General features: G+C 35.9%; 2 protein-coding genes across 3 annotated transcripts; both read left to right on the top strand.

The window, feature by feature from the left end:
• The first annotated feature begins 27,560 nt into the window (after positions 1-27,560).
• Positions 27,561-33,525, top strand: LOC112796324 (phytochrome B-2). 2 transcript variants are annotated; one of them, XR_011880958.1, is made up of 5 exons: positions 27,588-29,963; positions 30,433-31,240; positions 32,127-32,153; positions 32,250-32,543; positions 32,697-33,525. XR_011880958.1 is itself a non-coding variant. In XM_025838710.3 (4 exons), the coding sequence occupies exons 1-4, from the start codon at positions 27,833-27,835 to the stop codon at positions 32,917-32,919; spliced, it is 3,456 nt and encodes a 1,151-aa protein (XP_025694495.1). In that variant the 5' UTR covers positions 27,561-27,832; the 3' UTR covers positions 32,920-33,224. The 2 variants fall into 2 exon arrangements, 1 of the variants encoding a protein (XP_025694495.1); XM_025838710.3 differs by lacking the exon at positions 32,127-32,153 and having other exon boundaries at positions 27,561-29,963; positions 32,697-33,224.
• A 25,633-nt stretch (positions 33,526-59,158) lies between these two features.
• Positions 59,159-61,429, top strand: LOC140184050 (uncharacterized). Its single transcript, XM_072234330.1, has 4 exons — positions 59,159-59,385; positions 59,448-59,503; positions 60,321-60,499; positions 60,602-61,429. Exons 1-4 carry the CDS (start codon positions 59,159-59,161, stop codon positions 61,427-61,429), a joined length of 1,290 nt encoding a protein of 429 aa, XP_072090431.1.
• Positions 61,430-72,089: the final 10,660 nt, after the last annotated feature.

The raw sequence follows: 72,089 nt of genomic DNA, 5'->3' as shown, positions 1-72,089 counted from the left end.
AAAATTACTGAACTCCCTCCGAGTACTCTTCCAAGCAATACAGAAGAAAATCCAAAAGGAGAGTGCAAAGCCATCAACATGGCCGAATTAGGAGAGGAGGAAGAGGCAGTGAACGCCACTGAGGAAGACCTCAATGGACGTCCACTGGCCTCCAATGAGTTCCCTAATGAGGAACCATGGGAATCTGAGGCTCCCACTGAGACCATAGAGATTCCATTGAATTTACTTATGCCATTCATGAGCTCTGATGAGTATTCTTCCTCTGAAGAGGATGAGTATGTCACTGAAGAGCAAGTTGCTAAATACCTTGGAGCAATCATGAAGCTAAATGACAGGGTATTTGGTAATGAGACTTGGGAGGATGAACCCCCTTTCCTCACCAAAGAATTGGATGACTTGTCTAGGCAGAAACTGCCTCAAAAGAGACAGGATCCTGGGAAGTTCTTAATACCTTGTGCCATAGGCACCATGTCCTTCAAGAAGGCCTTGTGTGACCTAGGATCAAGTGTAAACCTCATGCCTCTCTCTGTAATGGAGAAGCTAGGGATCTTTGAGGTGCAAGCTGCAAAAATCTCACTAGAAATGGCAGACAATTCAAGAAAACAAGCTTATGGACTTGTAGAGGATGTTCTGGTAAAAGTTGAAGACCATTACATCCCTGCTGATTTCATAGTCCTAGAGACTGGGAAGTGCATGGATGAATCCATCATCCTTGGCAGACCCTTCCTAGCCATAGCAAAGGCTGTGATTGATGTTGATAGAGGAGAATTGATCATTCAAGTGAATGAAGAATCCTTTGTGTTTGAGGCCCAAGGATATCCCTCTGTCATCATGGAGAGGAAGCATGAAGAGCTTCTCTCAAAACAGAGCCAAACAGAGCCCCCACAGTCAAACTCTAAGTTTGGTGTTGGGAGGCCACAACCAAATTCTAAGTTTGGTGTTGAACCCCCACATTCAAACTCTAAGTTTGGTGTTGGGAGGTTCCAATGTTGCTCTAAGCATCTGTGAGGCTTCATGAGAGTCCTCTGTCAAGCTACTGACATTAAAGAAGCGCTTGTTGGGAGGCAACCCAATGTTTTATATTTTATCTATTTTCCTTTGTTATTTTATGTCTTTTGTAGGTTGATGATCATGAGAAGTCACAAAATCAATTGAAAAAACAAAAACAGAATGAAAAACAGAAAGAAAAACAGCACACCCTGGAGGAAGATCTTGCTGGCGTTTAAACGCCAGTAAGGCTAGCAGATGGGCGTTTAACGCCCAGTCTGGCACCATTCTGGGCGTTTAACGCCAGAAAGGGGCACCAGACTGGTGTTAAACGCCAGAAAAGGGCAAGAACTTGGCGTTAAATGCCAGAAGTGGGCACCAGCCCGGCGTTTAATGCCAGAATTGGCATGAAAAGCAATTTTGCTCGCCACTTGGTGCAGGGATGACTTTTCCTTGACACCTCAGGATCTGTGGACCCCACAGGATCCCCACCTACCCCACCACACTCTCTCTTCTTCACCCATTCACCAATCACCTCAATACCTCTTCCCCAAGAACCCTTCACCTATCAAATCCCATCTTTCTCTTCACCACTCACATCCATCCTTCATAAAACCCCACTTACCTCACCATCCAAATTCAAACCACTTTCCCAACCAAACCCACCCTCCCATAGCCGAACCCTACCCCCCCACCCCTATATAAACCCATCTTCACTCCTTCATTTTCACACAACATAAACACTCTTTCTCCCCCTTTGGCCGAACCACAAAGCCTCCCCCATCCCCTTCATTTCTTCTTCTTCTACTCTCTTCTTTCTTCTTTTGCTCGAGGACGAGCAAACCTTTTAAGTTTGGTGTGGTAAAAGCATCGCTTTTTGTTTTCCCATAACCATTTATGGCATCCAAGGCCGGAGAAACCTCTAGAAAGAGGAAAGGGAAGGCAAAAGCTTCCACCTCCGAGTCATGGGAGATGGAGAGATTCATCTCAAGGGATGCACTTTCCTCCACAAAACTATTGGGAGCAAATCAACACCTCCCTAGGAGAATTGAGTTCCAACATGGGACAACTAAGGGTGGAGCACCAAGAACATTCCATCCTCCTCCATGAAATTAGAGAAGATCAAAGAATAATGAGAGAGGAGCAACAAAGACAAGGAAGAGACATTGAGGAGCTCAAGCACTCCATAGGATCTTCAAGAGGAAGAACAAGCCGCCATCACTAAGGTGGACCCGTTCTTTAATTTCCTTGTTCTTTATTTTCTGTTTTTCAAATTTTATGCTTATGTTTAACTATGTTTGTGTCTTGTGATCATTAGTGTCTTAGTGTCTATGCCTTAAAGTTATGAATGTCCTATGAATCCATCACCTTTATTAAATGAAAACTGTTTTTATTACAAAAGAACAAGAAGAACAGGATTTCGAATTCATCTTTAAAACTAGCTTAACTAGTTTGATGTGGTGACAATACTTTTTGTTTTCTGAATGTATGCTTGAACAGTGCATATGTCTTTTGAATTTGTTGTTCATGAATGTTAAAATTGTTGGCTCTTGAAAGAATGATGAAAAAGGAGATATGTTACTGAGGATCTGAAAAATCATAAAAATGATTCTTGAAGCAAGAAAAAGCAGTGAATTAAAAAAAAACGAAAAAAAAGGGAGAAAAAGGAAAAGAAAGAAATAAAGTTGTGATCCAAGGCGAAAATAGTGTGCTTAAGAACCCTGGACACCTCTAATTGGGGACTCTAGCAAAGCTGAGTCACAATCTGAAAAGGTTCACCCAGTTATGTGTCTATGGCATGTATGTATCCGGTGGTAATACTGGAAGACAGAGTGCTTTGGGCCACGGCCAAGACTCATAAAGTAGCTGTGTTCAAGAATCATCATACTTAACTAGGAGAATCAATAACACTATCTGGATTCTGAGTTCCTAAAGAAGCCAATCATTCTGAATTTCAAAGGATAAAGTGAGATGCCAAAACTGTTCGGAGGCAAAAAGCTACCAGTCCCGCTCATCTAATTGGAGCTAAGTTTCATTGATAATTTGGAGTCTATAGTATATTCTATTCTTTTTATCTTATTTGATTTTCAGTTGCTTGGGGACAAGCAACAATTTAAGTTTGGTGTTGTGATGAGTGGATAATTTATACGCTTTTTGGCATTGTTTTTAGTATGTTTTTAGTATGTTCTAGTTAGTTTTTAGTATATTTTTATTAGTTTTAAGTCAAAATTCACTTTTCTGGACTTTACTATGAGTTTGTGTGTTTTTCTGTGATTTCAGATATTTTCTGGCTGAAATTGAGGGACCTGAGCAAAAATCTGATTCAGAGACTAAAAAGGACTGCAGATGCTGTTGGATTCTGACCTCCCTGCACTCGAAGTGGATTTTCTGGAGCTACAGAAACCTAATTGGCGCGATCTTAACGGCGTTGAAAAGTAGACATCCTGGGCTTTCCAGCAATATATGATAGTCCATACTTTGCCCAAGATTTGATGGCCCAAACCGGCGTTCAAAGTCACCCTCAGAATTTCTAGCGTTAAACGCCGGAACTGGCACAAGGATGGGAGTTAAACGCCCAAACTGGCACAAAAGCTGGCGTTTAACTCCAAGAAGAGTCTCTACACGAAAATGCTTCAATGCTCAGCCCAAGCACACACCAAGTGGGCCCGAAAATGGATTTTTATGTCATTTACTCATCTTTGTAAACCCTAGGCTACTAGTTCTCTATAAGTAGGACCTTTTACTATTGTATTTTCATCTTGGATATTTGGAATCTTTTTATCTTTGGATCTTTGATCACGCTTTGGGAGGCTGGCCTCACGGCCATGCCTAGACCTTGTTCTTATGTATTTTCAACGGTGGAGTTTCTACACACCATAGATTAAGGTGTGGAGCTCTGCTGTACCTCGAGTATTAATGCAATTACTATTGTTCTTCCATTCAATTCCACTTGTTCTTATTCCAAGATATCACTTGTTCTTCAACTTGATGAATGTGATGATCCGTGACACTCATCATCATTCTCACCTATGAACGTGTGCCTGACAACCACCTCCGTTCTACCTTAGATTGGGTGGATATCTCTTGGATTCTTTAACCGGAATCTTCATGGTATAAGCTAGAATTGATGGCGGCATTCAAGAGAATCCGGAAGGTCTAAACCTTGTCTGTGGTATTCTGAGTAGGATTCAATGATTGAATGACTGTGACGAGCTTCAAACTCGTGATTGTGGGGCGTTAGTGACAGACGCAAAAGAATCACTGGATTCTATTCCGACATGATCGAGAACCGACAGCTGGATAGCCGTGCCGTGACAGGGTGCGTTGAACATTTCTACTGAGAGGATGGGAGGTAGCCACTGACAACGGTGAAACCCTTGCATACAGCTTGCCATGGAAAGGAGTAAGAAGGATTGGATGAAGACAGTAAGAAAGCAAAGAGACGGAAGGGACCAAGCATCTTCATATGCTTATCTGAAATTCCTACCAATGAATTACATAAGTATCTCTATCTTTATCTTTATGTTTTATTCATCATTCATAACCATTTGAGTTTGCCTGACTAAGATTTACAAGGTGACCATAGCTTGCTTCATACCAACAATCTCTGTGGGATCGACCCTTACTCGCGTAAGATTTATTACTTGGACGACCCAGTACACTTGCTGGTTAGTTGTGCGAAGTTGTGCTTATGCCATGGTATTGAACATCAAGTTTTTGGGTTCATCACCGGGGATTATTTGAGTTGTGAAAAGTATTGATCACAATTTCGTGCACCAATATGTCAAAGTATCTTCAAGGTAAAATAGCAATTGATTGAATTCACAGAGTTACAAGGGAATTTGGAAGCTCACTGGCGTGAAAAAGCCAGTAATAAACATTTTGGGCGTTGAACGCCCAACAGAAGCACCCACTGGGCGTTCAACGCCAGTAAGGGTAACCATCTGGGCATTGAACGCCAGAAAGAAGCACCTTCTGGGCGTTTAACGCCAGAACTACAGCATCCTATGCGTTTAGAAAAACGCCCAGTGACAAAGGACTTCCTGGCGTTCAACGCCAGAAAGAAGCAACAACTGGGCGTTGAACGCCCAGGAAAAGCATCAATTGGGCGTTAAACGCCCAAAACATGCAGCGTTTGGGCGTTTAACGCCAGGATGGTGGGGAGGAGGTAAAATTCGTTTTTCTTCAAAAATTTTCTAATTTTTATGTTTCAATTCATGATTTCTTGCATAAACATGTTTCCAAATATCATCCTTCAATTCCAAAAATTTTAATCCTAATTTCTAAAATCTCTAATTTCTGAAATCCCTATTTCAAAAATTTTACATGCATCTTAATCCATAAAGACAGATGATTTTCAATCCAATCCAACTCTTTTTCCAAGCTCTTTCCCAACTTAATTATCTTTTAAAATCTTTTTCAAATTATAAATTTCAAATTTATTTTTAAATATCATTCATATCTTTTTAAATTATATCCTTTTCTAGTCATATTTATCTTTTATAAATCATATCTTTTATCTTATATCTCTTTCTTATTTTCGAAAACCCACCCCCTCCCTTTTATATCCACTCTCGGCGCCCCTCTCATCATCCACCATTCCACACTTGCTCTCCTCCTATTCCTCTTCTCTCTTTTCTTTCGCTTGAGGACAAGCAAACCTCTACGTTTGGTGTGCTTATCCGTGATCACAAAAACATTCTCACTTTGATCATGGCACCTAAAGGTAAGCAACCCAACCCAAGAGGCAAGAAAGAGAATATTCCAAAGCCACTTTGGAATCAAGGGAAGTTCTTAACTAAAGAACATTCAGACCATTACTACAAAATAATGAGTCTAAGATCAGTGATCCCAGAAGTCAAGTTCGATCTGAAAGAAGATGAATATCCGGAGATCCAAGAACAAATTCGAAACAGGAACTGGGAAATCCTAGCTAATCCTGAAACGAAAGTGGGAACGAACATGGTTTAGGAGTTCTATGCTAATCTATGGCAGACAGACAGGCAAAGAATAATTGGAGCTGCCCTCTATGACCATCGGACCTTAGTCAGAGGAAAGATTGTTCATACCCATCCTGACAAAATCAGGGAGATCTTTAAGCTTCCTCAACTGAAAGATGACCCAGACTCCTTTAATAGGAGAATGATGAGGGTAAATAAAGGCTTGGACAAGATTCTAGAGGATATATGCATCCCTGAAGCCAGGTGGACCACCAGCACGACTGGCATCCTAAATCAACTCAAAAGAGAAGATCTCAAACCAGTAGCCAGAGGCTGGCTGGATTTCATTGGGCGTTCTATATTGCCCACCAGCAACCGTTCTGAAGTTACTATTAAAAGAGCAGTAATGATTCACTACATCATGTTGGGAAAAGAAGTAGAAGTCCATCAACTGATCTCGTGTGAATTGTACAAAATAGCAAACAAGAATTCCAAGGATGCCAGATTGGCCTATCCAAGCTTAATTTCTATGCTCTGCAGAGATGTTGGAGTGAAGATGGAAATAACAGAGTATATCTCAGTTGAGAGGCCAATCACTAGAATATCAATGGACAGACAACAGCTGCAGGATGATCCAATCAAGAGGAGAGCACATGAAGTCCTCCCAGAACTTCCTCAATTCGAATATTGGGAACATCTTGAGGCATCTATTTCCAAATTGCAAGAAGCTATGAACCAAATAAAGGAAGAACAGAACAATCAAAGTAGCATGCTTTGCAAACTGTTTAAGGAACAAGAAGAGCAAGGGCGTGATTTAAGGGAGCTGAAGCGCCAGAGATTAATCCTTGAAGGACCAAGCACCCCACAGATCAGAGGAACATCTACTTCTCAAAACACAGGTTGTTGAGTTCTAATTTTAGCTTTAACTCTGTGATAGTGTTATTATAGAAATTTACCTTAGGAAATATATATAGTAGTAGTAGTAGTAGTAATTAGTATATCTATTCTGGTTTTATTTCCAATTAAGCTATAATTTATTTTTTTCATCATCATCATACATGAATAAAATAGTAGATAATTAGAATAAAGAAGTAATTTATTTTTTCGAGTTCTTAATAATAAAAATTATAATTAACTATATGTGGTGGCAATACTTTTTGTTCTCTGAATGAATGCTTGAACAGTGCATAATTTTATCTTGAATTTTATGAATATTGGCTCCTGAAAGAATGAGGAACACGAAAAATATTATTGATGATCTGAAAAATCATGAATTTGATTCTTGAAGCAAGAAAAAGCAGTGAAAAAAATAAATATTTTACAATAAATCATTGGATCAAGAAAAGGAATAAAAGCCAACAGCCCTTAAAACCAAAAGGCAAGGGTAAAAAGGATCCAAGGCTTTGAGCATCAATGGATAGGAGGGCCCAAGGAAATAGTTCCAAGCCTAAGCGGCTAAATCAAGCTGTCCCTAACCATATGCTTGTGGCATGTAGGTCCAAGTGAATAACTTGAGACTGAGTGGTTAAAGTCGTGATCCAAAGCAAAAAGAGTGTGCTTAAGAGCTCTGGACACCTCTAACTGGGGACTTTAGCAAAGCTGAGTCACAATCTGAAAAAGGTTCACCCAGTCATGTGTCTGTGGCATTTATGTATCTGGTGGTAATACTGGAAAACAAAGTGCTTAGGGCCACGGCCAAGACTCATAAAGTAACTGTGTTCAAAAATCAACATACTACACTAGGAGAATCAATAATACTATCTGAATTCTGAGTTCCTATGGATGCCAATCATTCTGAATTTCAAAGGATAAAGGGAGATGCCAAAACTGTTCAGAAACAAAAAGCTACAAGCCCCGCTCATCTAATAAGAATCTGAGCTCCACTTAAAAACTCTGAAACATTATTACTTCTTAATTTCTTTTCATCCTATTTTATTTATCTAGTTGCTTGAGGACAAGCAATAGTTTAAGTTTGGTGTTGTGATGAGCGGATATTTTATACGCTTTTTGGGGGTAATTTCATGTAGATTTTAGTATGTTTTAATTAGTTTTTAGTAGAATATTATTAGTTTTTAGGCAAAAATCATATTTCTGGAATTTAATATGGGATTGTATATTTTTTGTGATTTCAGGTAATTTCTGGCTGAAATTGAGGGAGCTGAGCAAAAATCTGAGTTAGGCTAAAAAAGGACTGCTAATGCTGTTGGATTCTGACCTCCCTGCACTCAAAATGGATTTTCTGGAGCTACAGGAGTTCAATTGGCGCGCTCTCAACGGCGTTGGAAAGTAGACATCCAGGGCTTTCCAAAAATATATAATAGTCCATACTTTGCGCAAGGATAGACGACGTAAACTGGCATTCAACGCCAGTATCATGCAGCTGTCTGGCGTCCAGCGCCAGAAACAGGTTACAAGTTGGAGTTCAGCACCCAAAACACGTCACAACCTGGCGTTCAACTCCAGAAACAACCCAAGAACATGAGAAGCTTTAGTCTCAGCCCCAGCACACACCAAGTGGGCCCCAGAAGTGGATTTCTGCACCAATTATCTTAGTTTACTCATATTCTGTAAACCTAGGTTACTAGTTTACTATTTAAACAACTTTTAGAGATTAACTCTGTACCTCATGACATTTTCAGATCTGAATTTTATACACTTTGATGGCATGAGTCTCTAAACTCCATTGTTGGGGGTGTGGAGCTCTGCATCGTCTCGATGAATTAATGCAATTACTTTTGTTTTCCATTCAAACACGCTTGTTCTTATCTAAGATGTTCATTCGCGCTTAATTATGGAGAAGGTGATGATCCGTGACACTCATCACCTTCCTCAATCCATGAACGTGTGCCTGACAACCACCTCTGTTCTACATCAGATTGAATGATTATCTCTTAGATTCCTTAGTCAGAATCTTCGTGGTGTAAGCCGGATTGATGGCGGCATTCATGAGAATCCGGAAAGTCTAAACCTTGTCTGTGGTATTCCGAGTAGGATTCTGGGATTGAATGATTGTGACGAGCTTCAAACTCCTGAAGGCTGGGCGTTAGTGACAGACGCAAAAGAATCAAGGGATTCTATTCCAACCTGATTGAGAACCGACATATGATTAGCCGTGTTGTGACAGAGCATTTGGACCATTTTCACTGAGAGGATGGGAAGTAGCCATTGACAACGGTGACACCCTACATAGAGCTTGCCATGGAAGGAACCTTGCGTGTGGGAAAAGGATCTCAAGGAAAAGTTGAAATTCAGAGGACAAAGCATCTCCAAAACTCCAACATATTCTCCATTATTAAAGTAACAACTATTTATTTTATGCCCTTTTTACTTTATACGAGGCTAAAGAACCCAATTGGTATCCTGACTAAGATTAATAAAATAAACATAGCTTGCTTCAATCCAACAATCTCCGTGGGATTCGGCCCTTACTCACGTAAGGTATTACTTGGACGACCCAGTGCACTTGCTGGTTAGTTGTGCGGATTGCAAAAAGTGTGATTGCAGTTTCGTGCACCAGAATGCACCTTCGTAGTAGAGGCCGGGAAGTTCTTAGGTTTCATACTTACTCAAAGAGGCATAGAGGCCAACCCAGACAAGTGCACAACCATACTAGAGATGAAAAGCCCAACTTGTCTAAAAAAAATCCAGCAACTAAAAGGAAGGTTGACAGCACGATCCAGGTTCTTAGCGGGATCAGCGTTGAAGTCTCTACCATTATACTCAATACTAAAAAAGGAAAGTCAATTTGAATAGACCTATGAATGCGAATAAGCCTTTCAAAGTTTTAAAGCATTTTTGGGCCAACTCCCTATACTCACCCGACTTATTGCGGGAGAAGAGCTCATTCTCTATTTGCTAGTGACAAGTTGAGCTATAGCTTCTGCCTTGATCCGAGAATATGAGAACAGGCAACAACCTATCTACTTTATCAGTAAAGCCTTACAGGGAGCAGAGTTAAATTATCAAAAGATAGAAAAGTTTGCCTATGCTCTTGTCCTCACCTCCCAAAGGCTCCGACCTTACTCCCAAGCTCACACTATAAAGGTCCGAACTAATCAACCCATGAAGCACATTCTACAAAAGACGGACCTAGTAGGAAGGATGCTACAATGGGCCGTAGAATTATCTGAGTTCAATTTAAAATATGAATCTCGGAAGTAATCAAGTCCTAGTACCTCACCGATTTCGTAGCTGAATACACTGAAAGTCGGAGAAGCTCGACAATTTGGAGCTTGTATGTTGATGGATCATCCAATAAAATTGGTAGTGGAGCAGGTGTTATCCTCGAAAGTGAGCAAGGAACTCGGATGGAACTCTCGCTAAGGTTCGAGTTTTCTGCTTCTAACAACCAAGTAGAATATGAAACCTTACTAGCTTGAAGCAGGCTAAGGAAGTAGGAACAGAAAGGTTGATAGTGTCACTACTAGAAAAATATTGATTATAGACGGATATTTTCGACAGATTTTATCCCACGGAAATACAGACAGATTTTGCGAGGAAATTTCTGTCGGAAATGAAGGAAAATGAAATAGCATAAATTATAGACAGAAAATAGAATTCATCGATAATTTTGTCGGAAAATTTATTTTTTTCGTGAAAAATAATTACTGACGAAAAATCTGTCTATATTTAAACGTCTGTAATTTAAAATATTCCATCAAAAAATTTTAATTTAAACCTGACTTCACCCCACCCTATCGAGCTCCTTTCACACACACACCCAAAATCATAAATCAAACGAGCTTGATCCTCTCTCCTTCAATGAGCTGCTTCTTCTCTCCGTCGCATGAGTTTCTTCTTCTCCTTTCCTCACTCACAGCGCCATCGCCGGCCACCCTAACTGCCGCAGCTACCTTCTTCTTTTCCTCTCTTTTAAACACTAAACCAGTAGAACACAGCCACTGTCTCTCTCGTTCTTTCTCATTCGCAGAACAAATCAAGCTCAAGCTCCTGTTCTCTTCGTCTCAGGTGAGCTCCAGCACGCTTGCGCCACCTGTAGCAGCATCTGTCCCTGCCACCGCCGTGCCTCTCTCTATCTCCTTTTATCCCCTCAGTTTTGGCTCGCATATCTTCTCAACGCCACAGCCATCATCTCCTCCAGTCAACGCTTCTAGGTTTTGGTTTTAAAATTCTTTTAATTTCTGTTAAGTTCAATTAATTTTGTTTAGTTAGTTTGATTTTAGTAATTAGTTTAGTTAGATTTGTTTTCTGATTAGTGGATTTTTAGGTTTTGATTATATTACGTTTTGACTCTAAATAGCTGAGAAATTTTTTATATTGTTAATCTGAATTGCTAAACATTGCTGCTGATTTTGTTTGGAAACTACTTGACTAAATTGTTGATATTTTGTGTTGTTTTGCTGCTGTTGTGCTAGAATTGTGCTAAGTATTTATTTAACAATTGTATGATTGTGCGATATTCACTGTTGCACTGCCAATTTTGATAAACAAGTGCTTGCTCTTCTCCGTGTGTTGCTGCGTTTCTCTCTTCTATCTTGCCTCAGCTGTGCAGGTAACCTTAATTCACATGAAAGTAACCTGGGAACGCTTACAGCTCTTAATGCATACAGGCCTATTATGGTTAACAGCAACGGCGGCCAACATTCCCCCCACGGAGATAGAGAAGATGAAGAAAGTCAACCCTGAGGATCAAACGGTCGTTACAGATTTACAGCAAATATATGAGCTCATGATATATCTATTCTAGGTTGTTCGTTCTAGTTATAATTTTATTTTCAATTTTAACTACTACATTAGTAATTTAATTAGTAAGTAAAAGTGGTTTCCACTTTCTCTAAGTGTATTATATATATAATATAAGTTTTCTTAATTTTAATTTCTATTTGCAACACATGCAGATGATGCAAGCACAAGTTTAGTTGCTTAGCGAGTTCAATGCTCTCGATTTTGGTGTGATTTTGCTGAGGATCCATGTATGTTACTTAGGGTTTGAGAAGAAAGCATGCATATTTATATATATATATATGTTTTTACCATGGCAATCGATTCTGATCTAGGACTATTTTGGTTGTGCTAAATTTAAAGGTATCGTCCCTATTATCACTTAGCATGAATGTCTTTCTGGAGTATTTCTTAGAGGATTATCACTTAGCATTGTTAAGTTATTCTCTAAGCAGGTCTTTCAAATCTTGAATTTAGCTAATACCACATATCTGATGCTGCAAATTTCACTTCTCAGACCCAAACACACTTCAGCTTTGTTTCCTCTGGTAAATTGTTTCAATGATGGACTTGTTTTGACTGTTCTTTGATGGATCCATTTCTATTTCTAAGTATTTCTTGGTTGTTCACTATCTGTTTGAGGAAATGCCAAATTGCAAAACACCTTATTCTTGTTGTATAAAACTGTCTTTGTGTGCGCGCTCACGTGTAAACTCGATTGTGATGTGCTCTTGTTGTTTGAATGACATGCCTTTTTGACCTTCCAAATGTGTTTTAATAGCTTTATCAGACATTGTTTATAAATTGGGTGAAATGAACTCTAATGAAAATAGTTCCATTTCTTAAGATTGATTTTTCCAAGCTTGGCACCTATAAAAATTTTTACAATCTGTGCTTGATTTCCATTTATCCTACTTTACAATTTGTTCCCTATTGGCAGATTTATCCTATGTACAATTTGGTCCCTACTTTACAATTTTCCTTTGTTCTTCTACTGTACTCACTATTGCAAGGAAATTCTGTCTTTCTGGAGTATTTCTTAGAGGATTATCACTTAGCATTGTTAAGCTATTCTCTAAGTAGGTATGTCAAATCTTGAATTCAGCTATTTCATCTTGAGGTTGAATGAAATTGTGTTTCATGTGTAGCACTGTGAAGCTAGCAGAAATCAAAATTATTGACTTTGGATCAGCATGCACATGGAAAACCGCACTATCAGTATCCTAACCAATGAAATTTGTTGTTGAAACTTTTTTCCTCATGGTTTTTCAATTTTTGGTGTTTCCTTTCATTGCATTATCTCTTTTCTTTTGCTGCTGCTTCTTGCTGCAGTGTGATAGTTGTAACACCCTAATTACCCTAGGCCTTACCTCTTACGACAGTTCTAAGCTCATAAATATAATATATAGAAAGAATTAATATAGTCTAGAAGCCCGATGAATGATATAGCTCAAAAATAAGATTTAAAAAGCACAAATCGTGCACACGAAGCTATAAACTTAATGCACAAGAAAAGATATAATATAACAAAATATAGGAGTATAATAGTATAAAGATCTAGCTGCGGCTTTAAGCCGACTAGCTATATACAGACCATACAAAAATCTGAAAGTTAAAAATAGCTTATACAAGTTTTTCTCTCAAAGTAAGCCCATGGGCAAAAGTAAATACAAAATATGAGAGATCTAAGCAAAATAATAAAAAGACATCCAAAATGTATCCAAGATCCTCCGCTCTGTCACCATCAGAATAACTCACCGAGGTGGGTTGCGACCTGCATCTGAAAAATAAAAACAGAATTTGGTATGAGAATCGGAGGTTCTCAGTATGGTAACAGTGCTCAGTGATGTAAGATATATGACCCCGAGACGCCAGAGGCAATCCTAAAACTTCGTATCCATCACAAGATTCATCTTAAAGTATGACTAAAACATTAAAGAATAAATTAAACCTTAACATAATAAAAGGGATAGTCTATCTTAAGGTATTTTCTAATCTAACAGTTCTCCGCTGTCCCACAGCCTTCACCAACCTATCCTTCATGCGATCCCATCGCCACCGCCTTCCAAACCTCCTCGATCCTAGTAGAAAACACAGATAATATCAATGCAAGTAAAACACAAGTATAGGCATATATGGCAAGTAATTCAAGTAGGCAATTAGGCGTGTTATACAAATAGGAAAGCAATTACAAGTCGGCAAAGCAGACAAACAAATAGAAGATGCATATGATGAATGCCTGTCCTATTGGCTGTGATATCACATTGTCGATTCAACTACCAACCCGACACATCTCCATGGAGATGTCGCTCTTCGGAATCATAATTGGGAACCCCCAAGATATGGTGTTCGAAACACCGTCCAGGATTTTGTGCTTGCACACTCTAGTGATCCGAAGGGATGCAAGTAGGATACTCTTGCCACGAACCTCACATCTCAATGCAAGCGGGACAAACCACCGCCCCTTACGCTGCCACCGCTATCTCGACAGGCAGGATCCAACCGCCGTCCCTGCCGGGCGCATAGCGTCTCAATAATCTCAGTATAAAATAGTAGTTCAGTGGTTTTCAGAAAATATTTTTTAGTATAGCATAGATCCATCATTTCGTTCTGAGTCCTTGACTCATCTCAACCACTGTCAATTCAACATTTCTATTCCGAACTCAATAGTTCGTCAATTTCTCAATTCATATACTATTCTTCCTTCTCACTCTACCAAACTCATCCTCAGTACACCAGAAACCTAAGCCTCCATTTTTTAACTTTTTGTGATAAATACCAATTAATTCCACCTAAGACTTTTCCCATGTTTTGATACCCAAAAACAAGCCCAAGAGTCTTAAATAGGTGTCACAGAAGCTTACAAGCTTGTCGGGAAGGTGAAATAGTTAAAACAAAGTTTTAGTTAAAAAACAGAGTATGTGCATACGCACAGGGGTGTGCATGCGCACGCCCGAGGAGATTTTCAAAACGTGTGCGTACGCACAAGTACAAAATTTCACAATTATGTTCGCTCGCACAAGGCGTTCGAACACCCTCAACAGAATGCACCTTCCAACGTGTGCGTGCGGACAGCTTGCAGAATTTCGTTGGTTGTGTGCGTGCATGCGCACAAGTTTAAAAATTCACGGGGTGTGCATGCGCACAAGGCGGTGCGTGCGCACACAAATCAGAATCACAAAATTCTGCAACATTGCAGAATTCAGATTTTGACACCAAACTTTGAATGATCATAACTTCCTCTACAAAAATCAAATTTTATAAACTTTATATCAATTTGAAGATTTTTCAATGAACTTTAATTTTAAATAAATTTCAACAAATTTTGAAAACCGAGGCACAAGTTATGACCCGTCAAAGTTCACTAAAAACCAATTTTTACCAAAATCTACAAATTTCTCAATTCCTTGCAATACATAACCAAAACCATACCAAACCATTCCAAACTCCAATTTACATCACAATCTACCCTCTTGGGTCATAATTCACCATTCATACCAATTTTCGACCCATATTACTATATCATCAACCTCAACATCACATATATCATACTAAACTATTTTTCAATCCACACAATCATCCATCATTATTATATCATTAACAATCATCATAATTAAACTCATTCAACCACAATCTCACTCTTCAACATCATTTTATCAATATTAACATCACAATTCATCAAAATAGTCAAAGCTCATCAATTCATCATGCATCATATCTCAACAATTCCAACAACCATTTTAATTCAATCCTATCCTATGGGTCACTAGCCTAAGTGTCCAGAAATATTATATATTACATAGAGGAAACCGAAATCATACCTTGGCCGATTCCCAATATGTACCAAAACCCCAATTGAGCACAAGCTAAGCTTCCAACCACAATCCAAGTCACCAATCACCAACAAGCATCAACAATCACCAACAAGCTCCAATATTCAAGCTAACATCACACATTTCATATAAATCAAAACCTAATACTCACCATAAATCAATTTACAAGGGTTCAAGAACAACTCACCTTACCCAACAGTTTTGAAAGCCAAATCCAATGTCAATCAAGGGCTAGAGTGTACCTAAACACTCAAAATCACAAAATTTTACTTAATCCAAAACCCTAGAAATTCGAAATTTTGGAAGGAAAAACTGAGAGGTATTTCGTGATTTTCTTACCAATTTCTTGGGTGGGTTTTGTAGAGCTCTTTGTGAGAAACGCGTGACCGCAAACGGTGCGGCGATCGGATCTCCGTAGCTCAAGATATGAGCTTAAGAAGGTGATAATGAATAGTGCTTCTTCTCTCTTCCTTTCCCTTTTTTCTTCAGCCACTCACCTTGTGTGTGTATGTGTTTATGGCTGAGCTGAAGGGTTCATTAAATGAACCTATATATATGTTGGGCTTGGGTCCAATTTTGGGTCAAACCTTTAAAATTAACGCCTGATTTTCGACTTTAAATATTTTTCTAAGGTTCTTGTCTATTTTAAATTTTTCTTGCACAATACTGGGCAGACTTAAACCGGTTCGACTGCCGGTTTGTGGTTTTTCTCGGTTTTTCGCCGAAAATACATTTTCTAACTCAGAAAAATTTACTCAGTCCAAAAATCACATTTAAATCCTCTAATTCTCACTCTAAATTTTTGGATCCTATTTTGGACAATATTAATTATTTAATTAGACGATTAATTAGTGTCGATTCTTACAATAGTGATCCTTCTAAGAGAATATGATTATGGATTATGCTTTACAAGGGTTGAACTTAGTGATCTGCTTAGAGCTCTGTTAGCTGTAATTCTTCTATTCTATATGTCTTACTAATGAATCACCTGCAATTTTTCTATTGGTGATAAAGCCATCAGAAGAAAGGCAAATTTTGTTATTGATGATAAAGCTAACCAAGGCAAGCTTGTCTTTACTTAAATCGTCCTGCATATATTATTAGGTTTACAAGGCATGTTTCTGCAAAATTCTTAGTACTTTGGTCTGCAGTACTAAATGTGTTAAAAGGTCATGTTAAGATGCTTATTTTGTTCATAAAAGGTAAGGAATGTAAATAATATTAATATTTATATTAGTATTAATACTATGGTTGTTTGACTAAAACACAGCATTTTGATGTTCTAGACTCCAGAATGATTATTGTATAATAATTGTATTAAATAGATGCTCCTACTCTTAATTTTGTGGTGTTAGCAAGGTAGACTTGTGATTGATTTCTAATGTTTTAAATAAAATTATTTTTATCTCTGTTTCTATTTCAGAATTCAGGTGTACCATTTTGGAAATTGTAAAATTCATTTTTAATAAATTATGTGACAGGATGGAGGCCAAAGAGTTAAGTTTGGTATGGGATTTCTTATATAAGCTTAGTGATCTGCTTAGAGCTCTGTTAGCTTTATCATTAGTAACCTTGAAATCGCCTTTCTTCTTTGCTTCTTTCTCACTTCTTCTTCTGTTTTCAAATCAAGCTAACTTCAGGTGATTCATTCCTTCCCTTCTATTCCCATCCCTTTTTGTTTCTCTATTTCCTTGCTAATTCCAATTTGTTTGGTCCAATTCCCTAAATCCAATCTTTCCCTTCCATGCAACTAGATTGTACTATGATAGTGTTTCTGCCACCTAGGGAATCAAAATGCTTCCTACGCTTCCCTTTCTCCTAGCGTTTCGTCTAATTTTGATTCCAGTTAATCGTTGTTACGGTTCTTACAGGGTGCAGTAAGGGTTGATCCTCTTGTCTAATAATCACAACAATAGCGAAAAATGGTATGCTTTCTAGTGTAATATTGCCACAAAGGATATTTGTTAAGAGATATTTTGACCCGTTTTTCTAATGTAGCCAGCATGAATGTCTGTCTTCTATATATGTTGTAATGGAAACTATATTTTTCTTTAGGAAGTAATTGAAGCCCAATAATTTTGATATGAAAACACTTGATTTATGTGATGCTATTTTCAGCAAAAATAGTTCTATCGACTAAATCTAATGTTATCATCCTTTCAACTCCAACCTTATTTGTGGCATAGAAGTATTTTACTTCTCTGAAATTTCTAAAGTTGAAAATTTTTTAGCATTTTGAAGAAAACTCATATTGAGAAGTAGTGAAATAGCAACCTTTGATGTCATCTCCAATTTCAGGTAACCCCCTAAGTTGTGTTCCCTTTTTTCCCTATTTTCACATCACCATTGAAAGTTGTTCATCTTTTATAACATTATTTTAATTCAGATTTGGAATATCTTAATAAGATTTCATATTTTCCATTATTGCATGTTTGAGTGATGAGAATTGAGAATTTCTTTAAATCACAAATTAGGTTTCATCTATAGCTGTTACTAAATGAAAATGTTGCAGGAAGCTAATAAAGAATCAAAAGCAGTTACAAAAGCATTTGCTATGAAAGGTATATTGTAATGCAAACTGCCCCTATATATTAGTCGAAAGCATCAGAGTCGAATTGGGTCATAATGTGTGAGATATTTTTGGCATCAATATTGGCTATGTAAATATTCATGGTTCATATTGCATCAAATCAATAATTTTTAAATATATTGCCTTTTTTATTAGGACATTATGCGTGGCTGAAACCTAATACTCTATGATCACTGTCGAAAATGTAAAATCATTTTCAGCTATTAAGAAGAGGATAGAAAAAGATATTGATGAAGTTGGAAAGATTGCACATAGTGTCAAAACAAAAATAGAAACTGTAAACAGAGATGTAATGAGACGAAAATAATGACTTTATGTTTTAGTAGATTTTTGTCCTCAAATTTCAAACATATGAGGAATTTTTATATGGTCTTGTTATTTGCATAACTTAGCATAGTTGAACAATACATTGAGTTTATCTTTTGAATTATAGTTGATGAATCAACATACTTTGATGTATGGTTGTTACTTATTATTATAGTTGATGTATCAATACACTTTGTTTATGTTTTGAATTATATTGACTTGCTTGTTTATAGTACTTTTTATTTAGTTTGATAATACGATGAATTTGTTTATTTTTTAAAATATTATAAATATTCAAATACAAATTAGATAAAAACTTGTATTTATTAAATTTATATTTATTTTGTATAAAAACAAGTTTATTTTGCAATGAAAAAATCTAAAAAAAAATATTTTACCTTACTGATGGATTTACAAATGGATTTTCTATCTATATTCAGAGTTTGGAATGATTTTTCAAGGTTCTAATTACCGACGAAAAATCTGTCGAAAAATCTGTTGCCAATTACCGACGGAAAATCCGTCGGAAAATCTGTCTCTAATTACCAACGAAAAATCCGTCGAAAAATCTGTCTATAATTACCGACGGAAAATCCATCTCTAGTTACAGACGAAAAATCCGTCGAAAAGTTTGACGCTCGGTAAAATGGAGGAAAAAATTTACAGAGGAAAAATCTATCGGTAACTGGTAAAAATATGTCGGTAATTTACCGACAAAAAAAATCTGTTGGTAAATAATTTTCGACGAGAGTTTTACAGAGGGACAAAATCCGTCGGTAACCAAAAATTCGTCTGTAATATAGACCAAATCTGTCTGTATTAAGCATTTTTCTAGTTGTTTGTTTAGTGATTCTCAAGTGGTAACTTCACAAGTTAATGACACCTATCAATCCAAAGATCCCAACATGAGAAAGTACTTAGATGAAACTCGAGAACAATTATCACAGTTCTCAAAAAGAGAGGTTCGACATATAGCTCGTGAATCAAACACCCGAGCATATGCCCTCTCCAAGTTAGCCTGCACCAAGTCAGAGGGCAACAATAAAAGTCTCATCTAGGAAACTCTCCATGCACCATTAGTATCAAAGGAAGATGACAACTCATACATAATGGCCATATTCAATCAAAATTTAGGATGAATGACTCTCATAGTCAATTATTTTAAATTTGATGTCCTTCTTAAAGATAAAAAAAGGCTCGAAAATTCATAAGAAAAGCACAAAATTACACATTGGTCTAGAATATTCTATATCACTTTTTATATTTTAAAATTGCATATGTACTATTTTTTGAAACAAAATACAGATATGAGATTAAGTATTCAAAGAAAATCCTACAAAACTTACCAACAACTTAGTAGTACTAATTCATCTTTATAAAAAATTGTTAGTAATGTTAAGCTGTTGGTAGATTTTGCTGGATTTTTTTCTATCTTTAGTGAAAAGAATGAATTAGTACCACTGAATTATTAGCAGATTTTATAAACTTTTTTGTTTTGTTTTGTATGAAGTTTGTACTATTTAAATAAATGATAGTTGAGTCTCGAACTCAAATTTTTAAAGTGTAAATGGTTAAATTTATCTCTAAAGTAATATTTAGAAGAAAGACTGAGACTAAAAAATAAAGACTGGGAGACAAAAACTGAAATAAATCTCAATATTGTGTTTAGTGTAAAAGTTTACAAGACTGAGTTATATCGTATCATGTTTGATTTGACATAAATATAGAGACTAAAATGAGACTAATAACCAAATTACCCCTATTTTTAAAACGAAGACATCACAAAATCTTTAAAATATAACACCTAAAAATTAAAATTTATAATCACCTCTTCCACCTTTTTCCCCTCTTTCGTCTAAGAATTTAAGCTCGTTGGAGACACGTAGGTCATTTTTCATAAAAAAAAATTCAGAAAAATAATTGAAAGAATTTAAAAGAAGTGAAAAAATGTACTTCAAAATTGTTCTTCTACTCCTATACTGATGGGCCATCTATTGTTATGGAAAAAAAAAAAAACAAGAGCATCTATTATTGCAGCAAAGTTCAAACTAACATGAAAATTATCCTGTAATATTGTCATGGTTAAACAGAAGAAATAAAGAACGTGATTATTACTTATTTTAAGAGAGATTATTCACCATCTTTTTATAAAACTCACTGGTGGTTCCATCGTCACAATAAGTGATTGCACATGCATTTTTGCCATCCATTTTAAGTAGGAGTGACAACACTACCCGAATTTATGGGTATTCATCCGTCCCTATCTGTTTGGGGTAGATTTTTAGCAGAGCAGATTTTAAATAGAACGGAATGGGGTCAGATTTTGGGTTAAACCTGCTTTTACCCGCCACGATATATATATATATATATATATATATATATATTTGTAAAATGATTAATAATATTGTATCATATTTGAATTTTTACTTTAATTTATGTTATGTATGTAAAATTTTAAAATTTAGTTTTATTTGTTGGATTTTAATAATTATAGAGGCCGGTAGGGGTGGGATGAATACCCGTAGAGGCAGGTTCGATGCGGGTTATTGTAGGGTGGAGCGGGATCGGGTAGGACAAAAATCTGTCCCTACCCGCCCCATTGCCACCCCTAGTGGGAAAGCGGGTCGGCCCGTCTCAACCCGCCCCGCCAGTTAATATTGGTTTAAATTGCTAGTTCGTCCTGTTTTATAGCGGATTAGCGGACCAGTTGACTAGTCCGCTTGATTCTTTTTTAAAAAATAAAATTCATTAAAATTAATAAAAAAATAATAATTAAAAAATTAAATATAAATAAAAAATATTCAAATTATAATATAATTTTTTCACTGTTTTTTTTATTTTTAACTTCAATAAAATTGTTCAAAATATTATTTATTAATAGAATTATCTTTATTCTAAAAAGTAAGCTAAATAATTTGAGCATATATACAAAATTGTAAAACAAAATAAATAAAATTAGCAACTAAAACGAGAATAAAAAAAAGTATTTAAAAATTATGTAACTATTAATTTTGTAGCACTGATCACTCTTTTATTTAATAAAAAAAGAAAACTAAAAATATTTGGCTCGGTAGGACGGTCCATTCCACCTCGTCAAAATCTGCAAATTTAGTGGTGCGGATTTAGCAAATTTTTTTTATTTGACGAGTTCTAAATCCTAACTCGACCCACTTTTTTAGCGAGTTTGGCGGGTCGGTCCGACAGGATCGACATGTTTTGCCATCCCTAATTTTAAGGGAGCACACAACACCAACTGTTTGAGGAAGTTGTGTCCTGACAATGGAAGATGCACAAATGAAAAGAGAAGCCATCAAGAAGCCCTAATTTGATTTGCACAAAGGGTAAATTTGGAATTAATTAAAATGAATACATTTTGGTCAGAAAATACTAGTTACATTTCAGGCTCCATCTCAAAAAATTTAAGTTTCATTCTCACTTTTTAGAAGTATTGAAATACTTAAATTTTAAAGATGGAGACTAAAATTTTAATACCAGTTTCTGAACTAACAAACATAATACTAAGTCTCAGTCTTCTAATCTCTATCTCAGTACCTCAAAACAATGCTATCTAAAACATCATCTATTTTTTAAATTGGTAATCAAAAGATTTTTTAAATTAAATTCATTTTTTTAAAATTTTAAGTTGATCAAATTAATTTTTCTATCACTTTTTTTACTCATGCTGTTTAATTGACGGTTAATATAATAAATATATAAAATTAGATCAAATTAATCTCATAATTGATTTGATCTAATTTTATAATCTTAATATATTTATATATCTCTAATAATATTAATAGCTAATTAAGACAGTAGATGTATATTATAGTCGGTACTATATTATCTAATGTGTCTATTAGTAAATTGCGATGTAATTAGTAATAAAAATAATAAAAAAAATTAATGTGATTAATCTATCATTTTTAAAGAATGAATTTAATTAAATTTTTTTGACATCAATTTAAAAAATAAATAATATTTAAGAATAAATTTGACTCTTTATTTAATTTTTTTAGATAGTAAAGTAAGTTATTAAAAATGTCTTATAAAGATCGGAGTTTCGAAAACTAGCTAATGGTTCTATTGCATATATTCAATGTGACCTTATATCACTTGACATTAGAAACTGAGAACTATTATTGTTGTTACCACGTGGTACACCTTTGTCATCTTCGATATTTCCATGACACATATTCATGTTTAGATCAATAGTTTAATAGAAAAACACCAAAAGTTACACTTATCCTCCTGTTCAGTCCTGTGAGAATTTGGAGGATTATACAAATTTAATACACAATCTTTTCAAAATTGTTTAGTCGGTCCTTTTCTTTTGACAAAAAGGGAAAGTTTAAAAATTATGTTAATGTGGAGTTTAGTACCTCTATAATAAATAGTAATGCTTTAGATTGTTTTTTTTTTCTTTTTTCCTTCTAATAGTATCTCTCAATACGACAACAAAGACATTGTCATCAATTGAAGATCCATTTAAAAATAGTTTAATTACTTTAATGGTAGTTATAATTTATTAAATTTTTAATTATATTTTTATAAATTTTTAATTAAATTTTTGTATTATATTAAATTCTATAACTAATCCTAAAAATATTAGAATCAAATAAATATTTTATCAAATAAAATAGAATATTAAAATGAATATACCTAATATTTAAATATTAGGTATATTCATTTTATTTAATAAAATATTTTATTAATTTTAATATTTTGTCCTGACAGAAATTTAATTAAAAAATCTAATATAGTATAAAGAATCAATTAAAAAAAATATAAAAATCTAATTAAAAATTTAATAAAAATATAAAATTATAAAAATTAACAAAATAATTATACATTTAAAAATTTATTCTAACTAATAAATATTATATATACAAAATAAACAAAATAGAATTTAAACTCTCACTAATTACTTATGCGAATGAGTAAAATAACTATCTAATTACTTAAATTAGTTATATTTTAAATTGTTTAAACATTATATTTTGAGTATGAATTTTAAGAATAACTATATAGTATATTTATAGTCGACCTTTTATTTATCAAAATATAAATGTAAACATGACTAAAAATTAATTGTTGATTTCTACCCAAAAGTATCCAAAAATTTACTTTTAGTCTTCTACTAATCTAAAAAATAATCAAAGGTATATAAAAAATTAATTATTAAAAATAGTTAAAATAATATATATATATATATATATATATATATATATATATATATATATATATATATATATATGTAAACGTATAAATAATAATTTAAAAAAATAATTTTAAATTTAGTGATTAAATAATAAATTTAAAATTATTTCATAAAATATAAATTTATAAAATCAAAATACTAAGTTATTGCAAATCTTCTGAATTGGTATTTTTATAAAAATGTTGATCCATGTAAGGGTAAACTAATATAAATAAGTGATATTAAGTAATATTAAATAAGAAGTGCAGTGGTAATTCAGAAACAATTTCAATGTAACAGTAACAGTGTCTCATACAAATAAAAAAAGAACAGTAAAATGCAATCTTAGTAAATAATAGAAATTATCAAGGTTTAACCACAATAATTAGCACTTGAATAAAAGCAGAAAGAGAAAATTAGATTAGAGAGAGAAAAAAATTTAAGAAAAAGAAGGGAGAGCAGAGGAGGAATTTCAGAAGGAAATGAGGTTGCCACTGTATAGCTACCATTTAAAGTCGTCCAGCGTTCTAGTAATGACCCTCCCCTTGTGCTTCTCCTGATTTCTTGAATTGAAGGATTGTTTGACCTTGTCCATTTTCAATAACCAATTTTTTCCTCTCACTCGTTGGTACTGATTCTGCATGACCTTCATTCACGTATACTTTTTCATTTTTAATCCTTACATTACTTCCCCCCGTTAACTTTAACCTTGCCCTTAAGGTTGAGATGCGGGTAAGCCTTCTGAAACTGGTCAGCATCTTTCCAAGTCGTGTCCTTTTCAGGAGTCAGTCCCCACTGCATCTGTAATTGAGGCACTTTCTGTCCATCTTGTAATATGGTTCTTTTCCCCCACCAACTTGTATGGTTTTAGGATCGATCCCAACTCGGTGGTTTGAAGAGGAAAAGGGAAGTAGTGTTTATCATGCTCCCCGAAATTGCTTGAAAGCGAAAATGTGAAAAATATTGTGGATTTTAGCTTCTGCAGACAAGGCCAACCGATGAGCAACCACACTAAGTTTCTTGTCGATCCTAAAGGGGCCAAAATAGTGCATACCAAGTTTTTGGTTCTTCCTTAAGGCAACTGAATGCTGCCGATAAAGTTGCAACTTCACAAGGACCCGATCGCCGACCTCAAACTCAACATGTCTTCTGGTTTTATCAGCAAAATGCTTCATATATTGCTGAGATCTAGACAGATTGACCTTGAGCTGCTCTAAGAGTTGATCCCTTTCTAACAACATCTCTTCTAGGGATGCTTCATCTTCCTTACACCATTCGTATTTAACTAATGAAAGACGTTCTCTGTCATATAGGGCCTTATAAGGAGATATTTTTATAGTTCTATGGACAGAGGTATTATACCAATATTGTGCCCAAGGGAGCATGTCTATCCACTTTTTGGGAGTGTCACAGCAGAAGCATCGTAAGTACATTTTCAATATCTTGTTAAGCACCTCACTTTGACCATCGGTTTCCGAATGGTATGCCAAACTCATGGCCAAGTTTGTACCTTGTAGCTGGAATAATTGTTACCAAAATTTACTCACAAACACCTTGTCCCTATCTGAGACAATTGATCTAGGAAAGCCATGAAGTTTCACTACGTTTTTAATAAACACATCAACCACCGATTTGCTGCTAAAGTCGTGTTTGAGCGCAATAAAGTGTGCAAACTTCGTGAGTCTATCGATGACGACCATGATCACTGAATAACCATTAACTGGAGGCAGGGCAGTTATAAAGTCCATGTATATATCCTCCTATACTTGAGACAAAATGGGTAGAGGTTGCAGGAGACCGGCTGGTGATTTTGTTTCCATCTTAGCCTGTTGGCAAGTGCCACACGAAAGGACATAGCATCGAATGTCCCGCTACATATTAAGCCAATAAAATTGGGAAAAAATTCTCTCACTGTCTTTGCAATTCCCGAGTGTCCACCAATGCTACTGTCATAATATTCATGCAAAATGAGTTTAATTAAACTACTGTGCATAGGAATCACAACACGCCCTCGCCATAATAGTAAGCCATTCCTACAAATATAGTTCAAGTTATAATTGGTATTATTGCTGCAGTGTTGTAGGATGACCTTCAAAGTAGAATCCTTTTTCAATATCTCCCTTTAAGGTATGAGCCCATTCTGATTTAAGCCCTGACCAGGCTGCCAAGAAACATCGGGACAAGGCATCGGCTAGTACATTTTCCGCTCCTAGTTTATACTGAATTTCAAAGTCATAGCCCAGCAATTTGTGCAGTCATTTGTGCTGCTCTAACATGTGAAGATTCTGCTCCAATAAGGCTTTAAGACTTTATTGATCGATGCGAATAATAAATTTTTGTCCAAGGAGGTAGTGTCTGAATTTTGCAATGGCTTCAGTAATAGCATGAAATTCTCTAATACGTGCCGACTTCGCTGCATCGCAGGAGCCAATTTCGTAGAAAAATATACAATAGGGTGCTTGCCTTGTGTTAAAACTGCTCCTATACCATTACCCGAAGCATCCGTTTCCACTTCAAAGGGTAGTGCAAAGTTAGACAAGGCAAGTACATGTTGGGATGTGATTGCAGACTTGAGTTGGTTGAAAGCTAATTCAACTTTGTCATTCCAATTGAAGGCATCTTTTTTTAGTAAATCTGTGAGCGGAGAAGCTATGGCCGCGTACCCTTTAATAAACTGCCTATAGTGCCCTGTCAAACCCAAAAAATTCCTAAGCTGCTTGAGATTTTTGGGTTGTTTCCAATCCAGCATAGCCTACCTTTGCTTTATCCATGTGGACACCATTAGATGAGATTGTGTGACCCAAATAATCAACCTCGGATACACCAAAAAGGCACTTAGTGAAATTAGCATACAGGATCTCTTGTTGCAATAGCTTAAGAATCTCTTGTTCGAACCATGCCGAGAATCACTGGAAGGGGAGCGATCGTGAGGAAGCTCATTGAGAAGCTGAGCAAGAGAGGACTGGATTGCATTTAGCTTGAGATCTGTCGCCTCGAAAGCTCGAGCTCGCTCCGTTCTATTCTCCTCGAAGACCGTCTCAATCATCTGGAACAATCGCTTAATATCTGCTTCCATCCCTTTCATCGTATGTTATCGGCCACTGCCATGTCCAATGAAAACACCAATGTAAGGGTGAACTAATATGAATAAGTGATATTAAGTAATATTAAACAAGAAGTGCAGTGATAATTCAGAAACATTTTCAATGTAACAGTAATAGTGTCTCATACAAATAAGAAAAGAATAACAGAATGCAATCTTAATGAATGATGGAAATTGCTAAGGTTTAGCCACATACAATTAGCACCTGAACAAGAACAGAAAAAGAGAATTAGACTAGAGAGAGGGAAGAATTTGAGAAGAAGAAGGGAGAGCAGAGGAGAAATTTAAGAAGGAAATGAGGTTACCACTACATAGCTACCACTCAAAGTCGTCTAGCATTCTATTAATGACCTTCTCCCTCGTGCTTCTCCTAATTTCTTGAATTGAAGGATTGTTTGACCGCGGTCCATTTTCAATAACCAACTTTTCTCTCTCACTCGTTGATGCTAATTTTACATGACTTTCATTGACGTACATTTTTTCATTTTTAATCCTTACAATTCAAAACTAAAAATTTATTATAATTTTATATTTTAGTTCTATAAATTTATATTCTACGAACTAATCCAAAATTCACCTCTTTAATATTTAGTAAATCCTAAAACTAAACTCTCAAATAAAATAAAATGTTTGCAGGAGTAAAAGAGGACTGAATTTTTTCAATTTTTTTATTTATAAGAGTAAAATATAATTTTTTAATTATATATTTTATAAATAAAATTAAAAAATATTAAAAAATAAAAAATTATCTTTTATTCTCTTAAATTTTAAAAAAAAAATAAAGAGGACTATTGTCGTGATAAGCAGGAAATGGAATAGATTATTAAAAAAAAAAGGGATTGGAATAGCGAGAGGTGCGACTGCGAGAAAAACTCGGCGATGATGACAGATACTCATACGCCCACAATTTTCAAAGATAAATGGCGCACCAATCACCTTGACTCAATTATGTTCACCACCTCACTCCTCAGCCACAAACATTTTCCACCTCACCCACACATTTTAACGACACCAGAAAAGAAAAAAAAAATGAGAAAAGAAACGAAACGGAAAAGAAACGAAACAGTCATGTTCCTTGCAACCACACACACTCGCTCACCTACCTGCTTAACAACATCACTCTTCTCCTCCTCCTCTTCTTCTTGTTTCTCCAAATTCAGTTGACCTAATTTCCACAATCTCATTATTCAAAAAATGGCCTCAGCAAGCAGAGCAACAAACAGAGTTCCCCACCACCAACACCAAAACCAACACCAACAGCAACAACAACAACAGCACCCCACAGCATCTTCATCAAAACGCACTGTCGTACACAACACGAACGACGCGTCAATAAGCAAGGCCATAGCGCAGTACACAGAAGACGCCCGCCTCCACGCCGTTTTCGAGCAGTCCGGCGAGTCCGGCAAGTCCTTCGACTACTCCCACTCCGTCCGCCACACCTCCGAGTCCGTACCGGAGCACCAGATCATCGCTTACCTACTGAAGATCCAGCGCGGCGGCCTCATCCAGCCTTTCGGCTGTATGATTGCCGTCGACGAGCCGTCCTTCCGCATCCTCGGATACTCCGAGAACGCTCGGGACATGCTCGGCATATCACCGCAGTCAGTCCCAACTCTCGAACGTCTCCCCGGATCCCACGAGGAGGCGCTCACAATTGGTACTGACGTGCGCAGTCTTTTCACCGCCTCCAGCAGCACCCTGCTAGAGAGGGCGTTTGGGGCGCGAGAGATCACGCTCCTCAACCCAATTTGGATCCATTCCCGGAATTCCGGCAAGCCTTTTTATGGAATCTTGCACCGAATCGATGTTGGAATCGTCATCGATTTGGAGCCTGCTAGGACTGAGGACCCTGCACTGTCAATTGCAGGGGCTGTTCAGTCCCAGAAGCTAGCTGTTCGAGCTATTTCGCAGCTTCAGTCGCTTCCCGGAGGCGATGTGAAGATTCTTTGTGACACTGTTGTGGAGAGTGTGAGAGAATTGACCGGTTATGATAGGGTGATGGTGTACAAATTTCATGAGGATGAGCATGGTGAGGTTGTTGCTGAGAGTAAGAGGCCTGATTTGGAGCCTTATATTGGTTTGCATTACCCTGCTACTGATATACCTCAGGCTTCGAGGTTCTTGTTCAAGCAGAATAGAGTTAGGATGATTGTAGATTGCAATGCTTCGCCATTGAGGGTGGTGCAGGATGAGGCCCTTGTGCAACCCTTGTGTTTGGTTGGCTCCACCCTGCGCGCACCACACGGTTGCCACGCTCAGTATATGGCGAATATGGGGTCGATTGCTTCGTTGGTTATGGCTGTTATCATCAATGCTAATGATGAGGAGGCTGTTGGCGGCCGCAGCTCAATGAGGCTGTGGGGATTGGTTGTTTGCCACCACACTTCGGCCAGGTGTATACCTTTTCCCTTGAGGTATGCTTGTGAATTCTTGATGCAGGCCTTTGGGCTGCAGCTGAATATGGAGCTTCAATTGGCTTCGCAGTCATTGGAGAAGCGAGTTTTGAGGACGCAAACTCTGTTGTGTGACATGCTTCTTAGGGACTCGCCCACTGGCATTGTTACTCAGAGTCCTAGTATTATGGATTTGGTGCGGTGTGATGGAGCAGCTTTGTACTACCAAGGAAACTACTATCCATTGGGTGTAACACCTACTGAATCTCAAATAAGGGATATTATAGAGTGGTTGTTGGCATACCATGGAGATTCCACGGGTTTGAGTACTGATAGTCTGGGTGATGCTGGGTATCCTGGTGCTGCCTCGCTTGGGGATGCTGTTTGTGGGATGGCTGTTGCATATATCACTGAAGGGGATTTTCTTTTCTGGTTTAGGTCTCACACAGCAAAAGAGATCAAATGGGGTGGTGCAAAGCATCATCCTGAGGATAAGGATGATGGGCAGAGAATGCATCCTCGTTCTTCGTTTAAGGCATTTTTGGAAGTGGTGAAAAGCCGGAGTTTGCCATGGGATAATGCAGAAATGGATGCGATTCACTCTTTGCAGCTTATTCTGCGAGACTCATTTAGAGATGCCGAGCATAGCAACTCAAAGGCTGTCATGCATTCGCATCTGGCGGATTTTGAGTTGCAAGGGGTAGATGAGTTAAGTTCTGTGGCGAGAGAAATGGTCAGATTGATAGAAACTGCCACTGCTCCCATATTCGCTGTTGACGTTGATGGCCGCATAAATGGGTGGAATGCAAAGGTTGCAGAATTGACAGGGCTTCCAGTCGACGAGGCTATGGGGAAGTCACTGGTTCATGATCTTGTGTACAAGGAGTTCGAAGAAACTGTAGACAAGCTTCTCTCTCGCGCTCTAAGAGGTATTCTTTCTAAATTGAGATTATTAAGCGGGAGAATTCTGATTAAACCATTAGGATGGACTACTATCAATCTTACCATTTTTCCGTTTATGCCAATGTTCTATTTCTAACCATGATGGATAGAAGTTTGTAGAAGAGTACATGATATAATACACTGTAAACTGGAAGGAATTGGTTTCTTGCAAGTTACCATAACTAGTTAATTAGTTATTACAAGGCGATTAATAGTTGTTTCATTTGTAGTTCAATGCTGACTGCCAAGTGGGCATAGATTTCAACTGGTTAACAACACAAAACTTATAAAAGTAAAGGAGGAGGGAAAAAGAAAATCATAGTCCAATTGAATATCTCTATTGGTTAGAAGCTACTAGTCATCTAGGCTTTAGTGAGGGTCTGTTTGGTTTGAGTAGGTGAAAAGTAGAAAGGTGGAAATTTCATACTTGACATAACTTGTATTTAATTAGTACAGGTGAAGAAGATAAGAATGTTGAGATAAAATTGAAGACATTTGGCCCAGAAAATCAAAATGGTGCAGTTTTTGTAGTGGTGAATGCTTGCTCCAGCAAGGATTATACAAATAATATAGTTGGAGTATGCTTTGTTGGTCAGGACGTTACTGGTCAGAAGGTTGTAATGGACAAATTCATCAACATACAAGGTGACTACAAGGCTATTGTACATAGCCCAAATCCATTGATCCCCCCAATTTTTGCATCGGATGATAACACTTGTTGCTTAGAGTGGAATGCAGCCATGGAAAAGCTTACTGGTTGGGGGCGTGCAGATGTAATTGGAAAGATGTTGGTTGGAGAGGTTTTTGGTAGTTGCTGTCAGTTAAAGGGCTCGGATGCTTTAACAAAGTTCATGATTGTGTTGCACAATTCCCTTGGTGGACAAGATACCGACAAGTTCCCTTTTTCATTTCTTGACCGGCATGGAAAATATGTGCAAGCTTTCTTGACTGCAAATAAGAGGGTTAACATGGATGGTCAGATTATTGGAGCTTTTTGCTTTTTGCAAATTGCGAGTCCTGATCTTCAACAGGCTCTGAAAATACAGAAGCAACAAGAGAAGAATTGCTATGCTAGGATGAAAGAGTTAGCCTATATTTGTCAAGAAATAAAGAATCCACTGAGTGGCATACGCTTTACAAACTCTCTTTTGGAGGCTACTGGATTGACCGATGAACAAAAGCAGTTTCTTGAGACTAGTACTGCATGTGAGAAGCAAATGTCAAAAATAATACAGGATGTTGACTTGGCAAGCATTGAAGATGGGTGAGCTTTCTTATCAATGATTTAAAAGTGAATTTTATGAGATATAATGATATCGTTTTAAATTTTGCTTTTATATATCCAACATTGCTCATGTGAAAGATTTCTAAGTTTGAATCTTGGAATTTGACCAATTACGGACTCCCATTTCAAACTTCTCTTGCAATGAAAAGGAATGGCTTAAATTTTTGGATCTAACCATTATTATGCATTTGCCAATCAGGTTATTTGATGATTTGATGTAAAGTTGACTTCACTTATAATGCTAAAAATATAATTTGATGTTGTCATTAAGTTCCATATATAATATTTCTTGTTCATTAAATTACTCTTTTTCAAGGATATGATAGTTTGAACTATTAGCTAATGATGATTGGTGGATGCTCATAATGATGGAAATATATAATTAGTAGAGGAATACCTTATCTAGGTATAGCTTCTTGTTATATAGTATTCTAACACATGCATTTCCAGTTTCCAAACATAGTTTGTGGACCATAACAAAGATGAAGTTGTGAAAATGATTTAATCTATAGTTTTTCTTACCCTTTTCATATTGTTCATTATTGGAAGTATAAAAAATGACGGCTGTTTGTGATGATTTTTCTAATTTGCAAGGATTGTGTCATTAAGACTAAGAGAAGGATAAAACAAGATCAGAGATAAAAGTTCCCCTGTGAAAAAGCAAAACAAAAAAGATTTAGCTATAAAGTATAGGTTTTCTAGTCTCTCAACTTGTCTGAGAGGGGAAACCCTTGCTAGGCATCTAATCTTATCTCATAGAACTTGCTTGTCAGAAAATATGCGCAATGCCTAGAATATGTGAATTTGGAGAATTGTACAGTTCATGTGAATGCCTAAATTTAATTCAATCTCAATTTGCTTGCAGGTTGACTGTCATGTTTCGCAGGCTTTGGTAGAAAGCTTTAGTAGGCTTAAATGCTTAGTGTCTTTCTATGCTTACCATATCTGTTAGGATGGCATTCATGTCTTTATTTCATTTTGGATTTAGATCAATGGAGCTTGAAAAGGGAGAATTCTTGCTTGGAAACGTCATCAATGCTGTTGTTAGCCAAGTAATGTTATTACTAAGAGAGAGAAATTTACAGTTGATTCGTGATATACCTGAAGAAATCAAGACGTTGGCTGTTTATGGTGATCAGTTGAGGATTCAACAAGTCTTGGCTGATTTCTTATTGAATATGGTGCGCTATGCGCCTTCTCCAGATGGGTGGGTAGAGATTCATGTACATCCAAGAATAAAACAAATCTCCGACGGGCTTACTCTTCTCCGTGCTGAATTTAGGTATTGTGGTTTGATCTTCAAGTCATTTCATTACTCTTTCGAAGAAATAGGGTTAAAAATGAGTTTTCATTAGATAAAATCATATTGTTCCAATTCTTAGATGTAAAAGGGCTTTACTATTCAACTAATTGCGGTTATTTGCGCTTTGTGAAGGATGGTATGTCCTGGTGAAGGTGTTCCTCCTGAATTGGTTCAAGACATGTTCCATAGCAGTCGTTGGGTGACTCAAGAAGGCTTAGGTCTGAGCATGAGCCGGAAGATTCTAAAGTTAATGAATGGTGAAGTCCAATATATCAGGGAGGCAGAAAGATGCTATTTCTTCGTTCTTCTTGAACTACCTGTAACACGGAGAACTTACTCTAAAATCGTTAACTAGTTAGTTTGCAAGTGTAAAATTAGAGCCAAGGCACCACCCTATCATGTTGACTGTTAGATAGTTACCCGTTGTTGTATTCTCAAATTATGCTCACCTAACAAGGCATGTTTGAGGGACCCAGGTTTTCAACAAGCTAATTTGGCCAGTTATCCCGGTTTGTATGTAATTCTACCAAGTTGGATTCTTGTTTTCACCCTGACAAAACTTGTTTGGTATGGCAACAGAGTGTAGTTAAATGTAACATTAAATCTTACTGATAAAGTAATGGCAGATTAGATGAAATGCTGTGTTTGCCATTTTCTGCATATCTTCATTGCCAAGTGAGTGTCCTGCGGAAATTTTTCGAGCAAATTAGCAGCTTCAGTGGACTCTGCTCCATGGTTTGGATTGAACTGCATCCATCTCCTGCCAGTTTGGCTTTTTTCTGGAACTAACTGTTTATACTATATTGTGTTTCCTAGTTTGCTAATAAGTGTAAGATATTTGTCTACATCAAGGTTTTGTTTGTTCTGAGCATTGTTGCTTTTTCTAATCGTCGCCTATTTTTTTTCACCATTCCCTGTATATGCCTTCCTTCTCTGTAATAAAAAGCTTGGATTTCCTGTATCTTTTGGCACTCCAGGAACACTGGCCTTTTCTTTAATATAAGATGAACATGCACTTTTTCCATCTCTTAATTTGTGTGTCTTTGCAGATTTGTTTTCTTATGCAGAAGATTAACAGATGAATTAGGTGCACAGATGGTCCGGAAAATCATCAATTAGACTGTTTTATGATTGGGAGCTTGTGCAATGTTTGTTTTTGAGTTCACCAATTCAAACATCGCAAGTGAGAGAATTTTCACTTTTAGAAAATTCATCAACGATCCAAAATGTCATCAAGGTTAGTGCTTCTCTTGGTAGAGGTTGAGTTCTTTTTTTCTCCCAAAGATGAAATGTTTTTTTCATCCACATATCATCTTTATCATTTATTCTTGTTGAGATCAAGGAGGAAGAATCACTATTTTTACTTAAGGATATAAAGAAATTTCGGATGGAACACCACACAAGCACAAACTTACAACACAACACAATTACTTCCTTTGAGGAAGGACTTATTACAAGAGGTCTATAAGATGTAACATCTTAGCAAAATGGAATGTCTTTTAAGACTTGCATGCCATTCTTGCCCCAATGCAGGGTTTAAGCACTAAAGGCTCTTGAAATACAGGTCAGTAACTTTTAGCTCTGTTAGTAACTATCTCAAGACAGAAATATGGAGATGTTGGAGATATAAACATGTTTGGATAAGGAATATAGAAACAGGCAAAATGTCTTTTGTCATTGGAGAAAATTTGCGAACCCAAAAACCGGAGGTAATTGAATTATGCATGTTTGGCCAACAGGTCAGTAGTAGCATTTGTCTCCCTCAAAGTAAGAACCAATAATTTGAGCTAGTATATTATTGTCCTCATATTTGATAAATTGGGTTTATTTACTTTAGATTTAGTCACTATTTCATAGTCTGTAATCATCAATGCAGTTATGAATGTATTGACCAATGATCATGACGATGACCACGGCTATTTTCTGTTTATAGTAGCTTATTAAAAACTATTTGTGAATGATGCAAAAATTGTCAAAGAAAGAGGGAAAACAAAGAGAATGTATTAAATTAGTACATCTCCAGTGTTTACATCACAAGCAAGAACTTGCTTTGATGATTTCTAGAATTGACACCTGTTTCCAGCTGATATCTGGGTTTAGGGTTTGTTCAAGTTGCTTTTTTTCCATGCCGTGTAGCATTATTGAAAGCTTCTTCAGCAACTTTCTGGTTGTAGTGGAAATAATTAGTGTATTGAGAAAAAGTTGAGACTACAAATTAAAGTTCATGAAGGTATATGTCAAATCTAGCCACAGAAGTTGCATCTGCACCATTGTGTAATGTGCACCACCACCAGTTGCTCCCTCAGGAAAAGTTTCAGATTAAAAATTTAAAATATTTGATTCTTTTGCTTGTGATAAACTGACACTGTACCGTGGACAATGAACACACACATATGCACAATACAATGGCCATTACTAGATCACATGGAAGATAATAATGTTGTAGGAGTAAGTAAAAGGGTATTTCTATGGTGCATTTATATTTTATATGCAACAAAAATCACTTATTTTCTATCATTGGTTTGAGTATGGGATCTACATTATATTGCTGAATTGGATAAATTTCTTTGAATAAAAAATACAGATACATGAGTCCAATATAAGACAAAAAAATGTGTATTTTTGTCATCATTTTTTTTAACTTTAAGATAGAAAATAAATTAAGCAAATTTTGAATCAAAACATATACATTATCAATTTTAATATCGATTGATCTTTTTTAAATAGATTTGTATATCTCAATATATCTCTATTTTTATTCCAGAATATCTCATTTCCATTATCTGCTTGTACGAAGTGCTACAAGAGATAAGGATCACTGTAGGGCCATTTATCATTCTCTTTCTTTTGAGGGTCTAAGTGAATTCCACCTTCTATTTCTCTGATTTTGGCTTGCCATTGCAAGCTTAATACAATGCAGCTGTCACTTTATTTTCCCTATATATAGCCACATTCATGTAACCAATGGTAAATAAATAAGGGGAAATATAGCCAATTTCAATCCTGTAAATGGACAAGGTCTCTTTCAACTTCAAGGTCCAAATTTGAGTGCTTGAGCACACCCACCTTTTGATATTTTTATCTATTCATGTGTCAAGATATTCTCACTAGTTAAATGAATAATTCTTTAAAATAGGGATACATATGCTATTAGAGTTCTATAATGTAATTGTTAAATTGTGTTAACATATGAATGATCTTTGCGATAAGTAGAAGTTGGACATTCTATTGGTGTGGTAATATGTAACCAGAAGATTGTGTACAGTTTGCATTTATATTAGGTTAAAATTAAATTGACAAATAAACCCTATATATATATATATATATTTTTTTTTCTATTATTTTTTGGCGTGGTAAAATTTAAGTTATTTTCTATATTAAATGCATTTTGTTGCTTTATTTAGTGGTAGTATAAAATTATTTTATCCAAAAGTATTAATCTCGGATTTGAACTCTTTTAAGTAATCTTTCGTGATAAGTAGGAATGGTAAATTGGTAATGGGGCTTGCTCTGCTCCCACCCCGGTTTGGATAAATGCCGGCTAATTTTTTTTATATGGAAAAAGATTGTGTGTAATTTATCATTATGAATAATTAATGTGTTTTTTTATATGAATTAATTTTTTTTTAATTTTAACTAACAAACTGATCCTCAGATTTAGAGAAATATAGAAGTTTGAGAGTCAGATTTTATAGTGTTACAACTCTGATTCTCAAATTTGTATATTCAAAAAAAATTTAAATAAAAAAACTCAAATTTGACTCTCAAATTTATATTTTTTAAAAAAAATTTAAAAATTATAAATTTGACCCTCAAATTTATGACATTAAAAAAAATTAAAATCCACAAAATTATCCCTCAAATTTGTGAGTATCCACACAAAACAAAGAAAAACATACCAACTATTCGCATTATTTAAAAATACCACCAAAAAATCAATAATAAAAATAAAAGGTTCGATAAATGCCTTCTTTTTTTTTTCTCCATTTCTGTTGTAACTTTCTATATATTTGTCTTGTCCCTCTTGTAAAAAGACAGATATTTATAGGTATCCATGAATATTTTAATTTTTTTAATTTAATAAAAAAATAATATAACAGTTATAGAATATATTAATTTTGTTGTAATGTGGATGTCCATCAATTAAATATTAATGATTTATTTTTCTAATCAAAACTATTTGGGTGGTTTAAACTTTTAATGGTGAACAGTGTGTAAAATTTCTAAAGTTGGACTGAATATTAATAAAGCTAGAAAAAATGATATTTCTATGTCTATAAATAAAATAACATAATATGAGGCAAATGACAAGAAAACACAGTAAAAATCATATACACTTTTACTTAAATAAATAATATGTCTATAAAAAAGTGAATATAATATTAAAAAACTTAGTATTATCTCAGTTATATAGAAATAATTATATTAAAGAATATTAATAATTGAGTTCTTTATTTATATTTTTTATTTTATATTTATTTTTATTTATTTATTTATTTTACAACATATAACACGATACTCTGATCAAAATTTAGAACACAGGTAATAAATTTATATTATGTCAAAACTCATTTTAAATTTGATGCTCTTAATATATCTGGAGACAACTACTTATTATGGATATTAGATATCGAAATCCATCTTAATTCAATGGATCTTGAAAATACTATTAAGACTTATAATAAAACATTTCAAAAAGATAAAACTAAAGTCATGATCTTTCTTCGCCATTATCTTGACGAAGGACTAAAAAATGAGTATCTTACATTAAAAAATTCTGCAGTTTTTTTGAAGAACCTTGAAGAAAAGTATAATCATCAAAAGACAGTGATATTTCCTCAAACTCGATATGAATGGACACACGTGTCTACAAGATTTTAAATCCACAAATGAATATAATTAAGTAATTTTCTGAATTACCTCGCGAATGAAATTATGCGGGGAAAAAATAACTGATAATGACATGTTAGAGAAAATTTTTTCGACCTTCCATGACTCGAATGTACTCCTGTAAGCTGCAGCAGCAGTATTGAGAAAATTAATTTGAAAAAATATGCTGATTTAATTTCTTGCATTCTTGTTGCTGAACGAAACAATGAATTACTTTTAAGAAATCATGAAGCACGTCCAACTAGTGCCGTCCTATTTTCTAAAGTTATTGCGCCAAATTATAACCTCAGAAAAGGTAAATAGTAAGGTTTTGATAAGAAAAATAATTATGGAAGAAAAAAAATTATTTCACAAGAAATGATTTCACCAGAAGTGGGATAAAGAAAAATAATGGGCAAAATAAATCAAAAAAAGATAAATGTATCCGTTGCAGTAGAAATAACCATTATTCACGTATTGTCGTATCTCAAGACACTTGATTGATCTTTATCAAGTATTCTTACAGTTCCATTTATGAATACAATTTTACTGTACATGTACTTTACTTATTTTATGATATGATCTTATTATTATTTGTGTTTAAAGAAAATAACAAGGACATATAATGAAGATATTTGTCTTACGGATAGTGCAAGTTTGCATACCATTCTCAAAAGTAATATATATTTTACTCATCTTGTCCAAAAAAAAGAATGTGTAAGTATCATTATTGGCTCAGACAATATGATAAAAGACTCCGAAAGAGCTATAATATTGTTTTCTCAAGGAACAAAATTCATAATAAATAATGCACTATTGTCTATTAAATCTCTAAGAAACTTATTAAGTTTTAAAGATATTCACCGAAATGGATATCATATTGAAACAATGAATAAGGAAAATGGTGCGTACTTATATATTACAATACTTATGATTCAAATAAAAAGGTTATATTAGAAAAGTTACTCTCACTTTCTTCTGTGTTATATTATACTAAAATCAGTGCAATTGAACACATGTCATTGTAAACCAAAAGTTTACTAGCCCAAATAAATTCATAATTTGGTATGATCAATTGGGTCATCCTAGAACAATCATGATGTAGATAATTATTAAAAATTTTCATAGACATTCACTAAAGAGTCAGAGAGTTCTTCAATTTAGTGAATTCTGTTGTGCTGTATGTTCTCATGAAAAGTAAATTAGAAGGCCATCGTCAGTAAATATTAGCTTTGAATCTCCAGAATTTCTAGAAAGAATTCATGGAGGAAATATATGTGGATCAATTTATCCACAATGTGGATCCTTTAAATACTTTATGATCTTAATAGATGCATTCTCAATATGGTTACATGTGTTCTTATTGTTCTCTCGCAACCTGGCGAGATTATTTGCTCAAATTATTCGACTAAAAGCACACTTTTTAAAAAATTCAATCAAATCAATTCATCTTGATAATGCTGGTAAATTCACTTTCCAAGCTTTTAATGCTTATTATATGGCTAACAGAATAAGTGTTGAATATCCAGTAGCTCATGTTCATACATAAAATAGACTAGCAGAATCACTTATTAAATGCATGCAATTAATTACTAGACCTTTACTTATGAGAACAAATCTTCCTATTTCTGTTTTGGGGCATACGATTTTACATGTCGCAACATTTATTCGTTTGAGACCAACAAGTTACCATTAATTATCTCCCCTGCAATTAGCTTTTGTCTAATAGCCAAATATTTTTCATTTGAGAATATTTGAGTGTGCGATATATGTTTCAATTGTCCTACCTTCTCGCACCAAAATGGGCCCAAAAAAATTGAAATTTTATGTGGGATATATTTTTTCCTTTATAATGAGGTATCTTGAAATACAAATAGGAGATGTATTTAAAGCTCGATTTGCAGATTTTTATTTTGATGAATCAATGTTTCGAACATTGGGAGAGAAAAATAAGCCACTTGAAAAAGACCTTAATTGAAATATATCATCATCTAGACCAATGATCAGGACAATGTGAACTAGAAGTTAAAAATATTATACATTTGCAAAGAATTAGCAAATGAATTTTCTTGATATAAAGAGGATAACTAAATTTTATATACCAGCTGAAAATGTCCAAATTTGAATTGATATTTCAGTTGGGCAAATGGCTAATGAAACAAATATATGCTAAAAGTGTGTAGACCAATTGATACCAAAAATAAAAATTCTTGAAAAAGAAGAGAGGCATTTGATATTACTAAGATAAATGTTACTTCTGTTGAAAAAGAAAAAGACATAGAAAGGACACCAGTAAGTATCCAAAATTTTGATATAGTTTTGATGTTAGAAGACGTTCAAGTACTTGAAAATTTGAAAATGATGATATCTCAATAAATTATGTCTTTACAAGAGAAAAATAAAACCAAAATAAACAATTGTCAATAAAATATTCGCATAGAATGTAGCATTACACATCATGCATGAAAGTAAGGATCTTGAACCAAGAATGTCGACAAAGAAATAATTAGCCAAAATGGGAAGAAGTTATGAAGGTTGAGTTAGAGTCACTTACAAAACGTGAAGTCTTTGGACCTATAGTCTGTACACTAGAAGATGTAACACTAGTTAGATACAGAGGAGTATTTGTGAGAAAACGAAATGAGAAAAATAAAATTGTATGCTACAAAGTTCGACTTGTAGCACAAGGTTTTTCACAAAGGCCCGATATAGATTATGAAGAAACATATTACCTTATAATAAATGCAATAACATTACATTATTTAATCAGTTTAATCGTATACTATAAATCACATATGCATCTAATGGACGTGGTGACAGCTTATTTATACAGATCATTAGATCGTGATATCTATATGAAAATCTCTAAAGAATTAAAAATATCTAACCAGCCAATGAATATTCACAGGGATTATATTCAGTCAACTTGCAAAGATCTTTATATAGTCTAAAGTAATTGGACGAATATGATATAATTGTTTTACTGAGTATTTGTCCAAAAAAGGATTAAAAAATGATGATATATGACGATGTGTTTTCATAAAGAAATCTTCATTTAGATTCATTATAATTGCTATGTACGTTGATGATTTAAATATCATTGAAACCCCTTAAGAGATTCCAATAATTATAAAAAGGCTCTAAAAGAAGAGTTTAAGATGAAAGATCTCAAAAAAACTAAATTTTATCTCAGCTTGCAGATCAAATATACAAACAATGGATCTTTATTCATCAAACAACTTACACAGAAAAAATCTTGAAGATATTTTATATGGAGAACTCATATCCATTAAGTACTCTAATGATTATAAGGTCTTTGGATGTGAAAAATGATCAATTCTGTCTTAAAGAAGAAAATGAAGATATTATTGGCCCCGAAGTACTATATCTCAGTGTCATTAAAACACTAATGTATCTTGTTAATAATACACGACCTGATATATCATTTGTTGTAAATTTACTATTAAGGTATAGTTCTTCTCCAACTAGAAGATATGGGAATGGAATTAAACAAATCTTTTGATATCTTCATGGAACAGTTGATATGAGACTGTTTTATCCATATAAATCCAAGTCATAATTAGTTGGCTATGCAGTTACAAGATATTTGTCTGATCCACATAAAGAAAGATCTCAAATAAGATACCTATTCACATATGGTGATACAGCTATATCATAGAGGTCCACAAAACAGACGATAATAGCAACATCCTCTAATCATGCTGCAATACTAGCGACACATGAAACAAGTCACGAGTGTTTTTGCCTCATGAATTTAATCCAATATATTCTGTCATCATGTGGACTGATTGATCATAAAATAGCTCCAACTATTCTGTTTGAAGATAATAAAGCATGCATTCCTCAACTTAAAGGTGGATATATCAAAGGTGATAGAACAAAGTATATTTTTTCTAAATTCTTGTTCACTCATGACCTTCAAAATAAAGGGACAATTGATATCTAACAGATCAGCTCAAGCAATTATTGGCAGATTTATTTATAAAGTCACTTCCAAAATTTTCTTTTAAAAGATTGGTACATCAAATTGGAATGCGCCGATTTCGAAATATTAAATAATGCTGACAAGAGGGGGAGGTTGCACTCTTTTTTTCTTGGTCGAGTTTTTTGTCCCTATTAAGTTTTTTCTGAGAAGGTTTTTAACAAATTAATTTTTATTATAAAGGATATTGTACTCTTTTTTTTACTAAATTTTTTTTCATTAGATTTTTCTTTAGTAAGGTTTTAACGAGGAATGCTCCTAACAGACATTCAGGGAAGAGTGTTGTAAGGTGGGTGTCCATCAATTAAACATCCATGACTTATTCCTCCAATCAAAACCATTTGGGTAGTTTAAGCTTTTAATGATGGACAGTATAAAATTTTTAAAGTTGGACTGAATATTAATGAAACTAAAAAAAAGAAGTTTTTACGTGTATAAATAGAATAACATAACATGAGACATAGGGCAAAAAAAAAAAAACACAATAAAAATCACATATACTTTTACTTACATAAATAATATATGCCTATAAAAAAAGTGAATATAATGTTAAAAAATTTGTGTATTATCTTAGTTATATAAAGATAATTATATTAGAGAATATTAATATTAGAATTTTCTACTTATATTTTTTTATTTTATATTTATTTTTTTTTCTTCATTCAAATTTAATATAATTTAACACAATCTAATATAATTCAACTACATACTAAAAATCTATAATATATTTATATAAGAAAAATAACACAGTTTAAAATAAAAGGTTAAATGTGAGATTTAAGATAAAAATAAAAGTTGAGGGTGAGATTTATGTTAATATATGTGGAAGTCTAAATTAAAAACAAGAAAGTAGGATTTCTAAATTCTAACAACTAGATTTATGTATATATAAATTAAAAATATTTGATAATTTCGCACTTTGTAAGAATTTTGTAGATCTTTGTAAGATACATACCTATATTTCTATTTCTGTTTATTTATAGGGTAGATTTTTATTTCTATAAAAATATTGTAAATTTTTTATTTTTTATTTAGTTTCCTTTCAATCTAACCGTGGTTAGTAGTGGTAGTAATAATTATTGACAATAATAAAAAAATATGTGGTAAATAACGATAAAACGATAAAAATATAAAATTAAATTATCATATTAATTTTTAAATTACATTAATTTTTATTTTACATAATTTTATACGAAGTAATTAATTTATTTAAAAATATTTTTTTTCAAATACATTCATAAATAAAATATCTGAAAAAATAAATGAAATAAAATATATACTTAACGTATATGTAACAACAACAAAAAATATTGAACCATGCATTTTAAAAAGAGAGGATTAATGATTTAATTTTATGTTTTAACATATGGATCGATCATCTTTGATTTTTCACTAGGGAGCTCTTTTTCTCTTAATAGGAGAGTCTTCTAAGAACTTCGTATTCTTCTTCAAAAGGGAGTTTTTGCAACTTGTTTCAATAAACAAATCTATATTCCCACATAATCCTCACTCAACCTAAACTTTCAAAACCATTGGGAAACCTGAAATACACAACAACTTTTTTAGCAACCTACAACATGAACAACATCGGAGGAAAAGTCATCAAACTCAACAAGCATGGAGAACTAGGATATAAGAAAGACTGCTTAAATGTGGTGGAAAAGTTAATAAGTGACAATGAGATAAATTTTAAAACATGTAAGAATACTTTGCAGGGAATGTGGAAAAATCCTCAAGGTGTTGCAATTACAGATATTGGTTGGAAGAAGATATTACTCAGCTTCAAAGACAGGAAGAAAGGGCTGCAGATTATTTAGAATGGTCCATGGAATGTCAAAGGAAATATGGTCAATCTTAGATTATGGAGGGAGGGCGAATAAGTTTTTGAAGTTGATCATAACTTCATAGAGTTTTGGATTCAAGTGCATGGCATTCCACATGACCTCATGGACAAAGAGACAGGTATTCTTATCGGCGAAATGTTGGGAGTCTTGGCCGAGGCTGAAGATCCAAAAGTAGATGGCATCCTCAGAAGACCATATCTGAGAATTAGGGTTAGCATCAACATTACTAAGGATCTGCCTACAGGATTCTGGTTAGATAGAGAGGAGATGCTGCCATTGTGGGTCTTTTTCAAGTATGAGAGGCTGCCGGACAGCTACTGTTTCAACTGTGGCATACTAGGGCATGAGAAGAAAACATGCAAGAATCCAACAGTCATGGCATGCTAGGATCCAACCAAGAATAAGCACTCACCAGGACTGGGAGTAAGCCAAAGACGACCAGGTCCAACCATGGGAGGAGGATTCTCAAAACAACAAGGATGGAGAGAGGAAGGGAAGGAGTAGGCGCGTAAGCAACTGGACCCCAATAGAGAGAGAGTGGTGACGAACAAAGTTCTGAGGAGAGTAGGATTAGGGCTGAGCAAGTACTGCAGCAAAAAATTAGGGAGGAAAGTGTCTGGGAAAATCAAATGAGGAGAGAAGAAGAGATGGCAGATGCAGAAGAGCAGGTAGAAGAAGTACCAAAAATTCCTGATTTTCAAGAAGAGAGAGATACGCAGCGTGACCTAAGAGTAGCCTACAAACTTAGCAATCTCATTAAGGAGATAAGAGAGAGGAACAATGAATGGGCCAATAACAAAAAGGCCCAGAAGGGAGAAGAGAGGTATGAGGTGCAGAAATCAAGTGGAAACAGACCAATACGGGATATTGGGCCCAACACAGGGGCGTTACATCTGCAAGCTTGGAACGCTGAAGGAAGTGGGCTGAATCATTATATAACTGAAGAAGGGGAGGTGAACAACTATAAAATGGAAGATTGGAAGTTGGGCCCGAAGAAAAAAAAAAGAAAAAGAAACCATAGACCAGGAATTAAAAAGACTTATGTTAGCAAGAACGAGGGATAAACAAGCGTGTAAAGTCAGAACAGAGGGGAAGGAATATCAAGAACTGTGGAAGAGTGGAACGGAAGAGAATGTATTAAAGAAGCTATCCAAGGAAGCTCAGAATAGAGAACATGAATCTGTGGGTCAGCATGTTAAGCCGGGTGAGAATGTCTACTATGTAGAGTTAGCAAGTAATGAAGATGAAGATAAAGGAACGGAAGCACATGCAGATTGAGAAACACTACTAGCTAAAAAGTTGGAATTGAAGCTGAACTTGAAAAGGAAACGAGAAAACAAATAGGTTCCATTGCTAACATACAGGGAATGGAAGGAGGAGCAAGAGGATGGGAAACCCAAGAAATTAAAGAATAGCATCACCACTCTGGGCACAGGGGAGTATCAGTTAGCTATGCATGTCTCTAGTCAGATTAAAGGAATACAAATGGCTGAAGAGGCTGCCTTAAAATGTCCCAACCTCAACCATGAGTATGATTAGCTGGAATTGTCGGGGAATAGCAGCTGCTCTGACAATTTCTGAGTTGTATAATCTATGTAAAAAAGTAAAGCCGCTTATAGTGTATTTAATAGAAACTAAGGCCAGTCAAGAAAAAATGAATAGGATAAGAATAAGGCTTAATTTTGACAATATGTTTTGCGTATAACCCCGGGGCTTGTCCGGTGGACTATGTTTGTTATGAAAATCTAATACTAATATCGATGTTTATGAGTGGTGTGATAACTATATTAAAACTAATATTAACATCAATAATGTTCTGAAATAGCACGGTGTTTTTGTGTATGGTAACTCAATTTTCCAAAAGCGAAAGAAACTATGGCAGGAGCTTACGGTAAGTAATAGGAGCAGGGAAGAACCTCAAGCTTATTTGGGGGACTTCAACGATATTTTAAGTCAAGACGAAAAGCAAGGCATTCATCCACAACCACGAATTTATTTAGATACCTTTAGAAGGTTTGTAGATGATAATGGTTTAATGGATGTTGACCTTAAAGGAAGTAAATATACATGGTTCAGTAATCCAAGAAATAACTTTATTACTAGGGAAAGACTAGATAGGGTGTTAGTAAATTAGAAATGGCTACATATATACCAGAATATTATTCTAAAAGCTACTCCAACTATAAGTTCGAACCATTGTGCCTTAATTTTGGAAACACAACCGCAAGTTAGGATAAAAAAAAAGAGTTCAGGTTTGAGACTTTTTGGATAGAGCATGAGGAGTGCAAAGAGGTAATAAGGAGGAGATGGCAACAGGATAACGGAAATAGGAATTGTTGGAATCAATTTACAAGAAAAAAAAGCAGATGCAAAAGGGAGTTGATGGAGTGGAGCAGAGAAAAGTTTAAAAGAGCAGATAAAGAAATAGAATTAAAGAAAATTGAACTACATCAAATACAAGAGGCCGATATGATGGATAGAGATCAAAGAAGAGAGAGAGAATTGAAGAACTAGATATCAGATCTTTGGAAACAAGAGAAAAAATATTGGGGACAAAGATCAATGTTGAAATGGTTAAAATGGGACGAAAGAAACACAACCTTCTTTCATGCAACAACCATTCAGAGAAGAATGAGGAATAGAATTGACAAATTGAAAGATGAGACATGACATTGGATACAAGGAGAAGTAGACATAATGAGATTAGTGGAAAGACATTTTACTAAACGGTTTACTTCTGAAGTGGAGCGGAACCTTGAAAAGTGCATAAGAGATATACCTACAAGAGTCACAAGAGAGATGAATGAGTAGCTAATGGCAAAGATCAAAGACGAGGAAATTAAGGAGGCAATCTTTAGTATGGGAAGCTTAAAAGCTCCTGGGCCAGATGGTTAAATGAGTTATTCTTTCAACAGCATTGGGATATTCTGAGTAAAGAAGCGTGTGGTGTGGTGAGACAAATATTTGAAGACGGTATCTTACCAGAGGACTGATGGAGGGAAAATGTCGATAAAGATTTTCACAAAAATAGTCGCGTTGCAAGTATAGTTCTAAACTGACAAATTATCCTCAATCAAATTTAATTGGTTTATCACTTAACCAAACCCAATAAAATTAACCGAAGTATTAAACCTCGGGTCGTCTCTCAAGGAATTGCAGGGAAGTATATTTATTATTGGTTATGAAAAAGTATATTTTTTGTGTTTTGAAATAAGGAACAAGTAATGTAAATAACAAGGAAATAAAATAACAACTAAGAAAAGTCCTAGCAAGGATTGAGAATTAGATGTCCTATCCTCATTATCATTGCCAATTGTAATGGTAATTGTCTTTTGCTTTCACTTAGTTAACCTCTAACAATGAAGGAAAGTCAAGTGAGCAAAATCAACTTAAGTTTACAAGTCCTAATCAAAGACTAGATTTAGTGAAGTTTAAGCCAACTAGCAATTATCAATTACCAACCAACAAGGGACTCTGACAATTCAAGAGTCTCCAAATTACTCAATCTAAGCTAAGAATACCAAAAATCTAATTTAAAATTCTACCAAGCATTTTATCAAACACTTGGTGGGTACAAAATAAAAGCATAGAAAAGCAATAAGAGAATGTAAAAACCAATAATTGCAAAATCAATGATAACAAATAAAGGAAGAAGCAATAAACATGAAATACCCCAAATTGCATAAAAAGGGAAATCAAATCTAACATGAGAATTCATAAACGAAATTGGCAACATTGAAGTAATCAACAAGGGAAAAATAAACTAGAATGCTAGAGCAATTAAAAGTAGAAAATTGAAATAAGATAGAATTCAGAAATTGGAAAGGAATAAAGCTAAGCCCTAAAACCTAGAGAGAGGAGAGAGCTTCTCTCCCTAAAAAACTACATCTAAAACCTAAAATTATGTGAATGAGAAGTTGGATGATTGATTCCCCACTCTACAGCCTCTTATTTGTGTTTTCGGGCTTGGAACTAGGCCAAAAAGCAGCCCAAAAATCGTCACCAGCGATTTCTAATACGTCCAACACGTGGCTCTATCACACGTACGCGTCACTGAACTTTCGCAAAGTCACGCGGACGCGTGATCCATGCGTGCGCGTCGCCTAACTGCATGGCAACTGTGGCAAATTGCATATCATTTTGAAGCCCCAGATGTTTGCTTTCCAACGCAACTGGAACCGCCTCATTTGGATCTCTGTTGCTCAAGTTATGATCGATTTAGTATGAAGAGGTCAGGGTTGACAACTTAGCAATTCCTTCAATTTCTTGTGTTCCTTCCACTTTTGCATGCTTCCTTCACATTCTCTAAGCCATTCCTGCCCTATAAACCCTGAAATCACTTAACACACATATAAAGACATTGAATGGTAATAAAAGAGGATTAAAATTAGCAAATTTAGAGTCAAAGAAGCATGTTTTCAATCATGGCACAAAATTAGGAAGAAAAATGTAAAATATGCGAATTCAATGAATAAGTGTGAGAATAATGGATAAAATCTACTAAATTAAGCACAAGATAAACCGTAAAATAGCGGTTTATCAAGGACTTAGGAGAAACAACCGTTGTTTTTATTTCCAAAGTGAGTCCACCGGAGAGCCTAAATCATCTTAGACCCATAAGCTGCTGTAATTTTATATATAAGATTGTAACAAAGGTCTTGGTTGAAAGGTTAAGGAAAGTGCTAGATGTCATCATATCTCCGGTTCAGAGTGCTTTTGTGAAAGGTAAAGTCATACAGGATAATATAGTAATAGTACAGAAAGTGTTTCACAAATTAAACAGAAAATAAATTCTTGGAAAGAAAGACATAGCTGGTGGACGAAATTGTGATCACTATTTTGTGCCTTTTGGTATCATTGTAAAATTATGGAATTTAAGAAATTGGCATGAGTGGACACAATTCCGTTCAACTAACCAGCAAGTGTACTGGGTCGTCCAAGTAATACCTTACGTGAGTAAGGGTCGAATCCACAGAGATTATTGGTTTGAAGCAATCAATGCTTATTTTATTAATCTTAGTCAGGAGGCTAAAGAAGTTATTTGGATTTATTTGTAAAAAGCCAAACTACAAATTTCATAAAATTGTAAGTTAAAATAATAGAGTTACTTGATTTTCAGTACTGGGGAATATGTTGGAGTTTTGGAGATGCTTTGTCCTCTGACTTCAACTCTTCCTTGAAATCCTCTTCTCACACGCAGGTTCCTTCCATGGCAAGCTCTATGTAGGGTGTCACCGTTGTCAATGGCTACTTCCCATCCTCGCAGTGAAAACTATGCACGCACTCTGTCACAGTACGGCTAATCACCGGTTGGTTCCCGCTCCTACTGGAATAGAATCACTCTTTTGCGTCTGTCACTAACGCCCAGCAGGTTAAAGTTTGAAGCACGTCACAGTCATTCAATCCCGGAATCCTACTCGGAATACCACAGACAAGGTTTAGACTTTCCGGATTCTCATGAATGCCGCCATCAATCCGGCTTATACCACGAAGATTCTGTTGGGGAATCTAAGAGACATTCATTCAGTCTGATGTAGAACGGAGGTGGTTGTCAGGCACACGTTCATGGGTTGAGGAAGGTGATGAGTGTCACGGATCATCACCTTCTCCACAGTTAAGCGCGAATGAACATCTTAGATAAGAACAAGCGTGTTTGAATGGAAAACAAAGGAATTATATTAAATCATCGAGACGCTGCAGAGCTCCTCACCCCCAACAATGGAGTTTAGAGACTCATGCCGTCACAAAGTATGTAATTCAGATCTGAAAATGTCATGAGGTACAAGAGATGTCTGTAAAAGTTGTTTAAATAGTAAACTAATAACCTAGGTTTACAGAAAATGAATAGACTAAGATAATTGGTGTAGAAATCCACTTCTGGGGCCCACTTGATGTGTGCTGGGGCTGAGACTAAAGCTTTCCACGTGCAAAGGCCTTTCTTGGCGTCAAACTTCAGGTTATGACGTGTTTTGGGCGTTCAACTCCGGATAATGACGTTTTTCTGGCGTTTAACTCCAGACAGCAGCATGAACTTGGCGTTTAACGCCAAGTTACGTCGTCTATCCTCGCGCAAAGTATGGACTATTATATATTGCTGAAAAGCCCTGGATGTCTACTTTCCAACGCCGTTGAGAGCGCGCCAATTGGACTCCTGTAGCTCCAGAAAATCCATTTCGAGTGCAGGGAGGTCAGGATCCAACAGCATCAGCAGTCCTTTTTCAGCCTAAGTCAGATTTTTGCTCAGCTCCCTCAATTTCAGCCAGAAAATACCTGAAATCACAGAAAAACACACAAACTCATAGTAAAGTCCAGAAATATGATTTTTTGCCTAAAAACTAATATTATTCTACTAAAAACTAACTGAAACATGCTAAAATCTACATGAAATTACCCCCAAAAAGCGTATAAAATATCCGCTCATCACAACACCAAACTTAAACTGTTGCTTGTCCTCAAGCAACTAGATGAATAAAATAGGTTCTAACAGAAATAAAGAAATAATAATATTCTTGAGTTCTAAATGAGGCTCAGATTCTTATTAGATGAGCGGGGCTTGTAGCTTTTTGTCTCTGAATAGTTTTGGCATCTCCCTGTATCTTTAAATTTTCAGAATGATTGGCATCCTTAGGAACTCAGAATTCAGATAGTATTGTTGACTCTCCTAGTGCAGTATGTTGATTCTTGAACACAGCTACTTCATGAGTCTTGGCTGTGGCCCTAAGCACTTTGTCTTCCAGTATTACCACCGGATACACAAATGCCACAGACACATAACTGGGTGAACCTTTTCAGATTGTGACTCAGCTTTGCTAAAGTCCCCAGTTAGTGGTGTCCAGAGCTCTTAAGCACACTCTTTTGCTTTGGATCACGACTTTAACCACTCAGTCTCAAGCTTTTCACTTGGACCTTCATGACACAAGCACATGGTTAGGGACAGCTTGATTTAGCCGCTTAGGCCTGGATTTTATTTCCTTGGGCCCTCCTATCCATTGATGCTCAAAGCCTTGGATCCTTGCTACCCTTGCCTTTTGGTTTTAAGAGCTATTGGCTTTTTCTGCTTGCTTTTTCTTTCTATTTTATTTATTTTTTTTTTTCGCCACTTTTTTTTTTTTTTTGAACTGCTTTTTCTTGCTTCAAGAATCAATTTCATGATTTTTCAGATCATCAACAATATTTTTCGTGTTCCTCATTCTTTCAGGAGCCAATATTCATCAAATTCAAAGTACATATTATGCACTGTTCAAGCATTCATTCAGAGAACAAAAAGTATTGCCACCACATATAATTAATTATAAATTTTATTATTAAGAACTCGAGAAATATAAATTACTTCTTTATTCTAAAAGAAAATCTACTACTTTATTCATGCCTAATGATGATGAGAAAAATAAATTATAGCTTAATTGGAAATAAAATCAAAATAGACATCCTAATTACTACTAAATATCTTCTAAGGTCAATTTCTAAAATAATACTATCACAGAGTTAAAGCTGGAATTAGAACTTAACAACCTGTATTTTGGGAAGTGGATGTTCCTCTAGTCTGTGGGGTGCCTTCAAGAATTAATTTCTGACGCTTCAGCTCCCTTAAGTTCACATCCTTGCTCTTCCTGTTCTCTTAGGTGCCATGGTCTTAATGAGTTTTAGCTCAGTGATCATGGCAAATCACACCAAACTTAGAGGTTTGCTTGTCCTCAAGCAAAAGAAAGGGAAGGAGAGGAGTAGAAGGAAAGGCATTGTCAAATAAAGATAAGATGAGTTGAAAAAGATTTGAAAAAGATTTTAAAAAGATAATTGAGTTTTTAAAACAAACTTAAAAGAGTTTGATTGGATTGAAAATTAATTTGTTTTTATGGATTAAGATACATGTGATAATTTTTGAAAAAGGGATTTTAGAAATTAGGATTTTTAGAACACTAATTTGATTTGAGGGATGATAATTTGAAACATGTTTATGCAAGAAAACATGAATTGAAACATAAAAAATTAGAAAATTTGTAAAGAGAGACGAATTTTACCTCCTCCCCACCATCCTGGCGTTAAACGCCCAAACGATGCATGTTTTGGGCGTTTAACGCCCAAATGCTGCTTCTCCTGGGCGTTCAACGCCCAGCTGATGCTTCTTTCTGGCGTTGAACGCCAGGAAGTCCTTCTTTACTGGGCGTTTTTCTAAACGCCCAGAATGCTAGCAGATTGGCGTTAAACGCCCAGAAGGTTACCCTTACTGGCGTTAAACGCCCAGTGGGTGCTTCTTTTGGGCGTTCAACGCCCAAAATGTTTCTCACTGGCTTTTTCACGCCAGTGAGCTTCCAAATTTCCCTGTAACTCTGTGACTTCAACCAATTGCTATTTCACCTTTTGAAGATACTGTAGCATCTACCTGTAAAACGAATAAAATTAAATTTTGTGATTGGCTGGGTTGCCTCCCAGCAAGCGCTTCTTTAATGTCATTAGCTGGACTATTACTGAGCTTTTAATCAAGTCTCAGTTTTGAGCATTCTTGCTCAAAATTGCCTTCAAGATAATGTTTAACTCTCTGTCCATTAACAATGAACCTTTTGTTAGATTCATTATCCTGAAGCTCTACGTATCCATATGGTGATACACTTGTAATTACATATGGACCTCTCCACCGGGATTTTAATTTCCCAGGGAATAATTTGAGCCTAGAATTGAATAACAGAACTTTCTGCCCTGGCTCAAAGACTCTGGATGACAATTTCTTATCATGCCATCTTTTTGCTTTCTCTTTGTAAATTTTTGCATTCTCGAAAGCATTGAGTCTAAATTCCTCTAGCTCATTTAGTTGGAGCAATCGTTTTTCTCCAGCTAACTTGGCATCAAGGTTTAGGAATCTGGTTGCCCAGTAGGCCTTGTGTTCCAGTTCCACTGGCAAGTGACATGCCTTTCCATACACAAGCTGGTATGGAGAGGTCCCTATGGGGGTCTTGAATGCTGTTCTGTATGCCCACAGAGCATCATCCAAGCTTCTTGCCCAATCCTTTCTACGGTTAATTACAGTCCGTTCCAGGATTCTTTTAAGTTCTCTATTTGAGACTTCAGCTTGCCCATTAGTTTGTGGATGATATGGAGTAGCCACCCTGTGGTTGACTCCATAACGTACCAGAGCAGAATAAAGCTGTTTATTACAGAAATGAGTGCCCCCATCACTGATTAACACTCTAGGGACACCAAATCTGCTGAAGATATGTTTCTGGAGGAACTTTAACACTGTTTTAGTGTCATTAGTGGGTGTTGCAATAGCCTCCACCCATTTGGATACATAATCCACTGCCACCAGAATATAGGTGTTTGAGTATGATGGTGGGAAAGGTCCCATGAAGTCAATGCCCCATACATCAAACAACTCAATCTCCAAGATTCCTTGTTGAGGCATGGCATAACTGTGAGGCAGGTTGCCTGATCTTTGGCAACTATCACAGTTAAGCACAAATGCTCGGGAATCTTTATAGAGAGTAGGCCAGTAGAAGCCACTTTGGAGGACTCTTGTGGCTGTTCGTTCACTTCCAAAATGTCCTCCATACTGTGATCCATGGCAGTGCCAAAGGATCTTCTGTGCTTCTTCTTTAGGCACACATCTACGGATTACTCCGTCTGCACATCTCTTAAAGAGATATGGTTCATCCCAAAGATAGTACTTTGCATCTGTGATTAATTTCTTTGATTGCATCTTACTGTATTCTTTGGGTATGAATCTTACTGCCTTGTAGTTTGCAATGTCTGCAAACCATGGCACTTCCTGGACGGCTAGTAATTGCTCATCCGGAAAGGTTTCAGAAATTTCAGTGAGAGGGAGGGACGTCCCTTCCACTGGCTCTATTCGGGATAGGTGATCTGCTACTTGGTTTTCTGTCCCTTTTCTGTCTCTTATTTCTATATCAAACTCTTGCAGAAGCAACACCCATCTGATGAGTCTGGGTTTTGAATCCTGCTTTGTGAGTAGATATTTAAGAGCAGCATGATCAGTGTACACAATCACTTTTGATCCTACTAAGTAGGATCTAAATTTGTCAATGGCGTAAACCACTGCAAGTAGCTCTTTTTCTGTGGTTGTGTAATTCTTCTGTGCATCATTTAGCACACGGCTGGCATAGTAAATGACATGCAGAAGCTTGTCATGCCTTTGTCCCAACACTGCACCAATGGCATGGTCACTGGCATCACACATTAGTTCAAATGGTAATGTCCAGTCTGGTGCAGAGATGATTGGTGCTGTAACCAATTTAGCTTTCAGAGTTTCAAATGCCTGCAGACACTCTTCATTAAAGATGAATGGCGTGTCTGCAGCTAGCAGGTTGCTCAGAGGTTTGGCGATTTTTGAAAAATCCTTTATAAACCTCCTATAGAACCCTGCATGTCCCAGAAAGCTTCTGATTGCCTTAACATTAGCAGGTGGTGGTAATTTTTCAATTACTTCTACCTTAGCTTGGTCCACCTCTATCCCCTTGTTCGAAATTTTGTGCCCAAGGACAATTCCTTCAGTCACCATAAAGTGACATTTTTCCCAGTTTAAAACCAGGTTAGTCTCTTGGCATCTTTTCAGAACAAGTGCTAAATGGTTAAGGCAGGAGCTGAATGAGTCTCCAAATACTGAAAAGTCATCCATGAAGACTTCCAGAAATTTTTCCACCATATCAGAGAAAATTGAGAGCATGCACCTCTGAAAGGTTGCAGGTGCATTGCACAGGCCAAATGGCATCCTTCTGTATGCAAATACTCCAGATGGACATGTGAAGGCCGTTTTCTCCTGATCCTGGGGATCTACTGCAATTTGATTATAACCTGAATATCCATCCAGGAAGCAGTAGTATTCATGACCTGCTAGTCTTTCTAGCATCTGGTCTATGAATGGTAAAGGAAAATGATCCTTTCTGGTGGCTGTGTTGAGTCTTCTGTAATCAATGCACATACGCCACCCTGTAACTGTCCTTGTAGGAACCAGTTCATTTTTTTCATTATGAACCACTGTCATGCCACCCTTCTTAGGGACAACTTGAACAGGGCTCACCCAGGGGCTGTCAGAAATAGGATAAATAATCCCAGCCTCTAGTAATTTAGTGACCTCTTTTTGCACCACTTCTTTCATAGCTGGGTTCAGCCGCCTTTGTGGTTGAACCACTGGCTTGGCGTCATCCTCCAACAAGATTTTGTGCATGCATCTGGCTGGGCTAATGCCCTTGAGATCACTAATGGACCACCCAAGAGCTGTCTTGTGCGTCCTTAGCACTTGAATTAGTGCTTCCTCTTCCTGTGGCTCTAAGGTAGAGCTTATAATTACAGAAAGGTTTCACCTTCTCCCAGGAATGCATATTTCAGGGATGGTGGCAATGGCTTGAGCTCGGGTTTTGGAGGTTTCTCCTCTTCTTGAGGGATTTTCAGAGGTTCTATTATCTTCTCTGATTCCTCCAAATCAGGCTGAACATCTTTAAAGATGTCCTCCAGCTTTGATTCGAGACTCTCAGCCATGTTGACCTCTCTTACCAGAGAATCAATGAGATCAACACTCATGCAGTCATTTGGGGTGTCTGGATGTTGCATGGCTTTAACAACATTCAACTTGAACTCTTCCTCATTGACTCTCAAGGTTACTTCCCCTTTTTGGACATCAATGAGGGTTCGGCCAGTTGCTAGGAAAGGTCTTCCTAGAATGAGAGTTGCACTCTTGTGCTCCTCCATTTCCAGCACCACAAAGTCAGTAGGAAAGGCAAATGGCCCAACCTTGACAATCATATCTTCAATCACGCCTGATGGGTATTTAATGGAGCCATCAGCAAGTTGAAGACATATCCTGGTTGGTTTGATTTCTTCAGTCAAACCAAGCTTTCTGATAGTAGATGCAGGTATTAGGTTGATACTTGCCCCAAGATCGCATAAAGCTTGCTTGGTACAAATACCTTCTAATGTGCATGGTATCATAAAGCTCCCAGGATCTTTAAGCTTCTCAGGTAAGCTTTTCAGAATGACTGCACTGCATTCTTCAGTGAGGTAAACTTTTTCAGTTTCCCTCCAATCCTTCTTATGACTTAAGATCTCTTTCATGAACTTAGCATAAGAGGGTATTTGCTCAAGTGCTTCTGCAAACGGAATCTTTATTTCAAGAGTCCTGAGATAGTCTGCAAAGCGGGCAAATTGCTTATCCTGTTCTGCTTGGCGGAGTTTTTGAGGATAAGGCATTTTGGCTTTGTATTCCTCAACCTTAGTTGCTGCAGTTTTATTATCTACAGAAGTGGGTTGGGAAGCCTTTTTAGAAAGGTCAGCACTTGTATGTGACTGATTCCCTACTGGCATTTGAATGCTAGTGGTGGGAGCTGGAGTGGCGTCAAACGCTACTTCCTTGTTTGTTACTGGCGTTTGAACGCCAGAACCATGCTCCTTTTGGGCGTTCAAAGCCAGATCCATGCTTGTTTCTGGCGTTGAACGCCAGGAATAAGCATGGTTTGGGCGTTCAGCGCCAGTTTTATCCCTTTCTGGGCTCTGCTTGTCCTCAGAGGGATTTTTAGTAGCCATTTGTTCATCTCCTGTCTTCTTGCTACTTTGAAGTGAGGTATTTAATGTTTTCCCACTTCTTAATTGAACTGCTTGACATTCTTCTGTTATTTGTCTTGACAGTTGCTTTTCTGTTTGCTTTAATTGTACTTCCATGTTCCTGTTAGCCATTCTTGTTTCCTGTAATATTTCCTTGAATTCGGCTAGCTGCTGAGTTAGAAAATCTAATTGCTGATTGAATTTATTAGCCTGATCCACCGGACTGAGTTCTGCAGTTACTGTTTTAGCTTCTTCTTTCACGGAAGATTCACTGTTCAGATACAGATGCTGATTTCTGGCAACTGTATCAATAAGCTCTTGAGCTTCTTCAATTGTTTTTCTCATGTGTATAGATCCACCAGCTGAGTGGTCTAGAGAAATCTGAGCTTTTTCTGTAAGCCCATAGTAAAAGATGTCTAATTGCACCCATTCTGAAAACATTTCAGAGGGACATTTTCTTAGCATCTCTCTGTATCTCTCCCAGGCATCATAAAGGGACTCATTATCTCCTTGTTTGAAGCCTTGGATGCTTAGTCTTAGCTGTGTCATCCGTTTGGGAGGGAAATAGTGATTCAGGAATTTTTCTGACAGCTGTTTCCATGTTTTTATGTTGTTCTTAGGCTGGTTATTTAACCACCTCTTAGCTTGATCTTTTACAGCAAATGGAAACAGTAGTAATCTGTAGACATCCTGATTCACTTCCTTATCATGTACTGTATCAGCAATTTGCAGAAATTGTGCCAGAAACTCTGTAGGTTCTTCATGTGGAAGACCAGAATACTGGCAGTTTTGCTGCACCATGATAATGAGCTGAGGATTCAGCTCAAAGCTACTAACTCCAATGGAAGGTATACAGATACTACTCCCATATGAAGCAGTAGTGGGGTTAGCATATGACCCCAGAGTCCTCTTGGACTGTTCACTCATACTTACTTCCATAATGGAATACAAGTTGAGAATTTATAGTTTGGAATGTAGTAATAAAAATGGAATAAATACCAAAAGAAGTTAAAAATATATATATATATATATTTTTTTTAAATAAAATAAAAACGAAATAAATAAAAGAAAGTGGAAATATTTTGAAATTGAAAATTGAATTTTTATAAAAGATTTTCGAAAAAAAATTGTTCAAAATTAGTTAGAAAAATAAAAATTTTTGAATTTTGAATTTTATGATGAAAGAGAAAAACACACAAAAGACACAAGACTTAAAATTTTTAGATCTAATGCTCCTTAATTTTCGAAAATTTTTGGAGGGAAAACACCAAGGAACACCAAACTTAAAAATTTTAAGATCAAGGCACAAGAAAAACTCAAGAACACTTTGAAGATTCACAAGAACACCAAGAACACAAGGAAGAACACCAAACTTAAAATTTTTAGAAAACCAAAATAAATTTTCGAAAATTATAAAAATTAACAATAAAACACCAAACTTGGAGTTTGGCACAAGATTAAATCAAGAAAAATTATTTTTGAAAAAGATTTTCAAAAGTACTGGTGCTCCCTTATCAAGAATATAAGCCAATTGGGAATAAATATGACACTTGATGCAGATGTTCTTGAAAAGAAACTATCCTATCAAAATTTAATGACTCTATAACAATAAAAATAAAAATAAAAATAAAAATAAATTATTCCTAATCTAAGAAATAAAATAAACCTTCAATTGTCCAAACTCAATAATCCCCGGCAACGGCGCCAAAAACTTGGTGGACGAAATTGTGATCACTATTTTGTGCCTTTTGGTATCATTGTAAAATTATGGAATTTAAGAAATTGGCATGAGTGGACACAATTCCGTTCAACTAACCAGCAAGTGTACTGGGTCGTCCAAGTAATACCTTACGTGAGTAAGGGTCGAATCCACAGAGATTATTGGTTTGAAGCAATCAATGCTTATTTTATTAATCTTAGTCAGGAGGCTAAAGAAGTTATTTGGATTTATTTGTAAAAAGCCAAACTACAAATTTCATAAAATTGTAAGTTAAAATAATAGAGTTACTTGATTTTCAGTACTGGGGAATATGTTGGAGTTTTGGAGATGCTTTGTCCTCTGACTTCAACTCTTCCTTGAAATCCTCTTCTCACACGCAGGTTCCTTCCATGGCAAGCTCTATGTAGGGTGTCACCGTTGTCAATGGCTACTTCCCATCCTCGCAGTGAAAACTATGCACGCACTCTGTCACAGTACGGCTAATCACCGGTTGGTTCCCGCTCCTACTGGAATAGAATCACTCTTTTGCGTCTGTCACTAACGCCCAGCAGGTTAAAGTTTGAAGCACGTCACAGTCATTCAATCCCGGAATCCTACTCGGAATACCACAGACAAGGTTTAGACTTTCCGGATTCTCATGAATGCCGCCATCAATCCGGCTTATACCACGAAGATTCTGTTGGGGAATCTAAGAGACATTCATTCAGTCTGATGTAGAACGGAGGTGGTTGTCAGGCACACGTTCATGGGTTGAGGAAGGTGATGAGTGTCACGGATCATCACCTTCTCCACAGTTAAGCGCGAATGAACATCTTAGATAAGAACAAGCGTGTTTGAATGGAAAACAAAGGAATTATATTAAATCATCGAGACGCTGCAGAGCTCCTCACCCCCAACAATGGAGTTTAGAGACTCATGCCGTCACAAAGTATGTAATTCAGATCTGAAAATGTCATGAGGTACAAGAGATGTCTGTAAAAGTTGTTTAAATAGTAAACTAATAACCTAGGTTTACAGAAAATGAATAGACTAAGATAATTGGTGCAGAAATCCACTTCTGGGGCCCACTTGATGTGTGCTGGGGCTGAGACTAAAGCTTTCCACGTGCAAAGGCCTTTCTTGGCGTCAAACTTCAGGTTATGACGTGTTTTGGGCGTTCAACTCCGGATAATGACGTTTTTCTGGACTATTATATATTGCTGGACTATTATATATTGCTGGAAAGCCCTGGATGTCTACTTTCCAACGCCGTTGAGAGCGCGCCAATTGGACTCCTGTAGCTCCAGAAAATCCATTTCGAGTGCAGGGAGGTCAGGATCCAACAGCATCAGCAGTCCTTTTTCAGCCTAAGTCAGATTTTTGCTCAGCTCCCTCAATTTCAGCCAGAAAATACCTGAAATCACAGAAAAACACACAAACTCATAGTAAAGTCCAGAAATATGATTTTTTGCCTAAAAACTAATATTATTCTACTAAAAACTAACTGAAACATGCTAAAATCTACATGAAATTACCCCCAAAAAGCGTATAAAATATCCGCTCATCAATAGCCATCAAATTGGATATGAATAAGGCATAAGATAGATTGGAATTGAATTTTTTGCAAAGGATCATGGAAAAGTTAGGTTTTAGTAAAAAATGGGTGAAGTTGATGATGAACTGCGTGAAAAGTGCTACTTATAGATTTAAAATTAATGGAAAATTGTCAATCAAGATCTACCCTCAAAGAGGTCTCAGACAGGGAGATCCTCTATCGCCCTATCTCTTTATCTTGGCAGCAGAAAGTTTTACTGTTCTCATGGAAAAGGCGCTGAGGGATAATCTTATTTCTGGAATAAGGTTAGTAACTGCACCAATTATCACTCATCTATTATTCGCTGACAATTGTATTATTTTTGCAGGTGCGCAAGAAGAGGAGATTTATCAACTAATTTAGATCATAAACAAATATACGAAGGTATCAAAACAAAGAATTAATACTGAGAAATCCAGACTAATTTTTGGAAGCCAGGTATCTATCCAGAGGAGGGTGAACATTGAAGAGATCACTGAAATGGCATCATGGGAGGATCCTGGAAGATACCTAGGGTTACCAGCGAGATGGAAAAGATCCAAGAATAAGACACTGGAGTGGATACAAGAAAAGATTCTTGACAAAATGCAAGGATGGAAAGAGAAATTATTAAATCAAGTTAGAAAGGAGGTTTTGATAAAGACAGTTATACAAGCGATTCCAGTCTATGCCATAAACGTCATCAAATTTCCTAAATCCTTTTGCAAGATAATTGAATCAGCAATTGCGAGATTCTAGTGGACAAACAATGGAAAGGAAAAAAGTATTCACTGGAAGAGCTGGACAAAAATGACCAAGAGTAAAATAAACGGAGGCTTCGGGTTTAAGGATTTAGAATGCCAAAACATAGCACGCATGGCTAAACAAGCTTGGAGACTTCTAAAAGAGGAGGATACAATATGGGTTGGGATACTAAAGTCCATTTACTACCCTAACTGCAGCTTATGGGAGGCAGGAGAATGAGGAAATGCATCATGGATATGGAAGAGTATGTTGGAAGGAAGAGATTTTCTCAGACGGAAGGGAAGGTGGAGTGTAGAGAGTGGAGCGGGGATAGATACTTGGAAAGATAATTGGGTGGTAGGATTAGACAAGTTGGGGAGAGGCGGAGAAAATCGATATAGAAGAGTGAGCGAGTTGGTAAGAGAGGGAGAGGGCTAGGACTTGAACAAAATTCAAGACATTTTTCATGGTAATATAGCTGAACTGATAACCAGAATACCCATTAGTCTGATTAATAAAAAGGATCATTTTGTTTGGCCGTACAGAAATGATGGACAGTACTTAGTCAGAACCGGATACCATGCTGCGAAGGAGGAGAAAGACACAAAGGAAGAAACAAAACTCAACAAAGCATCGACAAGCCAGAATTTGAGGGAGGTATGGGAGACTATTTGGAGATTACTGGTGCCAGGAAAGGTTAGAATGTTTTTATGGAAAGTAGTGCACATAATTCTGCCAGTGAACACGAATTTATACCAGCACAAAAGTGCAATTACACCCAGGTGTAGCATATGCCAGGAAGAGGATGAAACAATAGAACATGTGTTACTTTTGTGCCCGTGGACTAGAGCGGTGTGGTTTGGATCTAGCCTTCAAATTGTGCCTACAGCTTATAATGTGAGATATTTTGAAAAATGGATGATGAATACAATTGAGAAAATCAAGAATGAGACAGGGAAGGAACATGACAAAATTTTGTGCAATTTAGGATGTGTTTGTTGGTGTATATGGAAAACAAGGAATCAGCACATATTCCAGCAAACAAAAGTCAATCCAGAAAATGTAATAATCTATTCAGAGCATCTAGCAGTAGAATACCATAATGCAACAAAGGGACTCAATATAGAAAACAAACCTAAGGTAGGCAGGAATGGTGAGAGTAAGAGAATTACCTGGAGGCTTCCGCCACACAACAAAGTGAAAGTGAACACAGACGCGGCATTCCACAGGGAAACAGGCATGGCAGCATTAGCAGTGGTTGTCAGAGACTCGCAAGAAAAAATCATTACTAGGACAACATCAACATTCAAAACAACATCAGCATTAGCAGCAGAAGCTCAAGCATACAGAGAGGCTCTCATTCTCATTAAAGATCTACAAATAGCAAATTGCATAATTGAAACAAATTGCTTACCTCTGGTTCAAGCGATTAAGGCAAGAACGCCCTTAGCTGAAGTAGACGTGATCATCAGAGACATTCTCCAACTGCTGGATGAGGCTCCGGATGTGGGAGCTACTTGGACTCCACGAGAAGATAACAAATTAGCTCACCAACTGGCAGTAATGGCAATGAATAATCAACTATAGAAGCAGTGGACAATCACTCCGCCTGTTCAGGTCAGGAATACAATCAGAATAGAAGCAGGATTTGCAATTCTTCAGCATAATCAATACAATCGAAATCAAGCCAACTAGGTTTCAGTTTCAACCAGCCTTCAAGGATTCCAAAGAGAAGAGGGGTTACCTGGGAGGGTGGAAATGGAAACCTACGACAGGCACGACGCTGAAGGGGAAGAGCGGTTTCAACCCACGACTTTGCAACAGCCTATTAACGACACCAGCAACGACACTATCAACAGAGGAAAAAGGGACAACAGAGGGGACGTTGAAGGACTTATTACTTGGTGGGAGGTTACGCGGCAGAGGAGTAGCAGTGGCCATAGGATGACTGTGACTCCAGGAACCTCAGGGTGGACCCAAGTGTACCACCAGGCGCTTCAACGATGCACGTCTACGGCGCGGTGTGGCTGCAGTAGAAACCAAGTGGAAAAGCTGCGAATTTGGGCTGGTGACGTCACTAAGGAAGACCGATTATGGCATCAGCTCCATGCATCAGGTCCCTGGGGTCCTGATGGAAGTTCCAATGACAGTGGGAGAGCGCCGAGAGATTGGCTTCGAGGAAGAAGAGAAAAGATGCGATTAGGGTCGGGCATTAACGAGTTGGATCGTTGGGAAAATTCGGGTTCTGGTTGTCAGGCCGGGTTAGTTCTCTAGCCCAAGGCCAAGTCTAAAAAAAATAACATAGGGATCGATCCTATGAGGGAGGAGGCAAGAAAATCATGTTGTAGCAACTCTTCATGTCTTGCACTCCATTATTCGGTCACAAGAATGTCCTAAAACTTCTACTATTTCTTCCACCATTTCACCATATATGAACACCTCTCTTTGGTGGCTGAATCACTCCTCATCTCTTGCTCAAACAATGTCACCTTTAACCCAAAATTTCAAGCTCAGCCATGCAAACAATAGCTAAGCTTTGTGTTGTCAACCTCTCTTGCAACTTCCAACCTCTCCCCTATAAATAGGCCTCCAAGTTTAGCTTCAAATATATACAAACCTCCTCTACTATACTCTAGTTTCATTCTATCCATCCCTTAGATCAGAAACTCTCTTAGAAACCTTAGAAAATCACCCCAAAACTAACTTTATACACAGTTAGTCATTTCTTTACACTTCAACCTCCTACTTCTCACTAGAACAACCACAAATACAATTAGTAATATAACACCTAAAAAATAGAATTTTAAATTATATATTATTATTTAAATTATTATTTTAGTATTTTAATTTGTATTTTAGATATTTGAAGACTAATCGTATTTTACAATATAACAAAATATAATCATAATAATAATCATGCTATATATACATAAAAAATAACTATCCGTATAAAATATATATTGAAATATAAAATACACATTGAAAATAAGTTAAATAATACATATATTTATCCACAGATATATAGTGATTAATAGATAATTTAACACATACTATTTTTATTATAAAAATTATTATCATGTTATATAAATTTTGTCTCCACTACCAAAATTTTCTGAATTCATCACTGCTTTCTTCCCTCTTCTCATCCATTCAACCTTTAGTTAATTAGTTTTTTAACCAAGGGTTGAAAAATCCAAACTGACTCTTAAGAAACTAAGAAATAAGCCAAGGTAGGGAGTTTTCAAGTGGTTTTTATAAGAACAGTGATTTATAATACATATTTATTTTTACTAATTTTGATGTCTGGAGTTATTTAAATTATGTTTGATGTTGCATGAATGATATTATTTTATTAATATATATGACTATTATTTATAAGTTAAAAATGGTAAAATGACACTTTAATGTATTTTTCATGCAAAGGATTGATCTTTACATGATAAATTTTGGAAAGCTAAAACATGCGAGAGGATTGATCCTCTCTATTTATATAGAATCAATTCTCTCTTCATAAAATCATTCAAAATTATGTTTTTCATGTATCAAAATTTTTTGATAACTTTTGCATGCATTTTCTTTACCTACAATGATATTTTACCATTCAAAGACCTGTTAACAACATTATAATCATGAATTTAAAATTTATTGGATTTAAGTTACAATTTTCAAGACATTACATCTTTACATTCATATGAATGGAATGGACTTTGTTCCAATATTATATAAAGTTAGGATCAGGATTGAATGACGGTATATTCATACTCATTCTCATAGACAAACTAGGGTTAGACTGCCGATAATGTCAGTTAAGTGGCTGAAAATCGACTCGTGAGTTCATGGTCAAGCATATAAGAAAGTATAGTGATGTGTGTATTGCATAAACATTATATGATGATTGACAATCTAGATATTGATTCTTGAATAAATGATATACAATGTATTTCATTAATCTCTACTGTGAATCATATTGTGATTCTCACTCTTATTGTTTGTTTCTGTATTGTATCTTTTCTATTTTGAGATTGTACGGATGGTGACTCTAGTGGTGTTCATTGAGTTGTCTGAAGACGAAGAACTTGCAGTAGATTTTACCACCGGAAATATGTACATAACAGGAATACCTCACATCTGCTTATATTATATGCCACTCCAATCTTTCTAAGAATTTTTGTTGAGTCATCTTTTTTACCCCAATACACCATATGACTTTTCTCTTGCCAACCTACATACAAATCCATCTTCCTTACTCACACCACATTATTCTTCCTTTTACTCATAAATCATCTCACCAATCTTCCATACCAACCTACATATCATTTATTGGATCAAATCCATATCAAGGACCACTTGAAGAAATCCTTGCTCTATTTGTTCAAGGAACTTCTCCCATAAATTTTGAAAAGTACTCTTAAAAAATCTCATCCGCACCATCTACTAGTACCAACCAAAAGCCTCCTAAGAATTTTATGAGTTTGTTTTAGTTATTTAAATATTTGTATCTTTTGTTGTAGTATTTGTACTTAAAACTGTTATTTTATGCATGTCTATTTTTATGAATTATTATAAGTCCATTTTTTCATATGTTTTTCTTAAAATAAAATTATAAAGAGGTCAATGTGACGTATATGAAGGTTCTCAATGACCTAAAAAATGGGTTAAATTTATGGCCTCTTTTAAACTTGTATACTTTAACTTCAAACTGGATTTAAATATGAGTTGCTGTTGAATCTGCAATGTTGATAATACAGGAGACAATTTTGTTTTGTCTCTTAACTATTGATTAGTAACAGAACAAACCAGTTACTTTTGAATGCACTTAGTTGCTGTGACGTTTGCAAGATTGATTATGTAGCAGACAATTTTATTTTGTCTTATATATCGAATGAAAACAGAAATAGAATAGAGAAGAGTAAATGACACAGTCATGTATTAAAGAGCAGAAGGGGTGTGTTGCTGATAATTCAGAATCTCATACATCTTTTCTTCTTCTTCTGTAGACTACTAGACTGTAAATTAAAAAAAGTTAAAATCAGTTTTTTATTAATTAAAAAAAGATAAAATAAGAATAAAAGATATAATAGATATTTTAACTCTAAAAAACTATTTTAAAAATAAAAAATGTATGGAGTACTGATTCATTGAATAATTAGTGAGTTTATGGACTATTGATTCACCAAATTGTTGAGAAAAACTGTAACATCCACCGTTGGTTTTTTATTTATATAAATTAAATAAATATTTTATTTACTGAATTAAATAATTTTAAAAATTATTACAAAAATATGTCATCTACTCTTATTTTATTTATATTGTAAACGAGATAATTTTTAATGCATTTGGTTTATATAGTGAACGAAATATTCAATTTCCATATATCTCGTTTACAGTATAAACGAGATATATTAAAAATCATCTCATTTATCGTGTAAACAAAATATATGTATTTGTAAATATAAAAATATATTTTATAAAAAATAAAAATTATTAATAATTTAAATTAGAACAAATTCTTAAAAATTGAATATTTCAAATAATATTAATAACATTTCAAATATTATTATTATTATTATTATTATTATTATTATTATTATTATTATTATTATTATTATTATTATTAAGTACGGTTTTGGTCCCTAATGTAGAGGCCAAAAATTTATTTCGTCCACAACCTTTTTTCGCTACAAAATGGTCCCAAAGGTTTCAGTTTGTTTTAAAATCGTCCTTTGCGCCAAAAAATAAATTTTAAAGACCAATTTTTTCCTTGATGGTTGCTTTCCCTTCGTTATATTCCCGCGAAATCATTTCACCTTCCCCAAGCAAGGCAGTGTTTTAGAAAACGATTGTTGAATGATACGTTTGTGTGAAACCCTACGAAAGCGTTCCTGCGAGGACGATCTAGTCGAGTGGTTGAAGGGCATCCGGTGTTGGTAGCTCGATCGAGGTTGCAGAAGACCTTCTTGCATTGACCACTTGGCTTCGTTGCTAGAGATAGCCCTTTTCAAAGTAAGCTTTTTATCCATACAATGTCGCCTTCGTTGATGGAGGTAACTAGTGTAGGGTTTAATCTAGGCTGTGCAAACCTCTGTGTAAGGCTAGGGTTTGTGCTGATTGTTTTTGTTGTCGTTGTTATTTGGTTTAGTAACGAATGTGTTGAATAATAGGGTTGTTTGGGAAGAAGATGGCACTCTTTAACGTGATTGGACGCCCACCACCATTAGGTTTTTCACTGTCGACGCCCCTAGTATCTCCCCCTATGTCAATATAACCAACTTCCGGAAACGCATCGGCATCCCCACCTCATGCACCACAAACAAATCAATGAAGCCTCTCAAATTTGCTATGTTGCACATCTCAATTGCCTCTGAGTTACCTTTCAACAACTTCAAGTTAATCTCAGAATCATTCACATTTGGATCTTTGTACCATAATGCTGCGATGGTAGACTTCAAATATCCAATCTGCCTCAACTCCTCGTATGCCTCAAGCACACTCCACCGATCGCTGTCAATGTCTTCCACGATTGCAGCTTGACCCTTCAAATACTTGAACACACCGTTCTCATATCTGAATGCACCACCATGGTGCACCCTCATGTTAAAGAGCACCATCTTCTTTCCAAACAATCCTATTATTCAATACAGTACGTTACTAAACCAAATAACAACGATAACAAAAACAATCAGCACAAACCCTAACCTTACACAGAGGTTCACATGGGCTAGATTAAACCTTACACCAGTTACCTCCATCAACGAAGGCGACATTGCATGGATAAAAAGCTTACTTCGAAAAGGGCTATCTGTAGCAACCAAGCCAAGTGACCAATGCAGGAAGATCTTCTGCAACCTCGCTCGAGCTACCAACACTGGATGCCCTTCAACCACTCGACTAGACCATCCTCGCAGGAACGCTTTCGTAGGGTTTCACACAAACATTTTACTCAACAATCATTTTCTCAAACACTGCCTTGCTTGGGGAAGGCGAAATAATTTCGCAGAAATGTAATGAAGGTAAAGCAACCATCAAGAAAAAATTGGTCTTTAAAATTTATTTTTTGGCGCAAAGGACAATTTTAAAACAAACTGGAACCTTTGGGACCATTTTGTAGCAAAAAAAAAGCCGGAGACGAAATAAATTTTTAGCCTCTATGTTAGGGACCAAAATCGTACTTAACCCTAATAATAATAATAATAATAATAATAATAATAATAATAATAATAATAATAATAATAATAATAATAATAATAATAATAATTGAAATGTTATTAATATTATTTAAAATATTCTATTTTAAGAATTTAGTCTAATTTAAATTATTAATATTTTTTATTATTTTTAAAAATATATTTTTATATTTATAAATACATTTATTTCGTTTACACGGTAAATGAGAGGAGAGAGAGAAATCTAAACAAAATAAAATACAGAACTTAAGATAACTTTGCCATCTTCTAAACGAACTCTAACTCACTGCAGAGTATTAAGACCTGCATCTGAAAAATAGTGGATTTATGGGGAATGAGAACTCCCCCAACCCATCAGTTTCCAGCACAGTAAAAATGTCAAATAAATACAATATAAGATAATAGGAAACTCACTAAGCAATCTTTAAACTTCACCCATCATTATTTCCATCCTAAGTTCTCACTATTCCAAAATTAATTGGCGATCAATTTTCATGCATTGTAGCAAAATATCCACAATGAATGGCTAGGCGTAACGCACGTAAGGGAGTTGGGAGCATATAAAGCAATGATAACGTTTGAATCTGTACTTCTTGCTGAGGAAGCCTATACTTTTAGAATGAACGATTTATTAAAGATGTTTCATATGGTATGGAGATGGGACGAGACGGAGAGGAGTGAGTCTAGAAGAGTGTGGCTAGATTGTTATGGAGTCCCATTACATGCATGGTCAAAAGATACTTTTCACAGAATTGTGGAGCAATGGGGGGAGGTGATGGAGTGTGATAAGCTAACAGAATCATGTAATTCGTTCAGCGTTGGTCGGGTATTGATTGATACGTGTATTTTTTATATGATTAATGAATGGATGCACGTTACAATCGGTGCAAGTGGGTTTGACGTCCTTGTACAAGAAGTAGGGGGAGGTATATCAGGATGAATGCTTTTGGGAAAGTAAACAAGGGACACGGGACGGGTATAAAGATGACGGAGGAGAGATGCATCATGAAGAACAGGGTGGCATATTGCACAACTGTGATGAGCGGGTAGAGGTTGCTTGGGACCAGGCGGTAGTCCTCATGACGGTGGATAATAGGATGGATGAACATGCAAAGGGTAGCTTCGTAAATTCATGTGAAATTTTGAATGAGTGGAATCACACGAATTCAAATTATTATTCTGGAAATGGTAGATACGCGAAATTAAAGGTAGGGGAGGATTCTCAGGGATCATTTGATATCAATGATGAGGCGGATTCGGAGGAAACAATATCTCAAGATTATTGTGTATGCAACGGTAACCAAACCAGGGCTGGAACAAGAAATGGAATTGGGCTAGAATTCAACAGGCCTATTAAGGGGGGAAAGGAAATGAGGAGGAAGAGGAGAGTAGGGCCTGCACAGACCACCCAAACCGGGTAGGAGCTGACCCGGTAACCACATCGACCCGGAATGAGAAGAAGTATACGGGTCACGCTGCATTTCTCACGCGAAGTCCTGCGACAAGCAAGGCTGAGCCTGGGAGGCGACTAAGGAGACACGATGGCCAGGGACAGATCTCGTTGCCGGTGGGGAAATCTGCCACCTTGTTAACTCGGCAAGATGGTGGGGTGCAGATCGTGGATGCGGTGAGGGTTGGGCCTGAACGAGTGAGGGTCGTAGGGGCTGAATCCCGCATCAGAACAGAAGGAGATCATGGCAAGCAGCTCGCGCCGGCGGAGGTTGCGCGGGAGAAGGTGACGGGAACACTTGCGGAAGGCCAGGTTGGAGACGGGGATGCATTGATGGACGCGAGAGAAGGAAGGCGATGTAGAAACAGAAGAGGCATGACAACAGTACCGGTCCAAGAGCAATAGGGACCCTGTAACTCAGAAGACATAACACAGGGTACTGGAGGTGCGGGCAATGGCAACGAAAGTGGTAGTGTTACAAGCCGTGACAAAGCAGAGGATGAGCAGAATATAGGTGGCGGTACAGGTTTGGGGCTGGAGGAGTGGAAAATTGTGATGGAGGAATTGGTTGCGGTAATTGGAAGTGCACAAGAGAAACAGTGCGACACTGACCATCACAATTGTAAACAAATTGAACCAGGGATGGGGGCTGACTTGGAGGGTGATACTGACCATCACAATGAAGAACAAAGACCAAGCTGGGAAGCGAAAATGGCCGAGAATAAAGAGGCTTGGAAATTAGCTGTAGAGTCAGGTGCTCAGTGCAGCGATGAGGAGGATATCATGGCTATCTTGCAGGAGCAGAATGAAGCGATTGCTCTGAAGCGACGAAAGGCAAAGCAGAAAGACAAAATATGAAGAAGCCGCCAAAAAACTCGTAAATAAGTGTGTACTAATTTTATGAAATGATTATAAGTTCATGAAATATTAGGGGGTTGGAGGTTCAGGAAAAGTTGGTATGTTGAGGAATTTTAAAAGTAAGTTTAGGTTGGATATGTTGGGTTTGGTAGAAACAAAGAAGGAACTTGTGAATAATCTTAATGTAGCTCGTATATGGGGTAGAGACAGAGCATGTTGGGAGTTTGTAAGTTCAACTGGGGCTTCTGGAGGGTTATTGTTAATTTGGGATGAGGGGGTTTTTAAAATGACTAATTGCTACAAAGGAGATAGATGGCTGTGTGTAGAAGGGGTTGTGGTAAAAGATAATTTTCATTGTGCTATCTGTTTGGTGTATTGACCTCATGAAAGAGTTGAGAAGGCCTCTGTTTGGGAAGAATTGAGCTATATTGCAGGACTGGTCCAGGTTCCATTTTGTTGTTTGGGAAATTTTAATGAAATCTTGCATATGGAAGAAAGAAAAGGTGCGACTAGATTGTCAACGTTCGGCAGAAGATTTTAGAGCATGGATCAATGATATGGAATTGATTGATTTGGCACTAAATGATCGAAAGTATACATGGTTTAGAGGATAGTCATGCAGTCGTATTGACAGGTGCTTAGTTTCTGTGGAGTGGATTGATGTGTACCGGATATGCGTCTAAGGGGAGGTCCAAGGGGTTTATCGGATCACTGCCCCTTGATTATAGAAGACAGTAGAAATTTTAATAGCCCAAGACCATTTTGCAGTTTAGATTCCTAGTTCACACATGATGGGTTTCTGAAAATGGTAAAGGAAGAGTGGAGGGGATTAGGTGAGGTGCATTTCTTAGAGAAGATGAAAGCGTTGACAACACCATTGAGCAGATGGCATAAGCAGCATTTTGGGAATATAACCGAGAAGATAAAGAGGTTTGAGGAAGAAATAAAGAAGGTAGATAACATGGTTAGCAGTGGATGATATGATGGTACAATGGAGGCAAGGAGGAGGGCGTTAGTGAGGTGCTGTGAAACGTGGTATGTGAGGCAGGATGTTCACTGGAAGCAAATGTCTAGATCTCGGCATGCGAGTGAGAGGGATAGAAACACAAGGTACTTTCATAATATAGCTTCGGCAAGGAGAAGGAATAACAGGATTGAGGCTTTGGTAATTCACGCGAGGCTAGTGCGGAATCAAGCAAGAATTAAGACTACGATTCGAGACTTTTATAAATGTCTGTACCACTAGGAGGATTCTCCAAATGTAAGATTTAGGGATGGATTAGTTAATCGGTTAGTGAGGGAGGAAGTTAAAGCTCTAGAGGTGTTACCGTCAGTGGATGAAGTGAAAGAGGCGGTATGAGACTGTGAATCGTCTAAGACTCCAGGGAGTGATGGGTACAACATGAACTTTATAAAAAAGTGTTAGAATAAAATTGGAACGGAGTTCACTGTAGCTGTAATGAGCTTCTTCGAGACTGCATCATTACCAGGGGATTCTAATGTCACATGGGTAGCATTGGCTCCGAAATTCATTGGGGCTAAAGAGATAAAGGATCTCAAACCTATCAACATGGTTGGTTGTGTCTATAAAGTCATCTCTAAATTGTTGACACGAAGAATGAGGAGAGTAATGCCAGGTTTAGTCGGAGAATCACAGAGTGCTTTTTGTGAAGGGGAGGAAGATACATGATGGAGTCTTAATTGCATGCGAAACGGTGCAATGGTTGAAACTGAAAAAGAAGGCATCGACAATCATCAAACTAGACTTTCAAAAAGCCTACGACAGAGTTAAATGGTGTTTTATTGATATCGTGTTAGAGAAGATGGGCTTTGGTAGAACATGGAAGTCATGGATTAGGGAGTGTATAAGAACGGCATCTATATCTATCATGGTTAATGGATCACTGTCGAAACCATTCAAAATGAAAAGGGGACTGCGTCAAGGCGATCCTTTGTCACTGTTCTTGTTCATTTTGGTGGTAGATGTGCTTAACAGGATGATCGGGGAGGCGGTAAGAAATGGTCGTATCTCTCTACTGCTAGTTGGTCGGGATAATATAGAATTATCACACTTACAATTTGCCGATAATACTATACTATTCTGTCCGCCGGATGAGGAGACAGTCCGAATATTTTACTTAATAATTTTTACTTATTTTTAATATTTTAACTTGTTACAAAAATATTTAGTTCAAATTTTTTATATATTTTATGATTCATAAAAAATATTTAAAATAATTAAAATTTATCACACTGATAGTAATTTATATTTTATATTATCGTTAACATTATAATAGTAGTAAAACTAATAGTATAAAATATATTTATTATTATAATGTATTTTATTTCTTTTTAATTTTATATTATTAATCATGAAATTTAAAAAAATTAGATTAAATATGTAAAAAGTTAAAATATTTTATATTATGTAATAATAATAATAATAATAATAATAATAATAATAATAATATATTTATGGTTAAAGTAATAAGTTTATTTATTTTTAATATTTTATTACTAATCATAAAATATACAAAAATTTAAATTAAATATTTTGTAACAAATTAAAATATTAAAAATAAATTAATTTATTATATTAATAATAAATACATATTTTATATTATTATTACTAATATATATAATTATAATAATAATTATTAAAAAATATTTTCATTAAATAAATTAAAATATATGTTATTTAATTTTTATTAAAAATGTTTTTAAAAATAAAAAATTCATTTAAGTATTTTGTAGA

Source organism: Arachis hypogaea, chromosome 4 (genome assembly GCF_003086295.3).
Source record: "Arachis hypogaea cultivar Tifrunner chromosome 4, arahy.Tifrunner.gnm2.J5K5, whole genome shotgun sequence".
Taxonomy (NCBI): Eukaryota; Viridiplantae; Streptophyta; class Magnoliopsida; order Fabales; family Fabaceae; genus Arachis; species Arachis hypogaea.
Note: the sequence above shows the minus strand (reverse complement) of the source record. Positions and strands in the feature narration are given on the sequence as shown.

Excerpts from the sequence above, each read along its gene's own strand:
- LOC140184050 (XM_072234330.1), top strand. The coding sequence starts at position 59,159 with ATGGAAAAGTTAGGTTTTAGTAAAAAATGGGTGAAGTTGATGATGAAC. Across the intron at positions 59,386-59,447 it reads AATCTTATTTCTGGAATAAG|GTGCGCAAGAAGAGGAGATT; the intron begins GTTAGTAACTGC and ends TTATTTTTGCAG. Across the intron at positions 60,500-60,601 it reads CAAGCCAGAATTTGAGGGAG|CACAAAAGTGCAATTACACC; the intron begins GTATGGGAGACT and ends AATTTATACCAG.
- LOC112796324 (XM_025838710.3), top strand. The coding sequence starts at position 27,833 with ATGGCCTCAGCAAGCAGAGCAACAAACAGAGTTCCCCACCACCAACAC. Across the intron at positions 29,964-30,432 it reads TCTCTCTCGCGCTCTAAGAG|GTGAAGAAGATAAGAATGTT; the intron begins GTATTCTTTCTA and ends TAATTAGTACAG. Across the intron at positions 31,241-32,249 it reads TTGGCAAGCATTGAAGATGG|ATCAATGGAGCTTGAAAAGG; the intron begins GTGAGCTTTCTT and ends TTTTGGATTTAG.